The 67,928-nt window shown below is 40.0% G+C and overlaps 1 protein-coding gene, 1 long non-coding RNA gene and 1 other non-coding gene across 5 annotated transcripts; 2 read left to right on the top strand and 1 right to left on the bottom strand.

Annotated features, from left to right (window-relative positions):
* Positions 1-7,895: 7,895 nt before the first annotated feature.
* On the bottom strand, positions 7,896-34,836 carry LOC124275798. The gene is made up of 3 exons (XR_006898355.1): positions 34,549-34,836; positions 15,292-15,485; positions 7,896-7,929 (listed from the first exon to the last, which is right to left on the bottom strand). It is a non-coding gene; the product is annotated as an uncharacterized LOC124275798 (long non-coding RNA).
* A 4,419-nt stretch (positions 34,837-39,255) lies between these two features.
* On the top strand, positions 39,256-39,329 carry Trnat-agu. The gene has a single exon. It is a non-coding gene; the product is annotated as a tRNA-Thr (tRNA).
* Positions 39,330-44,268: 4,939 nt separating this feature from the next.
* LOC124275799 (multiple epidermal growth factor-like domains protein 10) lies at positions 44,269-55,455 on the top strand. 3 transcript variants are annotated; one of them, XM_046711475.1, is made up of 9 exons: positions 44,269-44,487; positions 46,147-46,278; positions 46,523-46,654; positions 47,497-47,628; positions 50,083-50,229; positions 51,385-51,472; positions 51,903-51,985; positions 52,410-52,527; positions 54,705-55,455. In XM_046711475.1, exons 1-9 carry the CDS (start codon positions 44,433-44,435, stop codon positions 55,057-55,059), a joined length of 1,242 nt encoding a protein of 413 aa, XP_046567431.1. In that variant the 5' UTR covers positions 44,269-44,432; the 3' UTR covers positions 55,060-55,455. The 3 variants fall into 3 exon arrangements, with proteins under 3 accessions (XP_046567431.1, XP_046567432.1, XP_046567433.1); XM_046711476.1 differs by having other exon boundaries at positions 44,321-44,487; positions 51,385-51,465; positions 51,902-51,985; XM_046711477.1 differs by lacking the exons at positions 50,083-50,229; positions 51,385-51,472 and having other exon boundaries at positions 44,331-44,487; positions 51,902-51,985.
* Positions 55,456-67,928: the final 12,473 nt, after the last annotated feature.

Raw genomic sequence — 67,928 nt, 5'->3', positions numbered from 1 at the left:
ATTTGAATTTTATTTTAATCAATCTTTATTCATGCACTTTTCAAGTGGGGTCTATGATACTTATAGTAACAGAGGTTTTATTACAGATTTGAACCATTGTTTACAAAGCTGTTTCCTTACGAAAACAATCTTTGAGTGTTCCAATTAATTGAAATAATCAAGATTTGTCGGCGGACTAAATCCACACTGCAAATCGCGATCACATTTTCTCATAAACTAACTGAATAATGCATAGACAATCTCACCTGAATGTCTTTTGAGATGAAATATATCAACATGTGTGTAACAAAGGTTAGAAAATCTGAAGTTTATCAAAAGAATTTTGAACACCTATTGATTAATTTCATACCTCTAGATAATACAGAAAGATTCAATTTGTCATCCAAAATCTTTTTCAGTTTGTGATCAGTAATGAGCAGTATATCTCTGTACAATGTACAGCTTCATGGTTTGTCGTATCATGCTGTCAGTATGGCATATAGACAACATCATATATTTACTGATTTCCAATCAACAAAACAAATCTTTAATCCATGGCAACACAAACAGTCAAAGCTTTATAGAAAACTTACTCTGTAGTTTAGTCAATCGTGATATCAAATCAAAAGTTAATCTAAAACAAACAAAATCCCTTTCTTTAAAATTTGTTTCCCTTTGTAAAAAAAACAAAATATGATGTCAATTCATCCATACACCCATATATCCATTCATCATCTCAACCACTCATCCATCCATCCACCTATCCATAAATAATCGGGGCGGTGGGGTAGCCTAATGGTTAAAGCGTTGGCTCGTCACGCTGAAGACCCGGGTTCGAATCCCCACATGGGCACAATGTGTGAAGCCCATTTCTGGTGTCCCCCGCCGTGATGTTGCTGGAATATTGCTAAAAGCGGCGTAAAACCAAACTCAGTCAGTCAGTCAGTCAGTCCATCCATAATCAACTCTACCACTTGTTCATTCATCTATATTTATCCCAAGCATCCATCCATCAATCTATCCATCTAGTCAACCTCCATCCATCCACCCACCCACCATCCATCAATCAACCCATCCACTAAACCATCTCTCAATCCATCATTTATCCATCCATAATCTACTCTACCACTTTTCATTCATCTCGTCCACTAAGCCATCCATCTATTTATGCCCTCAAACACCCATCCATCAATCCATCCATCTAGTCAGCCATTCATCTATCCATCCCCATTCTTCCACCCACTAAACCTCCTTAATCATTCATCCTTCACAATACAACAAATCTACAGAATGTAAGTAAAACAACTGATTGAAAAAAATATTAATTTTTGTTGTGCAACTAGTGTTATGGCTTTGTAGATTTTTCTTTCAGCTTTTATCTACACGATTTTATATTTAGTTTTACATTTTTGCACAGAATGTTGTATCAAAATACCTCTGAGTTTCAGAAAGTATGAAAGTCAGATCAATCTCTTAATTTTGAACAAAATTATGATTATTCTCCAATTTATCAGACAAGGGCCCTTGGCTGAAATCTTATATAATCCCTTCTATATGCTGTAGTTATGTCAAAAAAGATCACATTGCCTTCATTTATTTTGGATTGTCTTACATTTAACCCCAAATCTACATTTTAAGAATACATCGTAACTTGACACATACAGAAACATTAGGAACTTAGCAAATAATGGTAAGTCAACAGAAGTAACACAAGAGAATGACAGCTATAAATTTGGGATATTTATGATTACCAATGAAAGTGCTGATACAGAGGGTCTAAAGACAAGATATCAGGAGATATGGGCCCCTCCCTGAGAGTGTATGTAGCAAGCCCAGGCATTGTAAACACCTGCAATAACTCAGCTTATCTTATCACTGGCTGCAACAACTGGACAACACTTTAGGCATGCTTTATCTATAGTTACTGATAGCAAAGCCATACTCTGACTTGTAATCCCTCGTAAACCCATAATACACATACCTGTGTTTTAATACTTAAAACATTTTCTTCTGATTTAAGTTTTTAACCTGGTGTGAACGTTAAACATAATGAAACGCTTTAAACATACTAACCAAACAAGAACTTAAGGATGGCACATAAAGTTGGCACTCAAAGTTGGCTCGTGAAGGACTTGTGACAGCAATAGCACTTGTAAAGATAAATGTTATCCAACAAATCCTCAAGAGACTTCAAGAAAACCTGCCTGAAGCCTGACCACCATTAATGGACAACCAATAACAGTCAGACCTAGCTTATCATGAACACTTTGGATTTTTAATAAAACGTTCGGATAGTGAAACGTTTGTACCAAGTTGAAACCACACTATACCCACCGAAGTTCCTTCCCCTTGATATCTTTCCTTACCATAGACATCGCAAGAAATCGCAAACAAAAACATCAAAGACAATCACTAGTTTGTTACACATTGTTTCACCCTACACATTGTATTTGTTTCTGATAGCGTTCAGTATTTGGGAAAATAATCGGGAAAACAAAAGATACACCCATGTTTGATGGCTTCTTAAATGTAAACCAACAAGTAATGGATATTTGGTGGAGAAGTATCACAGCCATGTTTTGCACCTTAAGTTTGCAATGTCTCTCATACAGTTATCACCCTAGCAGCATTTTGATAATGTTTATTATATTTTCAGTTCAAGTCCAGTTTTCAAGTGCATACTTTCTTCCATCTGGGAGTTCATACACATCCAGGTATTTGCCTGTGTGAATCTGTTTCCAATATCTGGGAACAATCAGTGATAACTTTGGGGGTCTGTGAATGATTATGGGGGTCCAAAGCTGACCCCTGAAGAGGTCGCTACCAACTATTTCATGGTGACTAATAGATAATGAGATTATTGATTTCAGTTGTAAATTAAAAATTTGTTTCAATTTTTCCAAATAGTTTTTGAAATAGGTTAAAACAAAGACTGAATTAGAATATTCAAATGCTATTTTCAATAATGTCACTTAAAGAGAACAGTTTAGCAAAGATTGCCAAACCATAAAACAAAATATTCATGCAATGCTCTGGTCTTATTATTCTGTAACATCTAGGAATATATAAAACAAAGTTTTTTAAAGAATTTAATTGATACAATTTTCAACAACATGATTCAAACATGGAATAATATACAATGAGAGTTTGAGTCGGACTGACAAAGTGTTGGATATTTGATTAAAATGCTGTAAGAATGTTCCAAAATGCAATTGTAATGGAATAATGATGCAGAAAAAATTATAAAATATCAGGAAAATGTTCCTGAATGTCCAAATGTCTCTATGTTTAGTGAAAACACTGATAGACTTCCCACGTATCATTGTGAATACTCTTACACTCAATAATTCATGAGATCTGTTTACCTTCCCACTCAATACGCAATTCAATAACTCACCTGTCATTCTGTCCAGGGCTCTTGATATACAATTCCACGATCTTTTCTCCCAGAATTACCACACATAGTACACACCGCAAAGAAACCACAATATTATGATCATAAATCTAAAACTCCAGGATCCACAACACTGTTACAAGATATCCAGATTTGTTCTCAAAGGTAAAATCTCCGCATGCTACGACAGGAAACAGCTGCACCAGACATACTCAATGCTCTAAAGCTGTATAAAACTTGCTCCACAAGGACTCTGCTCCTATGTAACGGCATTCTGACAACTAAGGATTCTTGTAATTAAAATGTGTATTGATCCTCTGTGTATGGGAGGCCACGGGGGTCATAAAGTGATAAACCACAATACCGCCTGTAGTGGTCTTTTCACTCGCCCAATTCTTGTTTATGTACAATACAGAAAGAACCGCTTTCTACAATGGGCATACCCATGTGTATGGCAGTGTATACGTCCTTTAGAAAAGCCTGTATACAGTTTGTGCTTGAGCTTGCGTCAAACTCTTGCTACCGCTACGGCTTTGTGTATGTGTGTGCTTGACCGAGCTTGGACAAATGTATGTCATAACATTTGAGATTACTGACATCAGCTTGACGGTATCAGGCTTAACAACTTTCAGGTACTGTGTCGTCTTTACAATAATCTTTTGATGATTATTTTTTGGGAGGTCATAATAGATTAGAATAGGCCTGGAAATGATAGATGTGACGAACTCAGCTACATGCAACAGACTTAGTTTCGCTTGTATGAATATTTAAAGACTTCCATTTTGAATTCCATTCTTTCACATCTCCATAGTCCACTCTGAGTGTGCATTTCTAAACATGTTTGATATAGTATTGAACTGTACGCCTGACGTAACATAGGATTAATTCAAATTTAAATATGAAATCCGTATTTCACATATGACACAACTACATTTGACATTTTAGAAGTTGGGAAGTATTATATTAAACAAACATCAAAGATAACACATTACTGCTTGACAACGGGACAAAAATCTGTATCGAAACGTCACACCCTCGTAATAAAAGAAGTTGTTGTCCATAAAGTCTGTTCAATAAAGAAGAAAGCATCCTACACCCCACAAAAAGTTTGTCTTAGATTATAACAGAGGTACAGATAAGCTGTGTATCTGCGTAAATTACCCAAAATTTATGCGAAAACTTAATTCCTATTAAGTACAAGTACGCTTCAATTTTTGTAAATACTCAATAAATGTGATCTTACGTGCGTACACACAAAAATGTCAAATCTTAGCTTGCATACGTGTGGATAGATAAAATAACTGAGGTATATTGAGAGGTTCTATTTCAGGACATGAACTTGACAACTTGCAGTCTTTCTTAGCGTTTCTCATATCACAGATCAAATGTAAATAACAAACACTAAAATTTAAAGTTTATTATATTTTTAAAATTAATGGAAAATGGCAAAATACCCAGTTGAGCCTGAGTGAGGTGAGTACAATTTATTTGGTTACTCAAAAGAAAATTAGGATACCCAATTGAGATGAACACAAGCGAGTACATAACTCAATGACCCAAATGTTATCTGTAGCTCTGTATATACCTCTCAGTCCCCATAAAGAAAGCATCATACACCCTAAAAAAACCTCTCTCAGAATACTGTTCAACCAAATACTCTTCCTCTCCACAGTATCCATGCCTCGAAATACTCCCAAACCTATGAAAAAACACCGTACACCTGACAAGGACACCTCTTCAGTCTAGAACCTGATATGACTAGCACACACTGAAACCGAACGTCAGCCCAGGCTATACATGTTTACTGATTGTCAGATTAAGTTGCTGCTTATGTGACAGATGTTAAAACAAACACAGATATGTGCACTACAGCTCTTCCTTGGTGTAAGGAGATTTATCAGGACTACGGTGGAAATGTGACACAAACTCCACGTGGGGTAAGATTTTCACCACAGCTCACACAAGCCTGGTGTATAATAGAAATATGACGCTACCAGGCACACACTTAGCACTAAATACATATTTATCATAGGTTTGTGCTAGGAAATAAAAGATTTATTTCCCTGATAAGAATGTTATGACTTATAATGAATTGCTGTTTTACATTGACAACTTTGACCTTTGCTCTGTATTACTAATATAATTACTGACATATTCAGAAGGAAAATCAATATCTCTGATACCAACTGATATGTATTTGAATCTTAAGGGCACAACCATTTGATATTCTGGGTCCATGGGTGTATTGTGGTGGTAGAGGGTTTTCAGCTAGAGCTGCTAAAACTTTATAATTATGGACATAATTGTCAATGGCGGGAATGATATGAAGATAATTATCAATAGCATCATATTGATATGGAGATAATTAGCAATGCTGTGACTGATATGGAAACTATTGTCAATGGTGGGAATGATATGAAGATAATTATCAATAGCATGATATTGATATGAAGATAAGTATCAATGCAGTGACTGATATGGAAACAATTGTCAATGGTGGGAATGATATGAAGATAATTATCAATAGCATGATATTGATATGGAGATAATTATCAATGCTGTGACTGATATGGAAACCATTGTCAATGGTGGGAATGATATGAAGATAATTATCAATAGCATGATATTGATATGGAGATAATTATCAATGCTGTGACTGATATGGAAACAATTGTCAATGGTCGGAATGATATGAAGATAATTATCAATAGCATGATATTGAAATGGAGATAATTACCAATGCTGTGACTGATATGGTAACAATTGTCAATGGTGGGAATGATATGAAGATAATTATCAATAGCATGATATTGATATGGAGATAATTATCAATGCTGTGACTGATATGGAAACAATTGTCAATGGTGGGAATGATATGAAGATAATTATCAATAGCATGATATTGATATGGAGATAATTATCAATGCTGTGACTGATATGGAAACCATTGTCAATGGTGGGAATGATATGAAGATAATTATCAATAGCATGATATTGATATGGAGATAATTATCAATGCTGTGACTGATATGGAAACAATTGTCAATGGTCGGAATGATATGAAGATAATTATCAATAGCATGATATTGAAATGGAGATAATTACCAATGCTGTGACTGATATGGTAACAATTGTCAATGGTGGGAATGATATGAAGTTAATTATCAATAGCATGATATCGATATGGAGATAATTATCAATGCTGTGACTGATGTGGAAACAATTGTCAATGGTGGGAATGATATGAAGATAATCATCAATATCGAAGACGTGTGTGACTGATATCGATAAAACATTTTTTGACATCACACGCTTTTAAGTGAGTTGTTTTGTTCCTGAAGTAGATAATGCTAGTGGTAACCATAGCAACCACTTATTCTTATTAGAGACAGGTCCGGCATGTACAGAGGCATGTAAGGTGACAAGCATGAAGATATGCCAACAGCGCCATCAGTTTGTGAACAATGCAATCAACAGTTGAAAATATCTTGTGTTTGTCTATAACACTATCCGCATGCTGATAGAAAAATGGAAAAATGGAAGAGTAATAAAAACAATAGAAACTGCAAGACTGAATGTGATGAAAATGTTTAGCAAATACACAAGTTACCATTTTTGTAATGTCTAGCAAATACACAAGCTGCCATTTTGTAATGTCTAGCAAAAACACAAGTGTCTAGCAAAAACACAAGCTACCATTTTTGTAATGTCTAGCAAAAAGACAAGCTACCATTTTTGTAATGTCTAGCAAAAACACAAGTTACTGTTTTTGTAATAAAAAATTGCTAGCAAAAAGAAAAGTTACCATTTGGTAAAGAAAATAGCAAGCAAAAACTCAAGTTACCATTTTAGTAATGAAAATAGCTAGCAAAAACACAAGCTACCATTTTTGTAATAGCAACTTGCTAGCAAAAATACAAGTTACCATTTTTGTAATGAAAATAGCTAGCAAAAATGCATGTTACCATTTTAGTAATGAAAATAGCTAGCAAAAACTCAAGTTACCATTTTAGTAATGAAATAGCTAGCAAAAATGCAAGTTACCATTTTAGTAATGAAAATAGCTAGCAAAAACTCAAGTTACCATTTTAGTAATGAAAATAGCTAGCAAAAACTCAAGTTACCATTTTAGTAATGAAAATAGCTAGCAAAAATGCAAGTTACCATTTTTGTACGCATGTAGATAATCAATACATTATGGAACAATTATCAGGAACATGATGGAGACCAGAGAAAAATACTGTTTTCCTGTCAGAGCATCACAACATTTTATTTGTTTTAATGTGAGATTTTAAGCAGTTCGGGAGCCAAACCTACAATTTGGCTGACCTGGTCACTTTTCATTCTTAACAATTTTCGGGGGTGAGACAAACTATAAAATTATCTGCCATCTTTAGAGAGTATACAAGATATTGGCAAGTTTTAGATGGTCATTCAGATTGTAACCATTTTAGATGGGAAGTATTTTGCATACATACCATGCAAGTGTATTCTGCCATTGTTTACTCCTCCTGGGTTGTTGCCATGGTTACCAGATCCTTGAATAGTGCTGTAACCTGACAAGAGAAATAAATTTCTAAACACAGTCAAGATGGTGGCATTTCTGATTTAAGGTCAGACACTGGGGCGTCTGCTTATGTCAGTAAATATACAGTGTACTTTCATTGCGGATCCAGGGGTTCAAAAACACACACACACACACACACACACACACACACACACACACACACACACACACACACACACACTGAAAATGACTTAAGGCCACATTGAAGATTTTTTTTGCGTTGGTGGAGCCAATGGTGAGTTCAGGGGGTTCGAACCCCCTGAAACAACCCCCACCCCACCCCCTTTTCAAAATTCCTGGATCCGCCCATGACTTTGGTGGTGAAGTTAAGAATACAATATTAGATAACTAATCATTTGACATAAAAGCAATAGTTTTGTCTATGTGACTTTTGGTAACCTAATTAGTGTCTGAAGAAAAGTACTGTTTAGTGTTCGTCATGCGAGTTTGTTTCATCAACAACGTGCTCGGAGAAAGGCAAACAAAGACTGACTTTTGGCGTTGCCTGGTGATTTTAATGCGCTTCAGTCAACTTGCCCCCATGACCCTGTTGCCGTCAACTCCAAGGGGCTGTCCCAGTCGTGTTGCGAGCGGCACGAGCGCTCACGGGAAGACAGGCAAATTAGTCAAGCGTCACATCATCAACTCTGTGTTAAGAAGTTACGGGGATGTTTTCTGTTTTAACCTTTTTTCAACAAAAATCCTACACCGAAAGTCATCTCATGACTTCAGTCGTTTTGACGTGAAGAAAATTGGTCATAATGATTATTAATGTCCCAAAATATCCTTGACCTACTGTTTAAAGAGCTCCCCGTGCGCATAATGTGTACAAAAGACAGAATGTATGTTTCAACGAAAAGAACATTTCTAAGGCCAGTTAACTGCACTTGTCAGACATCTTTTATTTTATTTTTACGCGTAACAACACGTATTTCTGACAAATAGAATCAGAAACGCCAAAAATGATCAGGTTACAGACATTGTGTGTGTTTTGCCACATTGAACCGTAAGTCAAACTATGCATTGAAGAGTATACTTCCCAAATATGCATTGATGCTAAGCAATACAAACATATGACCCACGGGAATTTCGGGTAATAACATAGGTCCCCTACCTAATATGTCTGTCGTTAATGGATCTTTTGATGGAGCTCTGTGACGTCATTGATTGTATTTCATCCTGCCCAGATTACGTGGACCGAGAATCGTGAGGCTAAGTACGTGATTGTCTCTTCCATACTCCATTGTTTGTCGACCCCGGTGATATAGCTGCAATATTGCCGGGTGCGCCGTTCAGCGATAATCCCATCATAACGGTACATTGCCACAAACAGAGGAATTAACGAATGCTGAGAAAAAATATTAACCAAGACCCTGATAATTTCCGCTGTTAATATCCATTATGGAACCGGATATATCACACGTTCGGTGAATATTCAATACACAGATGGGTAACTTCCTGGAACCATGCAATCAGTTAATTCCACAGTAATTGTGTTTTCACCTTGTTGACCCGATAGTGCGTTAGTAATACCTTCGGTAGAATGGTTTACGAACTCACCTCTGGTCATTAGTGAAATTACACGAATGTTTTTCGTGATATGATATGTTCCTTAAAAAAATTAGGCGACGTTTTATGTAGTTTCCTTTGTCGTAGTGGAAGCTTTTGAACCCGATCAGATACCGTCTGATCATCGCGAGAGAAAAAAGAGAGAGGAATGACTATTGCTGCCAGAGTTACCATAATTCTTGAAGGCAAGATAACCACATTTGCCATTGTCCTTTCGACGCAATTTCAATTAAGGCGCTGTTAACGTAACGAAACCCTGACGGAGGACAAAAATTTGTATAGGTAGACTGTGCCCTTTGAATTTCGTCGTTTTACTTCCATAAAGCATAACAATGTAACAATAGCTCACGCAGCCGGTCGGACATAGCCGTTAAAACGAACAGACACGCATAACACATTCAATCTCTGTTCCCTTTGAGAATAACAGATACGAAACCTAACAACAGCTTAAAATATTTGAAAAAGCTCATGCAGCCGGTCAGACATAGCCGTTAAAACCAACAGACACGTATAACGCTGTCAATCTCTGTTCCCTGTGAGAATAACAGATACAAAACCTAACAATGGCTTAAAATATTTGAAAAAGCTCATGCAGCCGGTCAGACATAGCCGTTAAAACCAACAGACACGTATAACGCTGTCAATCTCTGCTCCCTTTGAGAATATCAATACGAAATTTTATTCTTTACACTAAGAGCACAGAAAACCGTGCAGCTCACGGGACTAAAACTCACTGTTACCATGGCAACCGAAACAATGTAGTCCCTGTTAGTTAAAATCGATTATGTATACATCACGTTAATTCCATGTCTTATAATGCACAAACCAATCATGAATGAAAAAAAAAAGACAATTTACGAAGTAATGAGCGAAATATGCAGGTACGTATTCCAGTAATAACCAGGCTGTCGACAAACAACGTCATACTTCTACTGTAAGGGGGATAATTGTTATGTTCGTGACATGGTTGATGCATATTACCATTGGCTGTAGTTATGTGCATATTTCGTTGTCAATGTCGCACGACGTCGATAATTCATACACACACATTTGTGAGGATTCAGGCTACAGCAACCTACGCTGGTCGAAAGAGGCGAATATACGGATCGTGTTGTCAACGTCTAGGACGTGCTGGATTGCGTGTCACAGTATCCCCCGTTGGAGCGTTGCTAATGATGTCAAACACTTGATTGTCTGGTCCATTTCTGATTTCTGATTTATTACAAGAAGTCGACATATAGCTGGAAGAGTCCGGCGTTAGGCCGCAGACTAACACAAACATTATTGCAAGGCTATTTGTAAAGTTACATCACTTCTTCTTGTAGGTCTGTATCCTGTGCTTATCCTGAATGGTGACAGTGTCAGATCATATGGCCCCGTATCCTTATGGGGTTGTGCTCATGTCAGTTTTATTCCTTTAATTCCTCTTCAATCACATCTTGGATTCAACAGTCCACAATGATATCTGAATGATGTTTCATTTATCCATTCAACCGCCAAGCCAGTCCCCATTCAGAACGAGGTACATGTATACTGGACAAAATAAGTTAGGGCTATTGGTATTTTTATGATTTATATTTTATTAGTGTGTCAATGAATAAATAGATCATTATTCATAATTTCAAAATTTACATATATCCCAAACTATTCCTTTCCAGTATATTTGGAATCGTCATGCAAACATAAATGGTTCTTTGAATTAAAAAAAACGAACCTGAATTTAGTCGAAATGTGATCCGGAAAATAAAAAACCAGCACCAAAGATAAATAACAGCAGACATTCAAATGATAAAATAAACAGAAAAACAAAAACGTTCTTCTCCATTATTTATCGACACATTGTCATCATTTATGCCTGTTGGGTTTCATGCAGACCAAAGTACACTTATGTGACTAATAATATGTGTCTGAAACATGGTTGTCCTTGCAATTTGGTAACACTTTATCTACTATATAAACCACAGATTGGTGGTACTTGAATACATGTTCCTTGAACCGTTTCATTCAGTAACGATTTATGTCTGATTCCTTTTTAGTGAGCTCTCTCTTCAAGGCTGGTTCAGGTGTGGTAATGAGGAGAAACGAAGGCTAATTGCCTCCGTCGTTCTTTCAAAGGCAGTATTTTATTTGGCATGTCATCCCTTAGCGACCATTATGAATCATTATGTACTATCCGAGGCAGGCGCTAACTTACATACAGATCGATACCATTCGGAACACCTAATCTCATATATGAAGGTTGGTAGCGGAATAGGTCGAGTGGCTCGGAATGTCGTGGATACATTGACAGATGCTTTCTCTGCAGGTGGAAGGTATCAACAATATGTCTATCAGGATACCTTACTCATCAGTGACAACAAATGTTTACCGATGCAGTTCAATATTTTGGTGTCTACATTGCTTCTTTTGACACCCATTTATAAGGGCTAGAATTGGTCTTCACCAACCCACTCGTAAAACTGGTTAATATTGGGTGGTCAGTCTCGCTGATTTAGTTGATGTCATCGTATCCCAATTGGGTGGTCAGTCTCGCTGATTTGGTTGATGTCATCGTATCCCAGTTGGGTGGTCAGTCTCGCTGATTTGGTTGATGTCATCGTATCCCATTTGTGCAGATCGATGCTCAGGATGTCAATACTGGACAGTCTGGACTTCTACAGGACTTTGTCATAGAGGCCGAATGTTGCCGAGTGCGGCGTTCAATAACCAAACACCGTTTTAGGTACAAACGAGCCTTCTCTTCTGACGATAAAATTCCAGTAACAACCTACGGCCCTTCTTCAAAAGGCCTAAAGCTTTCGGTAAGATTCATGGTAGACTCGTGGAGGATATATCCATATTTGACGCATCAATGACAAAACATATGTCTGATGCAATTCCCAGTTCTGACATGAACTAGATGTCCATTGTTTGTGGATACATTTACTTGCCTTTGCATGGATTTGTGACGGATGCCATTGGTGTCACAGGCTACGCCCATCTGGTAGAGTATCTGATGGATAGTGATTCATCAACACATCCTCATAATATAGTCGGGATCGTACAATGGACTCAGGTTTTATTGGAGATTTCTTACGGAACCTTTATGTGTTTTTAGGGAAACTTATGGTTTTGTAAGCAGAGTTACACACTACAGCTAAATGTTACCACCAAGAGCTGATTCTAAGCGCTTTTTCGCCCTGGAATAGACTAACATACATTCGACTTACAGATGTAATCGTGTTATATTAGCATGATGGAATTATAGAGAGGGTTGTATTTCCACCACTGATTGAGTTTAGTCATGTTTAGGTTTACATCAAACCGGCATTCTGAAAGTCCACGTGTAGCTGTAGAGTAACAAGTGACGTTTGTACTACTGAAAGGAGACCTGGGACATCGGCAATCAAAGATTCATACAATTCAGGCAGATTCACTGGACCTGCAAACCAATATGATGTGTGTGATCTCGATCTTGATAAGGGGTGGCGAAGATACACGTTTTCACCTTTAAAAGTATATGGCATCGTATCTAACTAATCCAGCGGTATCAGTATGCAGTCCTTGTTTTATTCCCAGTCTTGTAATGTCTTTTGTTATGACGCTGTTAGGGATCCAACCATCCACGTTCCACGCCATTTTGGGTTTACAGGTGCCCCCTTGGATATCTTAGGTCTACCTTGAAATACATGTAATTCATAGTGCTTTGTAGATGGAGTGTTTGCCAGTATAAGGAAGGTCGGTGATTGGATATACGACTGCGTCAAAGGAAAGGAGTCAAGAAATGGTACTTGTTGTTACCCTGACTGGCGCTCGGCTTCAAGGGAATAGAACGAGGACTATTCATGCTAAATGCGACATGCTCACACCATGGCTAGGTTCTACAAAACCGGCCTATGCTTAGTCTAACACACGCACACGCACATACACACGCACGGTCATACGCACACACTAGATCTGTTATCTACTATGAAGTAATAAATACATATCTATAAGCCTCCCCACAATCACAGCGTCCTGGCACAGCTAAGGGAAGCAACTCTACAGCACCTTAAACGACAGACTACTTGCGCCGTTTTTTATAAATTGATAAATCAGAATGATTTTGTCTGAAGATGTTGTACGTTGACGGCCTCTGATTTGAGAAGCCATTTCCTTGCATCATTTCGCCCTCACCACACCCTGCTCAAATATAACCTTGTTTGCCGGGGATAATAGGTTATTGATCACAGTAGCCATAGCAATTAATGGATCCATGTATACTGACACATCAAGAAACAGCAGAGCAGAAAGGTCATTTCCCTTGAGGACAATTGTTGGAAGAAATGGTTCAAACTAAATGATAACGATAATTAATTTCATGAATGAAACAATATCATGTACCATTGATGAGAAGAAGTGTCAGCTAAACAGACTTGCTTGAATTACTTGCCTGCCACATTCCTTACTTGCAAAGGGCAAAGTTCCTGTACAAATGAACATTTAAAATATCCTGGGAATTGTTCTCGTTTATGTTTTACAAGACCACATCAGCAAAGTAACCTTTGAAGCGTTCAGAATGTCGTCACCATGAAGCTAATACTATTTGTTTTGTTTCTTTTTCAGCGCCGCACTCCACAATATCCTAGCTAGATGACGACGATGTTTCACCCTTACCACACTATAACCTCCCAGATACTACGTCAGAGACATACAAATATAAAACAAAGAAACAAAACAAATTATTATATCAAAATCTACAATTTTGGGTTACGACACACCGAGAGCTTTACTGACGTGTCTTGTGACAACAGGGTGAGTGGGTTAGTGAGTTAAACATGCAAGTCTGTATTCCGATGGCGACAACAGGTTATTACCGAGAGCTTTACTGACGTGTCTTGTGACAACAGGGTGAGTGGGTTATTGAGTTAAACATGTAAGTCTGTATTCCGATGGTGACAACAGGTTATTACCGAGAGCTTTACTGACGTGTCTTGTGACAACAGGGTGAGTGGGTTATTGAATTAAACATGCAAGTCTGTATTCCGATGGTGACAACAGGTTATTACCGAGAGCTTTACTGACGTGTCTTGTGACAACAGGGTGAGTGAGTGGAGTGAGTTAAACATGCAAGTCTGTATTCCGATGACGACAACAGGTTATTTCCGTATTTCACAGATAACACTGATATTTACCTTTGTTTTCAGAAGAGTACAACAACTTTGGTAAACGTTTAGTTCAAAAGTAAGCGATTGTTTAATTCTCCAGCGGCAGACACCCATAATATTTCTTAAGAGTTATGAGAAATCGAATGACAGACTTATAACACTGGTAATTGTAAATTGTCCGGTAATATCTTAATTTTCTATTTTTATCTAATCAAATTACCTTTAATATTCAGTGTAAGTTGTGCCCTCGAACGACGATGTTCACCCAATAAATCTTGTGCGTCTTTAAATAATAAGTCTAAATTATAAAAGTCAATAATAGGTTCGTAGTTTCTGAAAATGATTTATGATTTTGTGGCAGATGTTTGAATGCAACCATTTTATATTTTAATTTGTTTTGGTTTTTTTGCAAAACATTAAAGGCTCCGAAAGTAAAGTGTGTATAATGCTGTGTCATAGCTTGCTAATTTTACACGCGAGCTCGTCGCTATATGGCTGAAATAATGCTGATGCGACGTAAGATTTAACTCACTCACTCTGAAAATGAAGAAAATTCGCTAGATCTTGTTACAAATATACATTAAAAGGCATTTAAAAAGAAACATATTATTACAAGGCAATAATATCATGCACTGAGTGCCTGTTTAGCACAGTACCTGTAATGACCATTTCTGGCACCGGAAGTGGCTGTGGTGAGCTGGGTGAGCGCTGATTCGCCCGAGGGGTGAGCGCCCTCTTGCCCTTAATGGGTAACGGGGGAAGACGTCGGTTGTTCATTTGGCAGAGAATGATCAAGAAGTACCGACAGTTACGTCATTGATGTTACCATGGTGACTGGATGGTTGGGCATCTGAAAGGTATGATGAATAAGATACATGTCGCATCCGAAATAACATTCAGAATGGATGTTCATACGTAACCGGAAACAGACCAGAAATAGTTTGCTTGATTTCTGTGAAAGTGATAATGATCTTTAATCCTTGTTATATTTACTTGTACGTACATGACTGATTCATGTCACCCAAATAGCATTAGGCAGAAGTGAAAATGATTTTTAGATATATTGCCATCAACGGACACTTCAATACCCGTTGTAGGCTATTCGATGTCACGTGTTTCAAGGTTTTCAAGCACGCAGCACATACAAAGACTTCAAGAACGGCAACCTTGAATTAGGTGAATTTGTGTCGGTTGTTTTTCTTATCAAAGTTAAATAATGGCTTCACGACTGATTAGAAAAACAGAATGAAACACATTTGTATCAGATGTTCTGGAGAGCTCGTTCAGATCAATAAGAAGTAGAGCAATGAACCTCAAACCGCCCACAACCACTCTCTTTTCCATGGTCCATATGGAGAATACCGGTTTAACCAACCCCCGAACGTCCACCCGGCACCGAAACCACCCACCGTACCAATTTGCCATAATCTCCAATCAGCCCAGTTATTCTGTTCTGCCTGAATGTGTGTATATATTTCTGAATCAGTGAGTATTGTTTTATGCCGCTTTTAGGAACTATTCCAGCAATATCACGCGGGGACACCAGAATTGGGCTTCTCACATTGTACCCATGCGGGGAATCGAACCCGGATTTTTGGAGTGACGAGTGAACGTTTCACCACGAGGCTACCCCACCGCCTCTATATGTTTCTGAGCTATCAAGGGGTTATATTTTACATATATAACACTGTACAATACATTCAGAAATAGAGAATCTCACCCAAGTGTCTTCTGATATCAATTATATCAACACGAGTTGATAAAGTTACAAATATCCGAGGCTTGCCGAGGATATTTTAACTTTTATCAACGAGTGTTGATATATTTGATATCAGAAGACACGAGGGTGAGATTCTATTTATCATCCAAAATCACTTTTCATTAATTTTCAATGAAATATGTACATCTCTCAACACGGTACTGCCATTACACTTGCAGTGCAGTGATGTTATAGCATTGTGACGTCATCAAGTACATGACGTCATAGCATTGTCAGGGCATTGTACAAAATCTACTGTCAAAACGATATCTCCTAGGAGATATTGTTTGATCTCACACAAGCGATATCTCCTGTGGAACACAGTTTTGGATGATAAAGGATGTTATCAATCATTGGAAGAATATCACATATTTTGACGAACATGCAGTGAGCCCAGTTAATCCTCTGGTACAGTTTCTACGACTGTGATCATATTAACACTTTACGTGATTAACGATTCGTACGTGTTGTTACAGACTTTCCGTGTACACGTAAGTTGCAGCATATATGGGTGGCAGGGTTAACGATATGTCATTGTAAGCAGATTGGGATTCAACTAAACCCTTCTGAATGCAGGGTTAACGATATGTCATTGTAAGTGTACGGTGCAGACACACAATGCCTCTTGGTTTAACCGCAGGACACCGACGTTGACTATTCTGATAAAACCCGCAAACGTGTATGGTGCAGACAAACCTAATCGGCACGAACCGGGATTCGAACCGTCAGGTTTTTGGCAAGATCAAGGACACACCTTTTCAGGGGCAATAGTGGCATCTTTGACTTTCTAAAGTTAAATGCGATTATTCTCCCCGGTACACCATGTCTCTTCAAGTCAGAATATGACATCTATGATAAGAAGATGGAAATATTGTTCACTTTGTCAGTTGGTCAGACATATGGGGTCCCTTGGAGATAACACTTTGAGCCAGTGAATGACATGAACTTTCTGTGTGAAAGGAACACACCAATATATTTGTTTTTCTGTTCACGTTATTTGTTCCGTGGGTAAGGTCACGAGAGAGAATGTCTGTTGGGTAGTCTGAAGGTCAGAATGTTCGCTCGTCACAAAGGTTTGAGTTCGACCATGTGTGGTCTCCAACATAATTGCAGGAACATTGCAATAAATGGCCGAATGAATTCTGGAAACTTATGTACAAACTGTTCATCATAGCAGTTTATCAGTATGGTGTGATATTTATGTTTAGGTGCTTAAAGGTTGAGCTAGTCTGCCTCCCAGACCGTAGAGAATACATTACATAGGAGTCAAAGTCTAGAATGATTTCAAATTCAAATTGGCCATTCTGGATTGCCTCAGCCCTGAAATTGTGAATTGTTCTCAGCTCAGTTTGGACTTTTTCATTTTGATTTAAATTAGATAACTCAATATCTGTTCTGGTACCAAATGTCAGTCTAAGGTTAAGGTAAAAATATCAGAAATTCAATCTCACAAGGGACGCAACTCTTACAGCGAGATGGGCGAACCTTCGACCGTGAGGTCGCCTATTCACAAACGATGAGTAAAACCTAGACTTGCATAAGTCTCTAAGGTAATAAGTAATAGTTTAAACGAAAATTTCTAAAAAAATATAAATCACAGTCTGGCGTCCTACTATCCGCTTATCTAGACCTTCCTTTTAAAGGATAGAATTACTATTCATCCATGGGCTTATCATTCAGGACAGCCTTGGAGCAAGGCTAAGTAAATCCATGTTATAAGCATATTTTGTCTGTGCTATTAAATCATCGTTACTTCGGGAACGACATGAATTTGCAAATTAATAAAGTATAAAGTATACATATCGGAGTAAAATCATTAAAATCGATCTTACAAGATTGAAAAATATACCTAAGAATGCTTTCAACTATACTTGTATCCATCTCTGTATGCTTGTATATTTAATATTTAACCATTCGTATATTCAATATACACTCTAGTGTACATATATACTCAAAAAGGCATTTTGTAAGTAACATTATTCTTGCCTTATATTAATATAATGCATGTACCAAACAATTATATTGTGCTTCCGTGCTGAAGACATATTTACAAACAATACAACTCACCTTTCACAGTGTGACTCCATTTTGAAAAGGAAGTATTTTCATAAAAAACAATCAGCCGACATGTTTTTGTGTGAACGTGTGTGAGATTCATGAGCCCCTGTCATCAGACAGGTGTGTGACAGAGTGACAGGTGAGGTGCACGGAGAATGATACATCACTCATTTCATGGCTGTGTAATTGACGCTGAACGGATCAGCTATCATCTGAAAACATAATTAATTTGTGTGGGGAGTCACGTTTGACTTGAAGAATGTTTACAGTGAGATTACTGACAGAAACACCGAAACGTCATCAATCACTTCTCCTGTTTTATGACGTTAAGACTGTTCTGCTGTTAGAGCACGGCACTGTTCGACGGCGGCAATTCAGGACTGTACACATGGCGGGCAAAACAGCATAAACGTTAGCATGCTGGTGTCAGATATACACTGATGTACCTTCTTGTATGTTTCATTTCAATCCACCATGAAACAAATAATGGTGTTTACATATTAATGACCGATTATTTAAAATTATATGCGTGTGCGTGTTCTGTAGTCCGAGAGTTATCAAATCAAAACCATCACTCGTTCAGGTGAAGGGTTTTTAAAGAAATATAACATATTTCCAAAAATGCTGAAAAATTAACTGTTCTCACGTGTCACAGGAACACACGGTTCTCTGGACGTATTAGATGTTCTGCAAAATGTCTTAAGCGTCCCTCAAAAGTAGTTTGACCTTTCTCAGACAATAATGGCATATTGTCTAGCTTTGACTCAAATAATGTTTTTGAACACCCCAGACGCCGCACATCCCCATCTGACCCCCGCACACACAGAGGTTATCAAAAGTCCCTTTGGCATAAAGATTATAGAGATCCTCTTATAAATCCCCACGTGCCAAGGTGATAAACAAAGGTAAAAACAGTACCTCCTGTCAAGGTATTGCAGTGATAACTGAAACATTATATAGGTTACCGTTAGTTATATCTCCCTGTGTATATGTCTACACAATCAACTGTTTTCACGACTGATCAGAGTGCACTCATTGAAGTACATTGATGTGTACTAAGGCAAACAAGAAAATCGTTTTTCATTCCTTTCCAAATGACTGTAATCTCTAATTAGAAATGTAATCAACATTCATGTATTTCATCATTAGTTTGAAGAAATCAACTTCAAGGCGGAATTAGATATCAGTTCAAATTAGATAATAAAATAACTAAAACCCTTTGAAGGTTTATGGGGTCAATCTTCAGTTCAATTAAACGCCAGTGTACTTTAATCTTTTAAAGCTAAAGAAAGAGCTTAGACCCGTAGCCTTTCAAAAACGCAATGAGATAATTAGGAAATTTCGTTGTCATATCTGAGATCTGTCTCCATCAACTACCAGTCATGTTGTTTGAAGCTTACCCAAAAGTAATTTACAAAAGATTTGATCGTACCTACTTAGGCATTTACGATTAATTATACATATTTTCCTCCAATGCAGGTATTACTGAAGAACGCTGTTTGGTTCCTGTTTAACTTCTTGATCACCGACTTAACATTTAAACAAACTACCAGACACAAAACAGTTAACTTACAAAAGATTGCATGAAGATATATACTCACACGACTGTATACGTAGAAAATACAGTATGATCCGATTTCACATGCTGTGATGTATTTTAGTACACCTTAGGTCACGAACTGTCCATTATATATACATCTCTACGCCAAGACGTGTTGGACATCCCTGGTCGTGTTTGTACATTTACACAATACATCCACGGTAACTGTTGAACGACACTGTCTCGCATTCATATAATGCAGTTCCAACGTGTCTGGGAAATTGATAAAAATCTGGACATAGTTGCCACAACGGTGATAAAACTCGTATCGTAACATCACAGAGACAGTTAATTGATGTCGTAAACCGTCGTAAATCCTGACAGGCGTTCTCGAAAGAATGTCGTAAAAATCTTCAGAACTAATGACGTCAGTGCTTTCATTAACGACAAGGTGGATTTGTTCTGTCTAACGAGTTTGTGATCGGAAAATCGATGTCTGGTGTGGGACCCGCACTCTCTTACCATTATAAGTAAGGTAATTTGAAGATATGCTAACGATTTGCGACTTCTTTTACAGGAAGACCAGGTGAAACGTAAGCACATGCATGACGTTAAACATTTAAGTCCTGTAAAATGTTTTAATGTTAAAAATTCAGAACAACTTAATGGATCTTTGGAATTTACGATATCAGCTCAGCAAAGTCAGTAACGATTCCTGTAATTAAGATGAATGTTCTTGAAAATACTTATATTTAAGACACCACGTGACTTCGGTACGGGAAGATTAGACGTGACTTATCTGAATGAAAATAATACATTAGTCTGACGGGAACAGACAGTGGCAGTTAGTGTTCAATAACTAATTTACCAAATCGATATCACTACTGTCTTCCAGACGTAGCCTAAAATGCACGTATAGGCGACGTATTTTTTTTAAATATTTTTTTTTAAAATGTAAAAATAGCTTGTCCTCAGGTTTCACAATAGAACAAGATCAATGGGAAGTATTTATAAATATTTTAAGAAAAACGTGAAAAATAGATCAAATATTTATCACAATAAAAACAAATAATTAAAATTAATATGTAGAAATAGTTGGTTTCCAATCTCAGAAAAAAATATTGATCATATTCTGAGACAAACATCCCAACCATCCGGGTTAGAATATTGGACATTGTGACGTCACGGGCAGAGTTAACTGTTCAGTTTTACCTGATGATGGGGCCAGAACAAGCCCTGAAACGTTGTACTCAAGAATAAAAAAGAAGATGTAACCCAGAAAAATCTCTATGTTCATAGAATATTGATCTTCAGTAACCCATGCTTGTCGTAAGAGGCGACTAACGGGATCGGGTGGTCAGGCTCGCTGACTTGGTTGAAACATGTCATCGGTTCCGAATTGCGCAGATCGATGCTCATGCTGCCTGATCACTGGGTTGTCTGGTCCAGACTAGATTATTTACAGACCACCGCCATATAGCTGGAATGTCGCTGAGCGCGGCGGTACACAACAAAACAACCAACAAAATCTTTTTGGGGCAGGTCTGTATCCTGTGAATGGTGATCAGATGGCGACAGTGTCTGATCATATGAGTGCGGCGTAAACCTAAACTCACTCACTCACTCACTCATTCATCAACTCTCCAAGACTGTCCTTTCTGTCAAAGTGTCCACAATGAACTAACATAAGTTACTTATAATTTCCAATAATGAATTCATATAATTTTCATGTTTTGTCTTTCACGCCCAATGGAATCGAATGTTTATCGAGACCGTCAATCTCTGACACTGACATCACAACCGTTACATACGTCCATACTTTTAGTGCTGGTGTTCAGTAAACAAAGACGCTGTTGTATGTCTACTGACAGTGTATACGAGAATATATACCGCCAAACCCGCACTTAAAGAATCCCTTCTGCAGCGTGATTATTTACAATATTTTGGATTGCGATGGTGATGTTTATTCTTTCAACTTTTCAAATTTATATGTGGGGCCATTATCCTCCCGAGAAATCGACCGTGGCTAGAACGTCATTGAGCATTGAGCTGTTGTGTGAGGTCTTCCAATAAGCCTTTTATGATTGTTTTTATTATTACTGCCATTAAGCGTGACCTGGTGATGCGTGTTTTGCAGAAATAACGATGATGATGTGTTATTTCGATCTAACGAAATGATTCAGTGCACCGTTTCTATAATGTAGTACCGTTTAAATTAAAAGGAATCATACAATTTGACAAAAAGGAATTCTGTGAGCTAATGCTGTTTAAATAACTTTGAATGTATGACTGCTGGCTCCCATTGCTTAGCTGACTTGTTAATGTGTTGCCTCACCACGCCGAGGAGTCAGGTTTGAATCTTTTCAGGTACGATGAGCGAAATCTGAACTTGTTCCTCTCAGCCGTGTCCTTTTTTCTTATTTATTTGTTTAACGCCGCCCTCAGCAATATTCCAGCTATATGACTGCGGTGTGTAAATATTCGAGTCTGGGCCATACAATCCAGTGATAAACATGAGCATCGATCTACTCAATTGGAATAGATGACATGTGTCAACCAAGTCCGCGAGCCTGACCACCCGACCCTGTTAGTTGCCTCTTTCCATAAACATGAGTTGCTTAAAACCAATTCTAACCCGGATCTTCACTGGGTCTATTTAAGTTTAATGACAGCAGCCTGTAAAAACTCAAATAGACGATCCAGTGATTGACATCATGAGCATCGTTCTCGGCATACATCATCCGATATCGTTAATAGCCACTAGCAAAACGCGTTACCTGGAATCTCCCTGGGATGGGTAGCACTTAGAAGTCGATATGTATATAATGACAAGAGGGCATGGCTGATTACCGTATTTAGTACAGTTGTATTATCTTTTCTGTGTAGATTCATAACATGACGTGCATATAACCCCTAGACACCATACTCTTTCTTTTGCGTTTGCAATCAACAGTTCCCTTTGACAAGCAAGAACCACGGAAGCATACAAGAACATAATTATATTTCAAATATTTTTTTCATCCTTGCACGAATATTAATCATAAAAATATTTTCAAATTGATCAATATTATTGAATTGTGTCATATTGCGCAAGTTTGAAGCCAGATAACGGATCTGGGTCCCTATCCACAAAACGTCCGTAGCCGTACGACATTCGTAAGCCTATGGTAAACTATAGATTTACGACAGGTCGTAACGTTACGAACGCTTTGTGGATCGGAACCCTGGAATTATGAGCTGGGTTCACTAGTCATGTCCTTCAAAGAGTAACCATACACTTAACAAAAAGCCAATTCATGTCTCGTGTGATTTATATAGTCCATTATCATTAATGGAAAAACATATTTTTTAAATAATTATCTAGATTATGGGACTTCCTTTATTAAATATGAAAAATGCTAATATCTGGTGTTTACTTTCAAGTCATCGGGTACAAAACAATACAGGTACCTTTTTATAAATCAGTCAATCCGGGACTCTTTGACAGGGAGACAAATGGCGCGAAATGTGATCATTCCCCTGTCACCATCGGTTGTAACAAACAATGACCGTGATAAACAATCCCGTCCGTCCAAAACAATCAAGATTATCGGAAACACCGGTAACAAAGGATGATGAAATGCTAGTGCATACACAAAAGAGAACAACGTAATATTTATAATGGAGCAAATTCAATGCATTCTTTCATCGAGATGTACCGAAAACGTCCGTCGCAGTTACATGCAATTGCAAGTTTTGTCAGTAATATTCAACATAAGCAGCTCTCTCCTGAATCTGAATAGGAAACGATCGCATGCAAGTCAGGTGTTCAAGTTAGACAACTATTGACGTTAAAAAATGAACTTGAAACCACAAAGGATCATTGATATATCAAATCAAGTTCGGGTAGGGCTGGGACGGGTGGCCCGGATACCCGGGTCGGGTGGGTAATGAGTTGGACCCGGGTACCCGTCTCAATACCCGGACCCGTTATGATCATGTGACTATAGATTAAACAATGTAATATGTTATTCTTTCATGTTTATGATTAAAATGTATTGTCTTTGAAGATTTAGACATAATTACAGTCACTTCTTTTGAATATAATACATGGTTAAGATATTGAAAAACTCGAACTTTTAGTCTCCAAGCGGAAAATCTATTGCCCTTTCTTACAAATTTGATGTCAGGAATTAACATAACGGGTATCCGGGTAGGGTAGGGTAGTAAGGGATGGGGTACCCGGTTAGAACATTTGGACTCGTCCCAGCCCTAAGTTTAGTTTAGATCGCCGAGCTGGCTTTAACACCATGGAGGCCTCATCACTACAAGTAATGGCGGTTGGATATTAGCGCGACCTCTTACCAGACAATACAATGGCACGTACCCGGAAACTGTGAGGGAGAACCTGTGCAGTTTGATGCACGACGACGTATAGAGCCTGCCGTGGCCACATACTTCCTAAGGTTCACTTCTGAACCTACACGTTGGCATTAATGCAATTTGAAATTGAAAGCGAATGTGAAATAGTGGCCACTAACTGGGCCCGGGTGACAGTAATTGTGTCTCTAAGCTGTTATGTTGTTGTTTTTTTTCCAACTTGTTCGTTTGTTGTCAAGTGAATCATCGCTTATCAGGAAGTACTCTGATTAAATCTCACATCAAATATTACCACGCCAACAACAGCAGCAGCAACGGCTACAACGAAAATAGCAAAACTACTGATACGCAAATGATACGCAGCAGGGTAAGGTTGTTATACATATATCATCTTTAGATATGATATGTATGTAGATATGATATGTATGTAGAGTGCCTAATATCCAGCTCAAAGATGCTCAGTGGCGCTAAGGACAAACTATGGGCAAAGCGTAGATATGTTTACTCCAGTTAACGCAAGCAGCCTATGAGGCACTGGAAGGTTGACAATCACATGGCCATCTTATCCCACCAGGTACCCATTCACTGCTCGGCAATTTTGAACATGCTCAAGTGCCCAAAATGAGACATATGTGTCAAGAGTCGATAAGTGATATTAGAGTCAAAAGGAGTTTCATGGAAAAAAGGATTCAGATTTCAGAGATCTTGCTGAATGGTATCTGGTTAGCAGGTCAGACACATATATCGGGGAACATCATGGGATAGGTATCTGTAGACAAGACAGACCACTTTGCAGCTTATCCTTTGAAGACCTGGAAGCCATTGATGCAAAGCTGTCACGGTAATTAAGATACTACTCAAATCCACATTGAGTGTTTATGAGTGGACGAGATTATGAGATATTTGAGATTTATGCATCCGCAGTCCATTATCCGACGTGAAATCTGGGAACGTGTATGTCGCAGGTCACATTGCTTGTCATAAACTCGAACTGACATGAGGATCGGACCCCACGGCGCCTTGGCTCTATGATGTTACATGCCACCTTGCATACCTTTCTTCAAACCATTACTTTCTTTGAATACACAATGCCATTTAGAAAGACTTAGTGGTCAAATGTAACAATTGTTGTACATATGGGATTACACTTTCTCAGTACAGTGCAGATTCTAGTACCTTTTTGCGTTGAGCCCCTTCCGGGATTTGAACCCACACTCTCAGTCAGGCACCTAATCGCCTGCACACAAAGTCAGCGATCTTACCCTCTTAACCACCCTGGTGGAAGCCGTACAAGAATCTGTACTTTACTGAGAAAGTGTATTCCACAATATAACACATGTTACATAGTTTCTTTGTCCCTGGTTGACTCGCGCAGTTAAGCATATAATTTTTGAGATTGTATTAAATAAGGTGTTGACTATGTTAGCCATGGATTTGACAGCTTTAATATACACTTAACTATCGTGGTAGAATTAATTAGGATCTTCGGAGTGAAACAACATTCATTCAAAAGGGCAAAATATATATATATATATACAATGTGGTCGCAGTTCTAAATCTCACTTTCATTAGCTGTGTAGTTATACCCAAAATGGTTGTCAACTAAACAATGTTTGTGTTGAAACCCGTGGTCACCAGATTAACCCCAAAGTCAGACAACACAGAAACTACCTAGGTAGAGTTTATAAACCTTTTAATACCGCCACATTATAACGCCCCTAGTACCGTCAATACTGCTGTCATATTGGAGCTGAAGGGTGGGGGATTGAGGTAGATTGAAGAGGGAACACATCTATTGTCCGTCATTGTCCGGTCAGGACAGGTCAGTCAGTGCAAGGCGTGAGTTCAGTATATATCCAAAGTGGCTTTAATGTGCCTTGATTAATGGAAGAGCTTATTCGGTCTGAATCGAAGTGCGCATTTCTTTTGACAATAGAGGTGATCGACGTACTATGACGTCACGTTGTTGAATTATAAGCCGAGAAAAGAAACGTGACCCGGGCATCGACGACTGCCTTTAAACTAACTGCCAATAAAAGGAAATGTTTGAAGTTTCACCGTCATATGAAACACGCTGTAATGCATACAATGGCGGGCTTTACTAATGGCGCTGTAGTGACGGACAGTGTCCAGATTGGTTTGTGTGTGTTCTTGGTGAATAAAGTAAAGTAAAATAAAATAAATAAAATAAAATAAATAATAAATAAATAGATAAATAGATAAATAAATAAAATAAATAAAATAAATAAATAAACAAACAAACAAACAAACAAACAAACAAACAAACAAACAAACAAACAAACAAACAAACAAATAAATAAATAAATAAACTATGTCACGGAAAAGATTTTTGTGATGCCTTTGTTTGGTAAGAAACATTTGACCTTCAAGAGCGCACAATGACATGCTTTTAATGACATATTCGAGATATAACACACATAATGATGAGGAATGTTAACAAGCACCTGCCTCCATGGTTGTATAATGAGGCATCACAGGTGACCAAATCAGGCTGATTGCTATTCATCTTACCGCCACGGTGACGATTTTCTCTCATGTTTACTTGACCTTACTTCCATTACTTCACACTCCCTCACTCACTCACAATAAACAAATGTGGTCCAATGGAAACATTGGGTTCATTAAACCTTTTACTCAGCTGCGCTGGCAGGTGTATACCTCAGGTTTTGAAGAAAATGCGTTTCATTGATCTTCGTAATTGTTTACCGACAGAACTTGGCCCAGCATACCATTTGTCTCCAGTTAACGTTAATGAGTATATTTGTGTAGAAGATCTTCGATTATACTGAGCGTCACTTGGGGCAATTCCAGTCCACAATAGGTCGCTTTTACGTTAAGATCTGTCGTGAATCGGGATTTGATGGGAGTCGTTTCAACTCAAATGAGAAAAGCTGGTTTTAATGTGTCACGTGAGTGATTTTGTGTTATATAAGCCTTCGGGAGATCGGTTAATTATACAACACAGGTATGTGTTTATGCGGCGTATAACAATACTACCTCAGTCACTCGAACCAAGAGGTATGCAAATTACAGAATGTTAGCCTGTTGTTTAATACACCTTGTTCATGTACTATCACTTTAGCGAATATATTACCTTTCTCACAGAGCAGCACCGGTTCATGTTTCTTCGTAAGCTAAATCAACACCCAAATCAAGGTAGTTATTGAAACCATCGCATCGAAAGCCATTGCAGCAACCAATCCCCAGTCAATAAACAGACATTTACCTGTTTATACTCGCAGAACCATAAACAACATGGCCAATATGTACCTTTCGCAGTCTCCATTGTGTGGTAGAACAAGACCCATTATCTCCCTGTCTCGTTAACAGTATTCTGTGTCCCTTCTTTAAAGACCTTCCCCGAGTATCAGTGTTTATCGACAATAGTTCGTTTCGTTCCGTGGGTGTATAATTACAAGTAAAACGAATACTAACGGTGAATATACATTTCCTGTAAATGGAAGGTGTACATAAACATCAAGACTCCAGTCACCTTGTCTCTGCCCTAGGGAATTGTGTTTTGTCCCCACAACATTTGTGATCCCCATTTACCCGTTAACGCCATGTTAGACGTATTTACCTGACTACCAAGTAACCTGACTTCAAGTGATAATAGACCCGTGAAGATCCGGGTTAGAATTGGTCTTCAGCAACCCATGCTTGTCGTCGTAAGAGGCGACTAACGGGATCGGGTGCTCAGGCTCGCTAACTTGGTTGACATATGCAATCGTAGACCGATGCTCATGCTGTTGATCACTGGATTGTCTGGTTCAGACTCGATTATTTACAGGTCAAGGCCATAGAACAGGAATGGTGCTAAGAACGGCGTTAATCACTTACTCTGCCAAGCAATAGATGAATCAATCAATCAAATTATAATTAGTGTACACCTTATCAGGAATTTTATACTAATTATCATTTGCATAATAACCATTAGGGTTTTTTCACATTGTATATTGCATCATAGATTATATAGTGTATAGTTCGCTTAAACAGTACAGTCAACTCTCGTTAATCCGACACTTGTGGTTGCAGAGAAATATGTCGGATTAACGAAAATGTCGGATTAATGAGTGTCGGATTAACGAGAGCTGACTGTATATATATGGCGAGCACAAATGTAAAAATGTAAATACCTACTGAGTCCGAACTAAAGCAACGCAGGATTATTCAATAATACAGAAGAAACATGGCGATTAGGTATGTCTGAGAACAGATGATTTGCAAGAAGCATTTTCTTGTGTCAGAATGACGCAACTTATACGGTATGGTTTTCACCCTTGTGTTACCTAGGAGTGAAGGCGACCTGTCACCAATATTGATTCAGCATTACTGGTTAAGCAGAACATTGCACTGTTTGTCAGCGGGTCGTGGGCGATAGATATTGTGAGTCGTGGATTGTCATCGTGGACGTATGTGTAAATGTACTGGGTGTAGGTATCGATGGACAAGGGCATGACTGTGTGTGTAGGAGTCAAGTGACATAGGGTTGTATGTGAGTATGTGAATATGTGAGTGAGAGAGAGAGGGGGGGGGAGGGAGAGAGAGAGGGGGAGAGAGAGAGAGGCGAGTATGTGTACGTGTGTGTGAGAGAGGGTCACTGTGTGAGCGGTGGGTGAGCGAGAGAGACAGAGAGGGAGATTGTGTGAGTGTGTGGGTGAGCGAGAGAGAGAGAGAGAGGAGGAGAGAGGGAGATAGAGAGAGAGAAGTGAGTATGTGTACGTGTGTGTGAGTGGGTGTATGAGAGAGAGTGACTGTGTGAGTGTGTGGCTGAGCGAGAGAGAGAGTGTGTGTGTGCGTGTGTGCAAGTGTGTGCATGTATGCGAGAGTGAATTTATATGTGTGTGTGAGTCAAGGGACATGTGGCTGTATATGAGTGAGTGTGTGACTGAGAGTGTGTGTGAGAGCGAGTGCATGTGTGTGTGAGGTAGTGTGTGTAAGTTTGCGTGTGTAAGTTAAAGGCATGTGACTGTGTGTGTGTTTTTGTGTGTATTTGTGTGTGTGTGAGTGTGTGTGAGCGACAGTCAAGTAACATATGACTGCATGTGAGTCAGTTAGCATGCGGTGGGATGCGATCACGATGATCGAGACGTACGAGAGGAAATGGGTGAGTTGAGGTTTTACAATTGTCGGATGTTTGAGCGGATACGCCTGATGATCCTGATACTGGTCACTATCAGTGCCTGAGTTAAGAACGATATATAACAAATATCAACAATGACAAGCGGTTACTCACAGACACCTGAATAAAACAATACAAGTATATTTTACAAAGTGAGCGAGTGAGTGAGTTGGTGACCTCTAGGCTACCCAACAGACATTGACGCTTGTGATCTTACCTTCGGAACAAATAACATGTGAACAGAGAGAGTGAGTGAGTGAGTTGGGTTCTACGTCGCTTTGAACAATGTTCCAGCAACATCACGGCGGGGGACACCAGAAATGGGATTTGAACCCGGGTCTTCGGCGTGACGCGCCAACGCTTTAACCACTAGGCTACCTCACCGCCCCATATTTTACAAAGAATATCGACAGACGTTACATAAGTAGTACTTGTAACGATAACTGTCGATTATTACAAGGTCAAAATTATACCTCAGAATATACGCGCTCGGAAGTGTATATAAACTTAAGCCCTTTCCATAAATATATGAAATATTGTCACTTGTATGGTAGCCTATATCACAAGCACCTGTTTATAAATCCCTATCAAATGATGATCACAAGTATTGGCATACAGGAAAGCGAATCCTGACCTACAGTGGCAGCTATCACAAATGTTCTTGAACAAACACATTTTAACTTCCTTAAGTGGCATCTAGAAGCTGGTATGATGAAGTGGAACACTTTTTATGGATAGACAACTTCTTTGTTGCAGTAGTAGTTGCGACGTTTCGGTGTAGATCCTAACACCGTCCTTTGCTTGATAACGGTGTTAGGATCTACACCGAAACGTCGTAAGTACTACTGCAACAAAGAAGTTGTCTATCCATAAAAAGTGTTCCACTTTAAACACATTTTACGCCGCAATACACAGACTTCACAGATAATGAAGAAGGGAAAATGTTCCCCAAAGCGAACTTTGCATAAGGACGATATGCTCCTTCTCCTCCATGCCTAAACCTACAATAGTTGTAGCGTTAAGATCGCTTTGTGAAACGAGGCCAAGACTTTGCAGTTGTGTGAAACCTATTCATGTTACCATGTACCATGAACAGCATTAACCAGTTGTATACATATAAAGTCATCATTTGAACAATAAAAACTTGCTAAGTATGCTGCTTTGTCCTCCAATTGTCCTCATACAACAAAGAATCCTAATATGTAATCATGTATGTTGTGTGTCTGGTCGACCATCTGCTCAACACTGCTGGCTCATACACCTGCTGACCAATAAACAAGGACATCCAACCCTAGATTGACCGCCGGTCAGAGGGCTAATCAGGCAGACTGTTTACATCACTGACTCGGAAACAACACACAAGCTAATGACAAAGGTACTGAACAATACATTGATTTTCACAGTTAGAGTCGGGTGTGGACGGTGTGGTGCAGATGTGAGAAGGTGGCAGTCTGCTTTTAGCGTACTCATGGCGTCGACAATCCTATAATAATGTATGGTCACTTATGTTTGCTATGATGTTTCAGCACTGTCTGATATATGTAACCAATTACAGAAAAATATTAATGTTCTTAAGAAATTTTGTAAATTCACTGTTATGTCAGTTAATCTTATAAAGACTATGATGCTTGGTTTTAGAAATGGCGGGCCTCGAAGGGATTAATAAAAAATAGTATTATATAGGTAAACAAATTGAATCTGTATGTTTTTATAAATATTTAGGACTTGTATTTACACCAAAACTTGTATGGAGTAGAGCCCAGACATCGCGGGCCGATACGGCATTATTTTCTGTAAATAACTTTTTTTAAAATGGTTAATGCCAATTGTAAAGATTTGTTTAAAATATTTAATTGTATGATCTAACCTACATTATGTTATGGAACTGACGTTTGGGGCACCAGTTATTGTAAACTGGAGTCTGTGCAAATTAAATTTTGTAAGATTATTTTTAAAGTCGGTAAATCTAATGTGGTACTTGGAGAATGTGGTAGACTCCCTTTACAAGTTGTATATATGACTAAGGTTATCAAATATTGGTGTCATTTATTGTACTTACCCCCGAATAGACTCCCAAAACACAAACATGCTGAAATCATTAGATGATGTTGGACGTGTACCTTGGGCAACTAAAGTTAAACATATTTTATTTGCTTATGGTTTTGGCTATGCATGGGCCAGTCAGGATATTGGTAATTAATTATTTAATGTTTCTTTTTAAACAAAGATATTTTTAAGCTCATTTATTTTTCCTGGTATACTTCCATTGAAAATTCACATAAAACTATTTATTATTGTCACTATAAAACCGTATTAGATGTAGAAAAATACTTAAATTGTAATATTTGTTTAAATTTGAAATCTGTCCTTTCAAAATTCAGATGTGGACATTTTAATCTAGCAATAGAGACTGGGAGATATGAAAAAACTGCTCCTAATGAAACATTTTGTTTATTTTGTAAATCAAAAGGTATTAATGTTGTTGAGTGGCATATTTTGTATATTTGTGAATGTCTTTCTGATGTTCCAGATAAATATATTGTGAAATATTTTAGTCAACCTCCTACGATAAACAACTTTATAAATACAATGCGATGTGGCAATGTTGATGTGATTAAGAATGTTAGTTTATTTTTATATCATGTACAAATTAGAATTAAGATCAGAACATTTTTATAAATTCATGTGTACCATTTATGTGATATGTGATTATGCATTTAACTGTATTATGGGTCAGTGGCCTTTCACTGAATTAAACTGTCTGTCTGTCTGACAACCCTATGTGGACATGAGTCACTAAAAATCACTAAAGGAAACACCTTGTAGCAGGAATACAACGAACATAATCAATGGAGTAGGTAGTGAGTAAGTGAGTTAACTTTTAAGCCACGCTCTAGCAATATCCCAGCTATATGGCGGTGGTCTGTAAATAATCGTGTCTGGGCCAGACTGTCAGGCAGCTGCTCGTCCTCTATTGGTGAGGCTCACAGTCTTGTCGATTGCATGACATCGTGCACCAGGAGATGCATATACTATCAATCACCGGATTATCCTGTCCAGATTCGATTACTTACAGACATACAGCGTTAAGTGAGGCATTACAGGGATGCTCAGATCAATATGAAATGAATTTGTCCTCTTCAATGTCCCTTTTCCAAGTCCAATGCGCCCGAAACCAGTTCTGTTACATGAAAGAGACATAATCCTTTCCACAAACCTCTAAACATTGATTGATAAAGGATTATTTCAGTCAGTTCAGTACTCGTTGAGTGTACCGCATACATTCCATGCAGTATTATGGTGTTGCTCGATTAATGAACCAAAGACACGTTAAGTGTATTGACATACACCACGACATGTTCATCCCAATCAATCCGACATGGACAAATGTACGAAGAACAGATTAGAAGAATGAAGTTACATATACATGGGTGGAGGAATCGGCTCCAGATCAATACTAGGTAATTAGCTGCTTACAGGTCCATGTCCATTTGACCACATATGGACATTATACCCGGCAGATGATCAGGAATGTAGAGCGAGAGATATCGGAGCGATGACAAACTATATCGTTAGTGTGTTTGTACGAATTATGACTAGTCAAACTATTTATATGTACTTGTGAGTAGGATTTAGGATCTTTTCTACAAATTTGCGATCGTAAAACTAGAACTGTCATAGGTCTGTGTCAAAGTCGACTGTCGAAGTCGGTGTCAAAGTCGACTGTCCGTAGTGTCGTAGTCTGTTTCAAAGTCGACTGTCGAACTCTGTGTCAAAGTCGACTGTCGAAGTCTGTGTCAAAGTCGATTGTCGAAGTCTGTGGTAAAGTCGACGATCGTAAGTTTGAGTCAAAGTCGATTGTGGACGTCTGAGTCAAAGTCAACTGTCGAAGCCTGTCCAAAGTCTATTGTCGAAATCTGTGCCAAAGTCGACTGTCATAAGTCTGTGTCAAAGTCGACGATCGTAAGTCTGTGCCAAAGTCGACGATCGTAAGTCTGTGCCAAAGTCGACTGTCGAAACCTGTGTCAAAAGTAATGCTGGTCATAGTCGCGTGTGGCTGACACGTACAGGGAAGAGCCATTCTGACAGATCAAGGATGTTTGTGAAACTAGGATACAGACAATTCCTCATCAGTCGGACACTCTTTCAATAATGACACCAGAGTTTAACGGTCAGGCGTCATCTTCTAACGTCACACCCTACAAGGCCACACCAAGGTCGTGCTTCCCAAAGCAATCGCACCCCTACGACCGTAAGTCTACCTTAAAGTATGGGCGTCATGATGGCCCTAGCTCTACGAGCGCTCTGTGAGACGGACCTCATACAGGAGTTGAATCTAGCCACTTTTTTCTTAGGTGTACGCTGAAGTACGTCGCAGATGAAAGCGCTCTTTAGACCGAACCACCGACCTTCCTCTTTAGGGTGGAAGGTCGGTGGTTCCATGCAACACCTCGTCATACCAAAGGACGTTACGAAATGGTACGTTACGAAATGGCGCTCACCAAAGGACGTTACGAAATGGTACATTAAGAATTGGTGTTCACCAAAGGACGTTACGATATGGCGCTCACCAAAGGTCGTTACGAAATGGTACGTTAACAAATTGCGCTCGGTATTAAGGGGGTAAAACGAAGATTATTCATGCTGAAATGCGACATGATTTCACTGTGGCTGGACACAAAACTGCCCAAGCTCAGTCTAGGGTACAAACACGCAGAGACGCACACGCACGCACACACATACACAGACACACGCACACAAACACATACAAACACGAACCTACACACATGCATGCACGCACGCACGCACGTTTATTTAAAGAAGGAGACATTGGTAAAATCGTAAACGAAAACGATGTAAGAATAAAAAATGGGAAATATTTCTAAACTGGCGTTACAGAGCTGAAACAGCACTCGACCCCACACTCACAGTAGTAGAAATTGTTGACATATCAGTATAATACGTACGTCACATTTAGGTGTAACTGGCCATCAAATTCATTTCGCTTGGAATGTGTAGAAGTTGTTAATTCAACGAGCATCACTGTCACCTACCTCATTCCTACATCGTGAAGGGACGACTGCAGCTCACATCCTGCTGTTGATGAATTGTTCCTCAAAACACGAAAATAACATGAAAACAGCGGAGTACAAACACAATCTACCACTGCGCTGTTTATCTTTGCTGGGCAAAACTATAAAAACCTCGCCCTAAAACTCTCTCTTACATGACGTCATAGCGGGGTTGATTGGTCACGACGCTGTTATGCGAGTTGTAGAAAGAGAGAGATAATAGTATTTTGATGAAATGGACGCGCAATGACCCACCAGCTGTCGCTCACGCCTCTCTACCTATACTTCATCATCTAATTCGCGTCAAAATATTCCCTAGCAACCGAACGTGCTCCGTGGCATCTTTGCAAGAAGGGCTCTGATTGGTCCAAGTTGCTAATGAGTATAGATCATTGATGGCGCATATCAGCCAGCGGTGGCATAACCAAGAGGACACAGCGGTGTCTATGTTCAGCTGCTGGACTGGCCAGCGGGAGATTATTCAAGGCCATATTATGACAGCAAAACTCCGATCGATTTATCAAGGTGTATTGTTGTTTTACATGCGGCTGTTGAATGAAGAATCCATTAAGTGGAGATCTGTTGGTAACCATTTGTCTCAATGCCATTAGATCGCGGGTTAGATTGCTGTATAGTGTTTAAACAAACACACACGCGCACGCATGCACGCATGCACACACACGCAGGTTTCTATAAGTTTATTTTATACACACTAACATTCTTTATAACACGGCGACATAGACGCACACACGCACGCACACACACAGAGGCGAACGAGCACACACATCAACGCAATCACAGCCCAACAATCACACACACCTACACGCATGCTTGGACACACAGGTCGTATGTTATACAAAGGGGAAGTATAAACTAAACTGCTTCCTAACATACCACGTACTGTGGAATCTGAGTCGATGTTAATGGCTTCTCTGCGTCCTTTCTGTTTACATGCTCCTGATTGGTTGTGGACAGCAGTAAGTCTTCATTCTGTCCTCTCACTGAGTTTGTACATTATTCTATTTATTCGGTGAATACATTTACACTCCTTAACATGAAATGATGAACCAAGAGGAAGTAATCCCAACAGGTCAAAGCTGATCAAACAAGTGACAAATATCCATCCAACCAGAAGCCTTCAGGGAGCTGATCAAACAAGTGACAAACATTCATCCATACAGAGGCCTTCAGGGAGCTGATCAAACAAGTGACAAACATTCATCCATACAGAGGCCTACAGGGAGCTGATCAAACAAGTGACAAACATTCATTCAAACAGAAGCCTTCAGGGAGCTGATCCAACACGTGACAAACATTCATCCATACAGATGCCTTCAGGGAGCTGATCACACAGGTGACAAACATTCATCCATGCAGAGGCCTTCAGGGAGCTGATCCAACATGTGACAAACATTCATCCATACAGAGGCCTTCAAGGAGCTGATCAGACACGTGAAAAACATTTATCCATACAGAGGCCTTCAGGGAGCTGATCAAACACGTGATAAACATTCATCCAAACAGAAGCCTACAGGGAGCTGATCAAACACGTGACAAACATTCATCCATACAGAGGCCTTCGGGGAGCTGATCAGACACGTGAAAAACATTTATCCATACAGAGGCCTTCAGGGAGCTGATCAAACACGTGACAAACATTTATCCATACAGAGGCCTTCAGGGAGCTGATCAGACACGTGACAAACATTCATCCAAACAGAAGCCTACAGGGAGCTGATCAAACACGTGACAAACATTCATCCAAACAGAAGCCTACGGGGAGCTGATCAAACACGTGACAAACATTCATCCATACAGACGCCTTCAGGGAGCTGATCAAACACGTGACAAACATTCATCCATACAGAGTCCAACAGGGAGCTGATCAGACAAGGCACAAACATTCATCCATACAGATGCCTAGAGGGAACTGATCAAACAAATGACAAACTTTCATCCATACAGATGGCTACAGGGAGATGATCAAACAAGTGACAAACTTTCATCCATACAGATGCCTAGAGGGAACTGATCAAACAAATGACAAACTTTCATCCATACAGATGGCTACAGGGAGATGATCAAACAAGTGACAAACTTTCATCCATACAGATAGCTTTAGGGAGATGATCAAACAAGTGACAAACTTTCATCCACTCAGAGGCTTTCAGGGGGCTGATCAAACAAGTGTCAAACTTTCATATATACAGAGGCGTACAGGGATGATGATGAACCAAGAGGAAGTAATCCCAACCTGTCAAAGCCGATCAAACAAGTGACAAACATTCATCCATACAGATAGCTTTAGGGAGATGATCAAACAAGTGACAAACATTCATCCATACAGATAGCTTTAGGGAGATGATCAAACAAGTGACAAACTTTCATCCACTCAGAGGCTTTCAGGGGGCTGATCAAACAAGTGACAAACTTTCATATATACAGAGGCGTACAGGGATGATGATGAACCAAGAGGAAGTAATCCCAACCGGTCAAAGCCGATCAAACACGTGACAAACATTCATCCATACAGAGTCCTACAGGTAGCTGATCGAACAATTGACAATTTTATCCAAATTGTCTCTCATTAAAGGCCGAGGCGGAAAACTATCTTTCATTATCTCTGTACTAATTCCCAGGTATAAGAGTTCCTATCAGAAGTGCGGCCTAATTATATGCCCATGCGTATTTCTTATTTGCACAACCGTGAAGATCAAAAGATCCCATGTTTGTCGTAAGAGGCGACTAACGGGATCGGGTGGTCAGGCTCGCTGACTTGGTTGACACATGTCATCGTATCCCAGTTGCGTAGGTCGATGCTCATGTTGTTGATCAATGGATTGTCTGGTCCAGACTCCATTTTTTACAGACCACCGTCATATAGCTGGAATATTGTTGAGTGCGGCGTAAAACCAAACTCACTCACTCACTCTTATTTGCGGGTGTTAGTCGATCACTGACTCTTTAGTGAGTGAGTGAGTGAGTATGGTTTTTCGCCGCTTTTAGCAATATTCTAGCAACATCACGGCGAGGGAAGTGGGCTTCACACATTGTACCTGCAGGGAATCGAACCCGGGTCATCGACGTGAAGAGAGGACGCTTTAACCACTAGGCTACTCCACCGCCCCACTGACGCTTTAGAACAAAAGGCGTTGTATTACCACAGTTGGCACACCCTTGTACCCAGACCCTTCTCCTCGGGAAACAGCTGCAATGCTCCTCACAAACGTAGTGGTGCGATGTGGCTGCCTATAGTGGGCAAGGCCGACGTTTTCCCGAATGGCTACAAAGTGTAAACCCAATTTCTAGTGTTCCTCGAATAAGTAAGAACGGTGTAAAATCATACTTACTCGCTGACAGGAGTAGAATTCGTCCTACGGTGTCAATTAGCAATTTTTGAAAGTATGTATAATTGGAATCGAAGCAACAAAGATTTCCCGATCAGTTTTATATTGAGATCCCAAAACTGTTTTGATTTCTACTTGCTGATTTCTATATTTGTGGGCAAATCTATAAACCTACTAGTAGCGAGGCCATATTCCCAATTAGTCTATTTTATTTGGGTGTGTCGAAGTCTCCTGAGTTAGAGGTAGAGATTAACCTCAATAACATGTTGTTTGTATAACGTATGGCGCCATCCTTCAGTCAAATCCTTTGTTCAAAGATCTCACCATAACCATGAAGGTGGATAAACGAGACGAATTTTGGCAGCCACCAAGACCAGCATCAAATAATTACTCAAACCCAAATTAGACGATATAAAGAGTCGAGAAACTGTAACATCAACCTAAGAACATATTTTTTAAAGAAATGCATCGTGTAATGAAAGGTTTCATGGGTGAGTTGAGTATGAACAGTCCCCCTGAATTTCTGAATTGACTTAACGCCGCACTCAGCAATATCCAAGCTATATGAAGGGGATCTGTACAATCTCTAGGCCAGACAATCAAGTCATTGACAACATGAACACTGATCGATCAATCGGGATCCGACATGCATCAAACAAGACAGCGAGACTACCACCCGATCCCGTTAGTCGCCTCCAAGGACCAGGCCAGTTCTAACCAGCATCTTCACGGATCAAGAAACACGGGACCAATGCGTTGTCTTCCTGAAATGGACCATGGATCCTTGGTTTGGATCCCAGATACATTGCGTTTTGATCAGTACAGCACCGACTATATAGTACAGTATAATTGTTTGGAGAAAGACCATGACATTATCGAATCCCGTTATTTACCGTTGATCGAGCCCGGATCACGACTGCACGAGGTTTCCTTCCAACATTTAGCTGAAGCGCCATAAAATACCTGAAATAAAGTTAAAGTGCCTTTTAAAAATAGTTTATTCACTCACTCATCACACACACACACACACACACCCAACACACACACGCACACACACACCCCACCACCACCTCACCCCATAATGGTGACGCTTCTAGCATATATATATTCAGTCAATATGATATATATTAACTGATTACCTTATTGATTAATTGATGTCTGTCCCCCAGTGAAATATATTATCCGTGCTGGCAAAGACCATCTGTGACTGGTCAATACTACACATATCGGTATATGCGAACATTCCCGAATCTCGCCGGCGGACGAGACTTCATGGCCACAGATGTTTACGATATAGAAATCGTAGACAGCACGAGAGTTGAAGTCGGTCAGTGTGTGTGGTGGCTCTATAGCTCAGTTGGTTAGAGCGTCTGCCTAGTAAGCAGAAGGTCGAGGGTTCGACTCCCCCTGGAGCCTTCTTTTGTCTTTGGTTAATATACTCACGTACACTTTGTCACAGGTGTTGCCCAAACTTCAAAGATACTGTGATGTGAGTTTTATTTTTTACTTTCAAACCTGTATGAAGTTTGGATTTGGACCCGAGAAATAAAAAATCAGAGTTTTTATCATTACATTGTTTAAAGGTAATAGTTCGGAGAAAATGATTAAAAGGTTTTCTTTAAGATGGACTTTCATTTAGACAACATCTGTGTGAAGTTGATATATGGACATTCTGGCAAGAGGGTGGCATCTCCATGGGCAAGTGAGTGAGTGAGTGAGGGAGGGAGGTTTTACCCATACAGGAATGGGTTTCACATATTGTACCCATGTGGGGGATCGAACCCGGGTCTTCGGCGTGACGAGCGAATGTTTAAATCACTAAGCTACCCCACCGTCCCCGTAAGATTGAAACACAAGAGGGTTGACTTCAACTATTCAATTGTCAACTCTCAAGTTATGACTAGCAGGAATGGGCTTCACACATTCACACATTGTACTAATGTGAGGAATCGTGTCGGCGTGACGAGCGAACGCTTAACTGCTAGGCTACCCCTTTTGTTTCTTTTTGCAAACGAATCGATATTTTTGCTGGGGATGGCAAAGACGTTAGCTCAATAACGTTTGCCTCAAGGTTCAGTTACATCACTGAAATGATATAGTTCAAAAGAAGTCAGATCCCTTCCACTGACTAAACCATAAACAGACGAGTGAAACCGCCTGACTTGGTTTGTAATTAGACTTCGCATTTAGATGCGGTGCCTTCAAATCAGAAAAAATACAATTTATTAGTTTTGGGCGTTTTATTCGTGAATAGTGAAAAAGGATCAAAGTACTGTATGACTATTTCAGTAGCCTTCGTTCTTTTTGTCCCGAGCAAAATGCCAGGATCACCAAACTTTGGTGTTGTGGAGTCTGTTGGGTAGCCTAGTGGTTAAAACATACGCTCGTCACGCCGAATTCTTCACATGGGTATAATATGTGAAGCCCATTTCTGTTGTCGACCGAAGTCATATTGCTTTAATATTCAATTTGCTAAAAGCGGCGTAAAACACAAATCACTCACTGACATCTTTGGTCTTTATAGTCCTGAATGTTTTAGTTTTGACCGATCACGTTCTTCATAATAAGATTTCAAGGTTGTGTCCTTCCACTCTTGCTTTTTTTAACAACATCAAAAGCATTAACACATAAGAGCTTTCACAAATGTGTTGCAGTAGACTTGTGGAAGACGTAGCAAACACTGAACATCACTGACAAAAAATGTTTGATGCATTTAACAACTTTGTTCTGTATGTTTTTTGCTTTTTTTAATAATTGACTTGCTTTTCGTGTACCTGTGATCAGTGTCGCCCGTCGGACAGGATAGGCTTACCCTTTCGCGATCACGTACAAACTAAACACCTGCTTAATATAATCGCAGTCATCAGTAGACCTGCTTTAAGCAAAGACTTTTTATGATAAGGGAAATGGCTTTTGTCGTCAATTAACCAATCTCATATCATTGCCACTCCGAAACTGCATTTGCTTCCTTTTGATAAGATTTCACCACCAACCGCCTCAGCGAAAATATTTGTCAAGCAACAGGGGTGCTTGAATCTGTTGCCGTAAGCGTTACACCAGGCATGAACGTCCACAGGAATATCACACGGCGTCGTTGGTAACGACACAACCATGTCAGAAGCCATCGTCGGTGACACAGTTTCCAAAAGCAACCTGCACAGCGGGTACCGACAATGCGACGACATTCTGTTTACGAATCCGTTGGAAACGCCAAACCAGATCCCCTGCAATTGTGGCGACACATACATCGGCCAAATGCCCAGACCATTCAACCCCACACTCAAAGAACATCAAACGTCCGTCAACAAACTCGACCTGAAATCTGCCCTTTCCGAACACATCAGCAAGAAGACAACGCCACCATGCCGGAAGAAGCTACAGTCCTCTCCACCACCAACAACTGACGTCAAAGGAACGTCAAGCTACAAGAGGCCATAGACATCAGGTCACAACCAGTAATCCACCGTGACCAGGGAACGTGCCTGCCCAGATAATTTAGTTAACTGTGCTGGCTTCCATGTCTATCTATCACACACCAGGGCTATATATTCCCCTTTGTCCATTGCCGTGACAATCTAACAGGACTACCAATTCTTGGCGTAATTCTTGGCTTCTATTGTTCATGGAGCAGGGTGTGTTGCATTCTTTGATATCTGATTTAACGACGTGTCAAGATTCAAAGTCTTAACTGTACGTTGCTGGATTAATTACTTACCTTTTACTGCCGCTTCAACAACTTCCTAGTAAAGAATTTCACCTTTGTTCCAATTGTCAATTGTAGTGCTCACGTGTTACATATGTAAAGTGTATGTTACAGTCCATTTCCAATTACTGTATTTTACCTCGCTACCGTTAAACAAACAACTTAGAACATCCTATCCTATGTTTGTTTGGCTGCTGTGTTGCACTCAAATTCAATATTCCAGCTATATGACGGCATTCGGTATATCATCGAGTCTAAACTATGCAACTGTGCAAAACAACTACTACAAAAACTACTACAACTACAAATATATATATACACACATATACACACACACATATATATACACATACACACACACACGATACACACACACGTATATAAGAAAGATAAAACATGACATATCACTATCATACTATCTGATAAGGACAGTATCACTCAGAATGTTGACATATGACATACTATGGGAGAGTATCATAAAGAATGTTGACATATGACATACTATAGGAAAGTATCACTCAGAATGTTGACATATGACATGCTATAGGTGAGTATCACTCAGAATGTTGATATATGACATACTATCTGTAAGTATCACTCAGAATGTTGACATATGACATACTATAGGACAGTATCACTCAAAATGTTGACATATGACATGCTATAAGAAAGTATCACTCAGAATGTTGATATATGACATACAATAGGACAGTATCACTCAGAATGTTGACATACGACATACTATAGGACAACATCACTCAAAATGTTGACGTACGACTTACTGTAGGACACTAATAAAGAAATTGTTCATCCATACATTGTTATCCTTCCTTACTACCCCAACTTCTAAATGCCTCTCAAAGAAGTTATCACTCAGAATGTTGACATATGACATATTATATTACAGTATCCCTCAGAATATTGACATAAGGCATACTTTAGGACAGCATCACTCAGAATGTTGACATACGACATGCTATAGGACAGTATCACGCAGAATGTTGATATATGACATACTATCGGTAAGTATCACTCAGAATGTTGACATATGACATACTATAGGACAGTATCACTCAAAATGTTGACATATGACATGCTATAAGAAAGTATCACTCAGAATGTTGATATATGACATACTATAGGACAACATCACTCAAAATGTTGACGTACGACTTACTGTAGGACACTAATAAAGAAATTGTTCATCCATACATTGTTATCCTTCCTTACTACCCCAACTTCTAAACGCCTCTCAAAGAAGTTATCACTCAGAATGTTGACATATGACATATTATATTACAGTATCCCTCAGAATATTGACATAAGGCACTTTAGGACAGCATCACTCAGACTGTTGACATACGACATACTATAGGACAGTATCACGCAAAATGTTGACTAACGACAAACTATAGGATAACATCACTCAGAATGTTGACATAGGACATCCTATAGGACAACATCACTCAGAATGTTGTCATTGATATAATACGGCACAGCTGACATACGACATACTATAGGACAACATCACTCAGAATGTTGTCATTGATATAATACGACACAGCTGACATACGACATACTACAGGACAGCATCACTCAGAATGTTGTCATTGATATGATACGGCACAGCTGACATACGACATACTAGAGGACAGCATCACTCAGAATGTTGTCATTGATATAATACGGCACAGCTGACATACGACATACTATAGGACAGCATCACTCAGAATGTTGACATTGATATAATACGGCACAGCTGACATACGACATACTATAGGACAGCATCACTCAGAATGTTGTCATTGATATAATACGGCACAGCTGACATACGACATACTAGAGGACAGCATCACTCAGAATGTTGTCATTGATATAATACGGCACAGCTGACATACGACATACTATAGGACAGCATCACTCAGAATGTTGACATTGATATAATACGGCACAGCTGACATACGACATACACAGGACAGCATCACTCAGAATGTTGTCATTGATATAACACGGCACAGCTGACATACGACATACTAGAGGACAGCATCACTCAGAATGTTGTCATTGATATAATACGGCACAGCTGACATACGACATACTACAGGACAGCATCACTCAGAATGTTGTCATTGATATAATACGGCACAGCTGACATACGACATACTATAGGACAGCATCACTCAGAATGTTGTCATTGATATAATACGGCACAGCTGACATACGACATACTACAGGACAGCATCACTCAGAATGTTGTCATTGATATAACACGGCACAGCTGACATACGACATACTAGAGGACAGCATCACTCAGAATGTTGTCATTGATATAATACGGCACAGCTGACATACGACATACTACAGGACAGCATCACTCAGAATGTTGTCATTGATATAACACGGCACAGCTGACATACGACATACTATAGGACAGCATCACTCAGAATGTTGTCATTGATATAATACGGCACAGCTGACATACGACATACTACAGGACAGCATCACTCAGATTGTTGTCATTGATATAACACGGCACAGCTGACATACGACATACTATAGGACAGCATCACTCAGAATGTTGTCATTGATATCATACGGCACAGTTGACATTAACGTGGGGTTACTATTAGACCTCATGTCCTACTGGACAAATGGGGAAGTAAATTCGTATACATACATGTATTATATCCTGCCTCTGGTATTGCACGTCATGCTTATAGATATATATACCATGACCATACATGGTTGCTGTCAATTTTGATCTACTTCGCTTTTTTCCAGAGGGTCATTATTTGTCATAACGCAACGGAGGAACAATGTACAACCTTATTGTCATATGTTTTCTTTTGTTACAGTGTATGACTGCATACGGTAAGTATATTTCAATTTATTGTTTATTTTTTCTTAGTTTTAAGTTACATGTAGCAGATATTGAGTCATGACTTATGGATTTCAATTTATTGCTTCGTTCATTGGCATCATATATTCTATATCATTGTCAATGAATAAATGTCTGAAGTTTACGTATTATAGATAACACGGTGTTAGTACGTACCGTTTATCTCTCGTGGTTAAATGCACGACCACTTACATAAAGTCGTTATATGGTACTTATACATCTGGCATTTCTTAAATGGAAATATGTTGGCATTACAAACACAATTTACCTCTTTTCTCAAATGGCTTTGGGGTAGTCTTGCGGTTAAAGCGCTCGCTCGTGACGCCGAAGAATCGGGTTCGATTCCCCACGTGGGTACAATGTGGGAAGCCTATTCCTGGTCCCTTTCCCCGTGATATTGCTGAAATATTGCTAAAAGCGGCGTAAATCTAAACTCACTCAATTTTCTCTTGTATTTAATATTTTTGTAATATGAGGCGGTAAGTTGCGCGACGACTGTCGTAAGTTTAATGTTAAGGCATGACAGGTAAGACTGCTTTGTACAACAGTACCCTGGAAATCTGTGCTTCACTTTGTGGCTAAAGTGAAACCCCGATATTTCGATCAGCGTTGTCCCGGGTAAAATCATCACCATATTTCTTGATGCCCAAACAGGGCTTATAGTCTGTTTGCAGTGAAAACGTACCGATGAATTTCACTTTAAACAAGAAAGTAAATCAAATAAAGTGAAATTAAGATTGCGAATCCTCATAATTTTACCTTGCCAATTGAAAATTTGAATCTCAGAATTGTATTCATCATAGAATAAAAGTTGTTTAACAATCGATCATAGATTCAAATCGCTATTATTGGTTTGTATTACAAGGGGGTAAGCGCAGTAGTTGGAACAGTGAAACAAATGCACGTGCGATACGTGATGAGAGTTAACTTAAACCAACACTACTACATGTAGTTCTCCGTGTTTCATTTAATGTGCATACACCCTTGTAATACAACCCAATAATAACGATTTGAAACTATGATTGTTTGTATAATTTACATTATCACGTTACGCATCGAGCCGCGGGTCAACTGTCTTGCAATACCAACTTGGCTTTAATCACTGTGTCAGTTTGAGACTACGACGGAGTTGGGTTCTATGGATATACAACTTCTTTATTACGAATATGAGTGGCGTTTTGGTGTAGCTACTAACACCGTTATCAAGCTAGCAGCTTCACCGAAACGTCACTCATATTGGTAACCAAGAAGTTGTATATCCATAGATCTCTCCCCGTTGTTCATCACACCAACTTCTAAAAGTCACTCAAAGAAGTTTGGAACTAAATAAGATATTCTGAGAAATACAAGCTTCCCACCATCAAATGCTTCGGTAACTCATTCCTGACATTTTCAAAACATTCTTGGAAATGTACCTAAAATGACACGTCGCCTTTCAACATGATGCTACACAATGGTTTTGTTCTCTATGTTGAGTTTTCACATCTTATTCGCAACACTTAGCCGGTCTTACCGCTGATTTCAAGTGACACATGTACATAAATTTAAATGTCATGACTATTATGCCTTTTACCCCCAAAGCAATCCAGTGATTAATAATCTTTTGTAAATGATGCGTGTCATTTTAAAAGGATGCAGAAGAGGCCGCTATAGTAACGGAGATGAGTGCAAGTCATGTGGTGCTGGCTGTAGAGATGGGACGTGTAATTCCGACGGTCACTGCACCTGTAAATCACAGTGGACCGGACGTGGCTGTACAACACGTATGTCCGCATGAATTATACACAGTAAACAGATGTATCGTTAACTCGAATTCCTTAGGATTATATTGGGAAAAGAATTCGAGTTATTTCGAAACAGCCGGAGTGTCAGAATATGTCGACGCAATAGAGAACGGTTTAACGAGGTCCCGTTGATTCTGATATGACTCTGACGCGTTAATGATTCTAAAGGAACACATGAGTCGACAATCATACAACAGTAATTTAATGTTGATATATATTGTAGGATGCACTAACGGCTACGTGCAGGGATACAGCTGTATACGGTGTGGGTCTGGATGTCAAGGGGGTAGATGTGATGCTGATGACGGAACATGCCGGTGTAATCCAGGCTGGGCAGGAAGTCGTTGCACAACAAGTATGTCGATTTCAACACATATTATTCTCTTGTTTTATACCTGTTTATGATGTCGACATTACTTACAGTAACAAATATTCTTGCATTGATGATATCCCCCCTCAAGTACGCTGGGAAAGGAATTCGAGTTATTTCGAAACAGCCGGAGTGACGGTTATGCAGAAATTCCTCGAAGGCTTTCACAGTGAACATTCTGTGTTTGAAACCATATGTCGACATATTGGAGAACGGTTTAACTCGGGCCTGCTGTTTTTGATGTGACTCTACCACGTTAATATGTTTTTTAAAGAACACATGAGGCAATGCCCAATGGCTGGAAATCTTAACCTACCTCATGCCTCAGTTTGCAACTATATCCTCTTTGTACAAAAAGTGGTTTTACTTCTACAAACATCTTGTTCAAAGACCAACACTATACATATAGGAAACTCTATACATTGTCAAAAAGAGCAAGTTTCGTTCTGAGATGAAGCAGCTCTTTCATTGAGGCCTCGATGGATACCTTTACTGAATCCCCGTGAACATCCGGGTTAGAATTGGTCTTCATGAAATCATACTTGTCGTAAGAGGCGACTAACGGGACCGGGTGGTCAGGCTCACTGACTTGGTTGACACATGTCGTCGTATTCCAATTGAGTAGATCGAAGCTCATGCTGTTGATCACCGGATTGTCTGGTCCAAACTCGATTATTTACAGACCACCGCAATACTGCCGAGTTAACCTAAAAAACACACGAAACAAACTAAATCTGTAACAACAAAATGCGCATTTGCGAAATCACTTTATGATGTTCACTTATTTGCAGGAGTCGACTATCATTTAACACTGATATATATTGTAGGATGCACTAACGGCTACGTGCAGGGATACAGATGTATACGGTGTGGGTCTGGATGTCAAAGGGGTAGATGTGATGCTGATGACGGAGAATGCCGGTGTAATCCAGGCTGGATAGGAAATCGTTGCACAACAAGTATGTCGATTTCAACACATATTAGTCTCTTGTTTTATACCTGTTTATGGTGTCGACATGGCTTACAGTAACAAATATTCTTGCATTACAGATACCCTGTGTCATTACGTCTTGATACGTTATGTATGTCGTCACGTTGGGGTTTCAAATCTTATAAAAGACTCCTTCATCTTTGCAAACAATCCATCTCCCGAGTTTGTATACTGAGTCAAAAGAGAAACTTCATATTCTTTCTTCAGGGCAATATAAAAGAACAAGAGATGGTAAGATGGTTAAATTGTAATTATTTCATTGCTGAGATCTGTGTGATGTACTCGATACACTGACAGTGCCATCATCAGTTCCATTAGGCTACACCGCCGTTCTAAAACATGGGTATACAGAATGTCAAGTCACAAGAATAAAAATGCGAAATTTCTCAGTTCAATATCGTGTATGGCCGCCCCGCGAATCCCCCGCTGCCAAACACCGTCTCCTTCATCGACTGCCTGATGCTTGTGAACACGTGGTTGGGGGTTCTGCACCATTGCTCTTGCAAGGCAGCGCCAAGTTCTTGCAAATTCTGAGGTTGGTTCCTAAGACCACGAAGCCTTCTCCCAAGTGCATCCCAAACGTGCTCTATTGGATTAAGGTCAGGGGACCTCGATGGCCAGTCCATGACGTTGATTCCAGCGTTTTGAAGAAAATTTCGCGTCAACATCGCGGTATGCGGCCGAGCATTAGCATGCTGGAACTGTAGACCTGGGCCATGAGCCGCCATGAAAGGAACGAGTTCAGGGTTGAGCACCTGGTCGCGGTAAGCAGCAGCTGTGAAGTTTCCACGGATGACCAGAAGTCGGGAACGGTTGTTCCCACAGAAAGCACCCCACATCATGCAACTTCCGCCCCCAAATCTGTCGACTTCCTGTACACAACATTGGGCATACCGTTTACGACGTCGTCTCCAGACTCTATGCCTGCCGTCCGCGAATCTCAGGGTTAACCAGGATTCATCGCTAAAGACGACTCGATTCCAGTCTCTCTGGGTCCATCGGAGGTGACGTTGGGCCCACAGCAGACGTTGACGTTGATGAAACGGCGTCAATACTGGCCCACAATATGGACGTCGAGAATGGAGATTGGCAGCCCGCAACCGATTTCGAATGGTCTGTGAGGACAGTCGACCTCTAAACATCTCAGCCCTGGTTCGTGTAGCCGGCAGAAATCTGTCACGTAGGTGACGTAGGACGATTTGACGGTCTTCTGCTCGTGACGTCACGCGTGGACGACCCGACCTTTGGCGATCAGAAGTGGTGCCAGTTTGTTGTAGACGACCTCGCAAGTCATACACGGTACGACGGCTGCATCCAATTGCTCTTGCGACGTCAATAACTGATCTTCCCGCTTGCAACATGCCAACGGCACGTTCACGTTGCACATTTGACAATCGTGGCATTTCAAGTACCGTTCAATTCTTGAAGCCAATGCAAACACGTGCACATGAAGAAAACTTCGATGCGAAGACCACGTGATCGACTGCACGTGCAAAACCTGATTTGGCACTAACGTCATTTGCACGACGAATGGATGGGTTTGAGTGGGTTTTGCTAACGTTTTTCTAGAGCCGAAAGATAGGGATCCCATTTCGGATACATAGATGTATCATCAGAGAAAAATTATTCATTATTTTTCAAATTACATTTTGTGAAGTTTCTTTTTTGACTCAGTATATTATTGCTGTGTAGTGCAGACACACCTCGTTATAGCGTGTGATAGTATTTCGTTATAGCGTGTGATAGTACCTCGTTATAGCGTGTGGTAGTATTTCGTTATAGTGGGTGATAGTATCTCGTTATAGCGGGTGATAGTATCTCGTTATAGCGCGTGATAGTATCTTCAAACGTATGATGTCCAGATACGCAATCCGATGATATTACAACTGACACCACGGTTTGTTAAACATAATGCTGGAGCAACACATTTATATCATTTTTTATGTTTGTTCTTAATGATTGACCTCATTTAGTAATAACTGACGCAAGTAATACAACGCATTGCTTTACCAAATGACGGGACGGCATTAAATAATACTTGTTCGTATTGCTTGAAGTCTGACTAATTTTATACAACGCTTTGTTTTTCTTACTGCGCTACTGTTAACGGTTGGAAGGCAGGTTATTATAACTGACACAGTACATACAGTCAAATCCAAATGTCTCAAACTCGGTTGAGACGAATTCTCGGTTGTGTCGAACTCGTCTCTCGGTCCCTACCGATTTCCTTATATATTTATCATTATTTCTATGCTGGCGGATGTGTCGAACATTCGGATAAGTCGAACTGCACCCTTGGTCTCGACGAGTTCGACACAGTTGGGTTTGACTGTATACATTACATGTATATGCAATTGTTGTACTAAATGTCTGGAGTGTATTGTTTACACTTGTGTAAGCTTATGCATTACTTTGTGGGCAGGATGCTCTGATGGTTTTTACGTGTACGGACGGATGTGCATACGTTGTAGTAGCCGGTGCTCGGGACGTTGTAATGTTGCTGATGGCACATGTAGATGCAGGACTGGCTGGGCAGGACGTCGTTGCACCATTAAAATGGCGATATCAGGTAATTTGCATTAGTGTATTGTTATAAAATTATCCAGTTGTTTGAGAATGTAGGAGCCTGGTCCATTGTACATAAAGTCGATGCAGTGGTCTTTCCGACAGCATTCGGTTGAAAAACCTGGGTCTGTGGCCCTCTGGAGTACGTAAGTCCCAAAACTTCAAAGTCAATTTAGCTCTACCAAACTTTTAATCGTTGAATAATTGTTATTTTTAATAATGGCTAAAACTCAGCACAATCGCTGACCCAGCTAGGGTCTATGCAGGTAGCAAAAGTACTGTAAGTCTTTTTGATTTTTATGTTGATGTAAATTAAATTGATGTTCTCGTCACAATATGGCTGTTATATTGCCGATGGGACGCTAAATATTAACTCAATCACTCACTCACTGTGGCCCTTTGATGTGGCACCGATTAATATCACATATGTTATATTTGTGATTACACTTTCTCAGTAAAGTACAGATTCGGGTCTTTGGGGGCTGAGATCCAACCTGGATTACTTTCAAAGTAGGACTAGCACACAAAGTCAGCAATCTAACCCACTCAGCCGACGTAGTTCTAAAAATGGAAGTCTGACAACTAGTAGTATAGATCACGTACTTTGTGTACCCCTGTGACAAGTGCAATATGGCGCTTCTTCCATGGCCAAAGCTATGCATACACCTCGCCGTTTTAGAGAGTTACCAAATGTAACATATAGTTGAGATTACACATTCTCGGAAAAATATACATGCTTCTACTTTAGGGGTTAAAGACCCAACGGGGGTCAAGGAGATGATCAGACACCACTCCAAAAGTTAACGGACTGACTCTCAGCCTATTTCTTTTCCAAGCGTCAGCTGTTCCAAACTTATCATTTTCTGATTAAAATAAAATGAATGCAGTAAAGAGGGTTGGGGTAAACCTTCTTAGGCTCATCAGCTCTGGGCCCTTGATAATGATTTTACATTTTTAAATTCTTATCTTGAAATTTCTAGATCATTGTCTTGAAATTTACATGTATCTTGAAATTTCAACTTCGTATCTTGAAATTTCAACATATTGTCGAAATTTCAACTTAGCATCTCTTGAAGTATCATGCAAAATTTAAAAACACGAATGGTCCCAAAAGGCTTCCGTAATTTAGCGTTTAAACAAATGCATTTTCTACAAGCAGATGAAATAGCAACAAAGGCATCGTCGACAACCGCAACCAACGTGACGGAATCCACCAAGGCTGACACTCTATCAACCACAGGTAAAACGTCAACATAATTCCTCCTCTCCAGTTTGTTGACGTGTTGTTTTACGCCGCACTCAGCAATATTACAGCTATAGGGCGTTGATCTGTAAATAATCGAGTCTGGACCAGACAAGCCAGTGATCAACAACATCAGCATCGTTCTACGCAATTGGGAACCAATGACACGACATCCCGTTAGTCGCCTCTTACAACAGTCATGGGTTGCTGAAGACCAATTCTAACCCGGATGTCGCTTACAGTGTCAGTGTTTCGGGAAATTTCTATTAACCATGTTGATAAACATGTTTTCTATTGAGAGTTTAATTGAACCTTAGAATCAACACTCTAACAGTCTGAAAACAGTGAATGTCATTAACGTCCATTTGGTGTTTGAAGGACAAGAGCTGTGATATTTTGAGGACAAAAATATTAGTATTATTGTAATCCGTAGGAACTCAGACGCCAACCTCTTGGAGCAGTACCGATCTAACAACTCAGACGCCAACCAATAGGAGCACTACCGATTTGAAACCGGGTAGGTTAATCACTGAATCAATGACAGGAAGACACAAGTACTGTGTGTTATAAACAGTACGAGTATCAATGCAGATACTCCCTTGGTTGTTGTTTAACGCCCCGCTCAGCAATATTCTCGCTATATTGCAGCGTTTTGTAAATAATAGAGTCAGGAATAGACAATCCAGTGATCAAAAGCATGAGCATGGGTCAACGCAACATTCATGAACCAAGTCAGCGAGCCTGACCTTCCGATCCCATTAATCGCCTCTTGCGACAAGCAGGCGTTACTGAAGACGAATTCCATCCGGATATTTAGGAGTTGCAGATACTGGTAAAACAGTGGTGAGATTTAAGCTGAATAAGGCTCACATTCTATTGTATCAACAATAACACCATAGATCACTTCTCCTTTACACAGTTGCTTTTGATACTGTTGTCAGATGGAGAGCAGGTGACCAAAGAAGAAAAAACAACTTGGACATACGTGCTCATATACAGTTTGACGCCAGTCGTAATCATATCATGTACCATTTTGGTCCTGTGCTTGGTGTTAAAAAGGTGAGATTGTATATGTAAGCCGGTCGTGGTATAACTGCCACTTTAGGCTTACCACAAACATCACCTCACAGTGATGTCACTGTTTCTTTAGACTACCCTCCTTAATAACTGACAAGCATGTAGACTTATGTTATGTAAATGCCGTTTTAGGTTTACCACTATCATTACCTGACACACCATATAGCTTTAGGTCTACCCCCTACATTAGCTGACACACCTTATAGCTTTAGGTCTACCCCTACATTACCTGACACACCATATAGCTTTAGGTCTACCCCCTACATTACCTGACACACCATATAGCTTTAGGTCTACCACCTACATTAGCTGACACACCTTATAGCTTTAGGTCTACCCCCTACATTACCTGACACACCTTATAGCTTTAGGTCTACCACCTACATTAGCTGACACACCATATAGCTTTAGGTCTACCACCTACATTAGCTGACACACCATATAGCTTTAGGTCTACCACCTACATTACCTGACACACCATATAGCTTTAGGTCTACCACCTACATTAGCTGACACACCATATAGCTTTAGGTCTACCACCTACATTAGCTGACACACCATATAGCTTTAGGTCTACCACCTACATTACCTGACACACCATATAGCTTTAGGTCTACCACCTACATTACCTGACACACCATATAGCTTTAGGCCACCACCTACATTAGCTGACACACCATATAGCTTTAGGTCTACCACCTACATTAGCTGACACACCATATAGCTTTAGGTCTACAACCTACATTACCTGACACACCATATAGCTTTAGGTCTACCACCTACATTTGCTGACACACCATATAGCTTTAAGTCTACCACCTACATTAGCTGACACGCCATATAGCTTTAGGTCTACCACCTACATTAGCTGACACACCATATAGCTTTAGGTCTACCACCTACATTACCTGACACACCATATAGCTTTAGGTCTACCACCTACATTACCTGACACACCATATAGCTTTAGGTCTACCACCAACATTACCTGACACACCATATAGCTTTAGGTCTACCCCCTACATTAGCTGACACACCATATTGCTTTAGGTCTACCACCTACATTAGCTGACACTTTAGGCTTACCTGTCACATTAGCCGACACAGTATACAGCTGCCACTTTAGGCTTGCCTGTCACATTAGCCGACACAGTATACAGCTGCCACTTTAGGCTTGCCTGTCACATTAGCCGACACAGTATACAGCTGCCACTTTAGCCTTACCACCCACACAGTATACAGCTGCATCCTGAGCCTTACCACTCACATCAGCTGCTGTATCTGGTATAGCTGTCTTTTTGCCTACCACCAACATGAGCTGACTCGCAGTATATAACTGCCTCAACAGCTGTTACAGTTGAGTTGAGTTGAGTTGGGGTTTACGCCACATCATCATTAATTACTCTAGCCAGATATCAAGTCTGCATTCATAAACATGTTAAGGGGTACGACCAAAAGGATGGCCGATTAGGCCTTTCGACAGGGTAAAGTTTCTATACAACAAAGGAGTGATTTTCTAGCTGTTACAACATCTTTAAGCTGAAACCACATATGTGTGTTTCATAGGCTTACCAACCACTTATATTTTCAATCAAGTACCAAATAGCAAAGAGTGTGAGTGATTCCTGTTTGTTTTATGTTTAACGTCTCGTGACAATATGTCGCGTCAACGTGAGATTGGGACAGACCCGTGAAGATCCGGGTTAGAATTGGTCTTCAGCAACCCATGCTTGTCGTAAGAGGCGACTAGCAGGATAGGGCGCACAGGCTCGTTCACTTGGTTGACAATATGTCACCGTATCCTAGTTGCTTAGATCGATGCTCATGATGTTGATTACTGGACTGTCTGCTCCAGAATCGATTATCTACAGACCGCCGCCATATAGCTGGAATATTGCTGTGGCGTTAAACAACAAACCAACCAAATCAAGCTGGAATATGAAGCCTGGAAGTCCACCAGCTCGGGTATGGATCTAACGACCATATAATCATATAATGATTATTAATATAGAATCTGGACCGACAACTCTTCTGTTGTCCAAGAGACGCAACTCAGCAACCCCACTTACGTCTTCTTAGACTGAGTATCTGTTGCAACCTGTAGCATTATCTGACTCAGAATATGCTGATTATATCGATATACGTTATTTATCGTTTAGACGACGTCCAAGGAAGACATCCGTTAAGACATCTGGCGCCAAAGTACCATCCACAGCAGACGATCTCGCGTCAGACCAGGCGGTACACTTCACCGCTGTTTCGGAGGGCGATGACGACAGACATTATGACGCTATTCAAGACCCAGTGACTCAAGTCGATGCAGGTCATGACGATGAAGCAGATACGGTCCCAGAGGAGAATGTGTATGAAATACCTTCTGATAACGAATGTGCAAAAGTCTATGGAAATATTTCAGAGAGTAATGATGGGAATCTCTATGAAACTCCTTCAGTAAACATGGACAGACATATCTACGAAGGACTTAAAACACGAACGAAAATATCCAAAAAGTAAACACAACGTATTACTCCACATAGAATTCAGTGCCCATTTTGAGACTGATGTCTGCCAAACACTGAGATCAATACATAATTTGGTGAAAATACTGAAAAATGTTTGTGATTATATGAATTTTAAATAAATAGTGATTTTTATGAAACCAATACGAAATGCATTTACTGACCTATCTATCAGAAAGTAAGGAGTAAATGGTTCCCACTTCTAGTAAAGAGCGACTGTGGGTGTTTTTTTTAAAAATATTTTAAGCCATGTAAGATGTGATATACACGATTTCGTATTTATGTTTATACATATACCGAAGCTATGTGAAATCCTCATATTTCACGACTTACCAGTGTGTACATATTGTGTTAAAAGACCTAATAACTGAATAAAGTTTACAATCCATTAGTTTCTCTTTACATATATTTCTTTTCCAAGAAAAGTGGATTAAATTAAGCTTCCTCCTTACAACCAGGCAGGAAGCTCTCTGTCATACATTGATGTTGTCACGCGTATGGACTCCCGTGACAACAATGTCTCGATCTTACCCTCTCCAACCACTCTACTTTGCAAAGTGGCGACTTCCGGTGTAGCCCTTGTATATCACAGAGTAGGAGGAAACATGCTCTGACTCGAATTTTCCTTCCTTTTGTTGAAGCTATCGTTGTAGCGAATGCCATATCGTTAATGGTGTCTATGGATGGTGTCATATGAATCATATTTTGAAAACGTATCAACTCATACCTATTTGGAGGCGGTGGGGTAGCCTAGTCGTTATAAAACGTTCGCTCGTCACGTCGAAGACCTTGGTTCGATTCCCCACATGTGTGCAATGTGTAAAGCCAATTCATGGTGTCCCTGTCGTTGTATTGCTGTAATATTGCTAAAGGCGGCGTAAAACTAAACTCACTCACTGATACCTATTTGACTGTGTTCAGACATCCACGTATTTAACTCCTGGCTTATGTGATTGGACCCGTGTGTTGTAAGGAGTGGGTGGATGGGTTAAAATCCGGGTTAGAATTGATCTTCAGCAACCCCTGCTTGTCCTAGGAGGTGACTAACGGGTGGTCAGGCTCGTATCCCAATTGCGTATATCGATGCTCACGATGTTGATCACTGGATTATCTGGTCCAGACTAGATTATATACTGACCTACGCCATATAGCCTGAATATTGCTGAGTGCGGCGTTAAACACCAGTCAATCTCCCAAGTATGCGATTGGTCTTGTCGCTATATTGCGGAAATAATGCTGAAGCGACGTAAAGTGTCAACACAACTACAACTCAACCATGTTATGTTTGCAGTGCGGGATGACTGAACGGTAAAGCAAAAGAAGGTAAAAATATGACTTGAGCAAAACATGAAAAACGAGGAAGAGAACTGTCGCTGAAACACAGCAAACATCCCGTATCAATTATTTCACCATGGAATAATGACATCTGGTTTGATTCTTTTTATGCTTAATCACCACGGGTGTATACTTTTAAATCACTTTCCGTTTTCTCGCAAAAGTGGCCACAGCATTCAAACTGAAAAAGCCCTTTTATCAAACTACAGTGGAATCTGTCAAAACCGGACTCTGGGCTATCCGCTTTTCTCCATAATCCGGACTACTCTCTGAGTCCCGGCAAAACTGTTCTTAATTTATCATTAAAGCTTGCTTTATAATCCGGACTCTCTCAATTACGGACTAACATAACAGTCCCAACAATCACTTTGCTGTGAGAACAATGCTTTGTAATCCGGACTTAGCTGACTAAAATAACAGTCCGTTGAATAAATATCTCCGTTACTTCTGTTGGGGTCCTAATAGCGGCCAGCTCAGACCACAAGACAACTGGCAGTTACTATCACTATCACTGTCAACGAAATGGTAATTTTACTCATAATGTTAAAACAGAATATTTCTGCTAGCTGAAGTGAATCGTGTGTCCCTCCCATATCAATAACTTCGACCCACATTATTCGCAGCAATCACTATCATATGTATAGTATCAATAATTATGAGCTAACTCAGTATTTGTTCAAAGTGAAGTTCAGTATATGAGTAAGAAATCATTTATGTTTTTTTATATCTAATAAACGAAAATATACTTCTAGTTGCAATTTGTGCTGAACTAGCTCGTCTCCGAAAACAGCGTATATTCTTCGTAAATCGCCCAGTTTATCATGACTGTGACGTAACCGGAAGCAAACGCGTCTTGTTTCCTTTCTTGTAATTGTCCTGCTTGTTTCGAGGACATTGACGCCCACATCTCCAACCAGGATCCTTCACATTGTTGTATCCTATTATTTGAAAACACATTTGAACTTCTGGGAAACTTTCAGATTTGTTCTGTTGTTTAACGCCGCACTCACCAATATTTCAGGCGGTCTGTAAATAATCGAGTCTGGACCAGACAATACAGATCTTTCAATTGTCACTCCATCGTAACATATGCTATCTTTAGGATTCTTGTCCATTTTGCGGATGCGTACCTTCCGGAATTCGAAATTCAAATCTCAGGGAGGCGGTTGGGTAGTCTTGTGGTTAAAGCATTGGCTCGTCACGCCGAAGACCCGGGTTCGAATCCGCATGGGTACAATGAGTGAAGCCCTTTTCTGGTGTCCCCCGCCGTGATATTGCTGGAATATTGCTAAAAGCGGCGTAAAACTAAACTCAGTCAGTCAGTCAGTCATGTCTCAGGGCAAGGCACTACGTAACAATTGAAAATCTCTTGTGAAGGGGAGGTAACTTTCTCTGATTTTACTGGTTCATTGTTTCTGAAAACAGCCTGACATGCAAGCGAATCTCAGGCATACCACCAAGAGCGAAAGGAGCAAGAACAAATATTCCACTGCATATAACATACTTAAGAGTCAACTTAACTAGCGTTTCAATGTAAAATATATATTTTCTTATGTATCATTATGCGATGATGATTTGATGATGATGATGATGTGTGTGTGCGTGCGTGCGTGCGTGCGTGCGTGCGTGCGTGTGTGTGTATGTGTGATATGTAATAGTCCTGCGTTTTCAGTGATGTGATCTCATGCATAGTATAGATATTGACTCAGTACAGTAATGATGGCTTCAAGCAGACCAGTCCTTGCTTTATTCCATCAATTTCAAGCAGGGTGACCACACGTGAGATCAAGGAGGCGCTGTTTTGAAAAAAATGTGCTTGCAAAACAAACAGCTGGCACACATCAGTATTAAACCTATTGTGACTGCAACCTCCGACATAGTTAAACAAAGTTAATTTCTTATGTGTCAGCCGAATCGTTCTGCCTTTTTGACAAGTGTCAACTCTCCCTTTATGGTGGTCATTATTCCAGCCAGGGTGCGAAATATCCACTGGCCCGCTAGCTTGTGGCTAGTAAACATCCAGTCGGGCCAGTAATTCTCCAGTCACTGGCCCCACTGGCTAGTGAATTTTCATTGGTCCATTTTGTAAATACATGTATGTCAGTTTCTCCGACTTGTGAAATTATAATAGTATTACACTTGTAAATAATGCAAGATTATGGCCTGATAAAAATGTTCATCATATTAGCAGCTTAATGATGAGACCAGTGTCATGCCGACAATATCCATTTCTCAAACACTGTTTTACTGGTTGTACATAATTGCCACGAACCAATCAGTTGCTCTGTAACCAGTCTGAGTAAACTTAGGCTCAGTATTATTCGTTACACTGCTATACTGAGTCTAACAAAACCAAGGTTGCGTCAGCTAACCCTTTGGACTGACCAATTCGAACACAGCTTACCAAAATCGCTAAAGTTAACATTCGCACATACCGTTTGAACCTTTACCTAAAAAGCTCGAACGATTCCGAATGCTATTTTCCGCACGATCGCTTCCGAGTGATACACGCAATGAGTAAACAGTCGCTGAAAATAGCGTTTTTGTCAATAGTCAAGGATGTCATCTTGCGAAAATATACTCATGCCAATAATGGTTGTCACCCCCTCCCCACCCCAACCCCCACACACCTCACACCCCACCCCACACCCCCTCTCCAATTAAAAACATTGATGGGGGTGACAACCATTATTGGCAATGAGTATATAAGCAAATAGTAACCATGTCATTAGAAACCCCTAAGCGTATATACTGCAGGTCAAATATCTGTGTTTTAATCGGATTTTCGTTTATTGATAGATCAGTGTCAGCGACCAGGGAAGAGAAAATCCAAAAACCGTTTTGTAAGTCCCACCGAACCCTAACAAGTAGTCGTTGTCTGATTGGTTAAATCCGTTCGGCCGTCTCACCTTTGATTGGACGGTCATAGGTTGCTCAAACGTTAAAGGTCACATGCAACGTAAAACACAACTTTGCAGATTCTGATACCTTTCGGTATGGACTTACCGAAACAAATCGTCAAAAATGCAAATTCAACTTATAAGGTTGAAAGAAAACGCCATGAAAAAAAACGCGCGAAATCGGAGTTCAAACGTTTCACTAATTTTCCCCCGACTTTTCTGGGGAAAACGGGTTTCAAAAGCTGGGCTGCGCTCATAGCACGTGCGCAGTGAAATAGGTTCGCGCAGCTTGGAAGCGGGTTGTCCGGTGAATACTCGGTGAAGGCTTTGGTGTGAGCTATTTTTCTAATGTTTTGTTGATATCTCACAGGCGCGAGCATTTTATATGTTATGACAGTAAATTAACTGTTTATATAATTTCACCACACGTTCTTCTTACCGAGTCACTTTCTCAGTTCGATACTTAAAAGCAATGTCATTATTTAGCGTTGACAGAATTTCTAACTGTGATATAGATATGTCGTTGTCACAGACAAAACTCAATGTCTTGTTTTATTGACACCTGTATGTCTGCCTGCCTGTCTGCTAATGACAATATTTAATACACAGCTGCTAACACTGACCACATGCAATTTGAACTTAACACCAATCAGGCTATACACCATAAACAAAATGCATTGATTTATGGCCCGAGTTCGGTCTCTGTCACATTATGTAATTACACAGACAGACAGGTGTGATAGTTGAACACTTGACATGTTAGGATGTCTGTTGATTGCAAAATGTTACACACAAAAAATGAGCATGTATTTACAAAACCCAACATTTCTACATATACACACACAATATGCCGTGAGGGCATACGCAAATGAACCAGCCGTTACACTTGAGTGCACACCCACCCGCTCTGACTGGGTTCGGTATCCCGGCTGCTTCGTTTCTTGGGAAGTAAACCCAAGTACACAATATTGCACTTTTGATTTGCGATTGTACGCTTATAATTTTGTTTATATGTTTTTTCATAACCAGCAATGTATATTATATGTCACGAATAAGTGATAATTGTGTTTTAATTATGTTTGATTTTTTGGTTGCATGTGACCTTTAACGAATGATACTGAGCCTAAGTTTATTTACTGCTCTGTAACTTATTACAGCGAAACAGAAAATGTGTACTGTCAGACAGTGGCACGCACCTGCGAAAGTAGTCACTGTTAGGTTAAGAAACTCAGACATGTGTTTTCTTATTTGTTTTTATGGTATTCTACCTTTTTGTAATCTTTTTCTTAATTTCTGCATTCGAATTTCGGGTTAGTGATTTACTTTGTGGGCTAGTATCTTTCAGACATAGCTAGCCCGACCGGCTAGCAAAATTTGGAAACTAATCGCACACTGAATTCCAACAGGTCCCGCCCTTGATGTCAAGAGTCAACTATTGATGTACTATCTAGCAAACTCGAGCACAGTTTTCACAGAGCATCATTGAACTCTTCCGTAAGTCAAGCCCAAGAGCAGCAATATATATATGGTAAACATGTGGAGGACACTTCCAAATTTGTCTCATATCTGAAAAAAACTTCTTTTCGAAGCTATTCCCTAGTTTCACTTATCCAGCAGGTTCTTATGTTCATTCAGGTGCACTGTTGACTTTACACTGCATGTGGTAATGACGGATACGAACACCTGGGCCTTTGTTATTTGATTGTGACTTCTAATCGGAATCGAACAATCGATTGCATTTAGCAAAGATTTCTTTCGGAATCAGATAGGGGTTCTGCCGCTTTTTACAAGTCAAGTAAGTGAAAAATACATGGTCATCGATTCGAACTTGGTGATTTTTTATGACGGAGCATGATAATTGTACTATCTGATCAAAGACCATTCAGTGGAATCTAAAAGTAGGATACTCAACTTTGAAAGGACATTCGGTGTAGATTCTAATAGCGTTATCATCGGTCAAATAGACTTGACATTCGTTGTTCTCCCAAGTTGGTGGTAAATGTATATAAGTTAATTCATTTGGAATACGCACAATCAGGAAACATGTATCTCTGAAATGCTATCGTCAAGTCGTCAAGGATAGACGAGTTAAGTTGTAACGCTGTGTTCAAGATTCTTGTACTTAAATAGCGATGAAGCGTGGAAACACTGTGTTTGGAAACTGGTGATTACCTGGGGCGGAGGTGTCGACCGTGGGCGCATTGAACTGAAAAAAGAATAAACAACGGTGTAAGTAACTTTCAAAGAATGCAAAGCAGTTAACTTCCATTTTTTGTAACATAAATTTCATCCCTTCTCTCTCTCTCTCTCTCTCTCTCTCTCTCTCTCTCTCTCTCTCTCTCTCTCTCTCTCTCTCTCTCTCTCTCTCTCTCTCTCTCTCTCTCTGTCTCTCTCGTCATATGAGCGAAGTATTGTCAAGCACGACGTTAAACCCAATTTCATCTCACTTCACCTGTCTCTCTCTCCTCCCACGAAAGCACAAGACATTTTACTAGCGCTTCAATCATTTTGCAACCAATACACTTCCCACACCTCACAGTACGCAAAGTGCGGTAAACAGACCTGTCAGATCTATTCCTGACTAATTCAAACAAATATATCTATCATTAGAAGTATGATCAATTCACACATTGCTCTGATTACAGGTAATCGACTAAAAACAGGTGTGATTCTATATGATATCACTTTAATTCACAGCATGCAAACCCCTGGTTTTAAATTTCCAGTGATGTCATAGTGTGCGGAATCGTCGACAAAAATGGGGGAAAATTGGGTATTTGTTGTGGGCATTGTGTGTTTTCAGTTATCCCTACAATCTTCAGGGAATATATCTTATTCAGGAACACGTACGCGAAATGTTCAGGGAACATCTGACTCCGAGAAGACATACTGTTAAGGGAACAGCTGCCTCAGGGAACACGAACACGTAACCCCATGAAATGTTCAGGAAATATCTGACTCTGGGAGTACGCACAAGCAACTCCCTGAACTGTTCAGGGAACATGTGACTCAGGGAACACGCACAGGCAACCTCCTGAAATGTTCAGGTAATATTGGACTCCGGGAAGACATATATATACGCAACCTCCTGAAATGTTCAAGGAATATGTAACTGCGGGAAAACTTATATGTACCCTCCGGAAATGTTGGGGAACATCTGAATCCGGGAACACCTGAACGTTACCTTCTGAAATGTTCGGGGAACATGTTCCGGAGTTCGGGGAACATTTGACTCCGGAAACACGAACACGCAACCTCCGGGGAATATCTGACTCGGGAACACGCACAGATGTTCGGGGAATATCTGACTCCGGGAACACGCACAGACAACCTCCTGAAATGTTCGGGGAATATCTGACTCCGGAAACGCACGGCAACCTCCTGAAATGTTCAACATCTGACTCCGGAAACACGCACAGGCGACCTCCTGAAATGTTCGGGGAATATCTGACTCCGGGAAGACGCACAGGCAACCTCCTGCAATATCTGACTCGGAAACACGCAACAACTCCTGAAATGTTCGGAACATCTGACTCCGGAAACACGCACAGGCAACCTCCTGATATGTTCGGGGAATATCTGACTCCGGAAGACGCACAGACAACCTCCTGAAATGTTCGGGGAATATCTGACTCTGGAAACACGCACAGGCAACCTCCTGATATGTTCGGGGAATATCTGACTCTGGGAACACGCACAGGCAACCTCCTGAAATGTTCGGGGAACATCTGACTCCGGGAAGACGTAAACGCAACCTCCTGAAATGTTCGGGGAATATCTGACTCCGGAAACACGCACAGGGAACCTCCTGAAATGTTCGGGGAATATCTGACTCCGGAAACACGCACAGGCAACCTCCTGATATGTTCGGGGAATATCTGACTCTGGAAACACGCACAGGCAACCTCCTGAAATGTTCGAGGAACATCTGACTCCGGGAAGACGTAAACGCAACCTCCTGAAATGTTTGGGGAATATCTGACTCCGGAAACACGCACAGGCAACCTCCTGAAATTTTGGGGAAAATCTGACTCCGGAAACACGCACAGGCAACCTCCTGATATGTTCGGGGAATATCTGACTCCGGAAACACTCACAGGGAACCTCCTGAAATGTCCGGGGAATATCTGACTCCGGAAACACGCACAGGCAACCTCCTGATATGTTCGGGGAATATCTGACTCCGGAAACACTCACAGGGAACCTCCTGAAATGTTCGGGGAATATCTGACTCCAGGAAGACGTAAACGCAACCTCCTGAAATGTTCGGGGAATAGCTGACTCCGGAAACACGCACAGGCAACCTCCTGAAATGTTGGGGAATATCTGACTCCGGAAACACGCACAGGCAACCTCCTGATATGTTCGGGGAATATCTGACTCTGGAAACACGCACAGGCAACCTCCTGATATGTTTGGGGAATATCTGACTCTGGAAACACGCACAGGCAACCTCCTGATATGTTCGGGGAATATCTGACTCTGGAAACACGCACAGGCAACCTCCTGAAATGTTGGGGAATATCTGACTCCGGAAACACGCACAGGCAACCTCCTGAAATGTTAGGGGAATATCTGACTCTGGAAACACGCACAGGCAACCTCCTGATATATTTGGGGAATATCTGACTCTGGAAACACGCACAGGCAACCTCCTGATATGTTCGGGGAATATCTGACTCTGGGAAAACGTAAACGCAACCTCCTGAAATGTTCGGTGAGTATCTGGGAACACATACTGTTCAATGAACATCTGACTCCGTGAACATTTATATGTAAACTCCTGAAATGTTCTATATTACCAATAGTCCCCAAGACTAACATCTTGTCTCTGATATGAACACATTCGACAGAAATATGCAGTTTTAAATTATCTATTTTAAAATGTCCAGAGACGTTCTGCAGTTTCAGAAACTGCAGTTAGTTATCTAAACTTACCACTCACTTGCATGAACTGTGTTGGATATATTTGTTTCAGGGTCAGTATGACAGACTAGTAATCCTCATCCTGTAAGACATATTGGATTGGATTTTGGACATAATATATTTCCTGAACTTAGCTTGCCATTATTTACAGAGAGTTTATGTAATTAGTTTTGTAGTAACCGAGATTGAAATGCAGCCACATGCCCTTTGATGTTCACGGAATTAACTGTGAAACGATCAATATGGAGCCGCCCTTCATCCAATTTTCACATTTCAAAATATCAAGCTACTTGACACATGCTCGTAGCAGTAATAACATTTAACTAAGTCCAATTAGTTACTTATGTATCTACTTATACACTGATCTACATCGCAACATGGTGTTTACTGCTAAGCTGTTAAAGCTTTACTGATTTTATATTACAGCGTTGTGTTTACTATTATCGCGTTGATTTTTTTGTTACTGGTCGATATTTCAAAACTTTTGCTATTCTGGTATATTTGTTTATATTCTTACTGTTCTGTTTTACTGGGGCGGTGGAGTACCCTAGTGGTTAAAGCGTTCGCTCGTCACGACGAAGACCCGGGTTCGATTCCCCACACCGGTACAATATGTGAAGCCCATTTCTGGTGTCCTCCGCTGTGATATTGCTGGAATATTGCTAAAAGCGGCGTAAAACTAAACTCACTCACACATTCTGTTTTACTGCTAACCATGGCGCATGTGGCTTGCTAGACTAAGGCTTAGTCTCTGAATATATATAATTTTGATAGTAACAAACAAGCCCATTTATATTGAAAAGGAGCCCTAAGGAGACCAGAGATTCAGAACCTGGGGAAATCTAGACTTGCTTTATTTAGGGCTTTAGCACTGCAGAGAGGGTTAGCAGTAGAGAAATTAATGTGGTTCAGGTACTGTGAGACAGACTACTAACATTATAACTGATGTAAATCTAGGAGCGCTTAGTAATGATTGATTTGTGGAACAGTAGCTGGCTGATTATGCAACCTTTTACTCTGATCATAAATTGTTGATCATAGTATCAACCACCATGTAGGAAGCAAAAGCACTGTAAGGTTGTTAGTGGTTTATAGCCTGTTTTTCATTGGTAAGAAGAAAGCTATTGAATCTTCTTGTCTTAATTTTCATCTGGTTGGTTTTATTTTATAACTGTGATATACCCACCTATTTTACTGTCCTTTGTTGACAGAATTTTAAAATGTTTTGAGATGGAGATCCTGAACCTGAGGAAATCTAGACTTGCTTTATTTAGGGCTTTAGCACTGCTGAGAGGGCTTGGCAGTAGGGGAAATAATGTGGTTCAGGGACTGTGAGACAGACTAGTGGCTTGCATGTCAAATCCCGTACGTCATGCCATGTCTGCGTAATCCCGAGAGGAGCGGAATGTGCTGTTCTACTATTTTTAGATTCGAGGTCGGTTCCTACCCATAAGCCCTTGCGAGAAGATGTTTACAAACAAGAGCCGAGTCAACATTCTCGATAATCCTGCAGCAGTCGCAATAACAGCAGCAGTGGATGGAGGATAACATGTATGTTTCGTCAGTCTTTGAATAAAAGGTTGTTTAGCTTTATGAGTTAAGTGTACAGGCAGATTTCACACTGGTGCCATATGCAAGCAGGGAATTCCACTGGGGCGTATTTGGGACACGCGATGTCTCAGGCATTCCAGTCCTTTGGTAAGGGAACGCCTGCAAGTCGGACCGGGCCGAGACGGGTCATATCTGTTTCTGGCTAATTATGTAAATATCGACGGTAATAAAAATACATAATTATAATAGCTTACAACAATGACATTAGTAAGCAATAGCGCACCACGGTATGTAGGGTATTGAGCGGCATTTGGAATAACTTGAAGAATGTTTGATGACTAAGAGTGTTGTGGTAAGGTTAAATGTAAAAGACGAATCCTCATACGAATTAGAGAACGATCTTAGTCGAATTGGAGATTTTCTTAAAATCCTAAATGTAATGATAAATGCTCTGGAGAATGTATTATGATAAAAATGCTTCAGATGCCTTTAAAAGGAAAAAAATACATAATACTGTTCGCTGGCCATGTTTGATTGGCTTGAAAAAATATGTTACAAAATTGCATGTTCTGAAGCAGTAACTGTGTACTGTCTATAACAAACCCAGTACTGAACTGGCTGGTTATCGTTTTGCACATATTTGCTTCAAATGAAAATTGATTTAAGTGTAAGCACTACAGAAATACATCTTTTTCAAACTTTTCAATGTCTTTGTCCATAAATTTCATTTTCCTTCTTAGTCAGTTTTCCCGATTTAAAGAAAATGCCATTTCCTCAGAAATCTCATTCCATTTTATATAAACGCAATCCTGTTTTAGAATTACCCATCTACACTGCCCGTTCCGGCTTTTTCAGTCCGACATGCCCGATGACGACCTTTAAATGTACAGGAAACACATGCGGTAGCTGTACAGTAGTCGCAGTGGGTTAGTGTGTGGTGGTTTCGGAATGGACGTATTCTACCTCATTGCGCTATGGGTTCTCTTGTTGCAGTGTAAAGCTCCAGCTTTGGTAAGTAGGCAATATAGGAATAATGTAAGCTTTGTTTTTCTTTTCGCTCCCATCCTTCCTAATCTACTGTTGATAAGCTCATTAACACCTTGACAAGTGTGCATGTGTTGATGATGCCTGTTTTCACTTGCTGCACGGCAAGATGTGCAATACGATGTGTCATAATCCTTATGATTATTAAACTAACTTAGCAGCAACGGGTAACTTTGTTTACTTCGCAATGGAAGAATAGATGCTACCCCAAAATAGCCTTATTAGACCTGCTAGTGAGTGAGTATTTTTACGCCCGCATCGGCCTTTGCAAACTATTTGTATTTTAAGATATAAACCTATATACCACGTATTCAGGTGTCAGCTCAAACGGGAACAGACAAGTGCACCGTTTTACAGCATAGCAACCGCTTAACGTCTGACATAGTGTTACCCAATTACTTTGAGCAATCAACTTATTAAGTTATTACAGTTCGTGATGGAATATACAGCGAAGTCATGTACTATCATCAATACAGATGAAAAGGAATGCTTGCTTATTGAAGCCGTGATTTAAAAGTTACCGACTGACGAAGGATGAGGTTACAAGGGAACATCCGTAGTGGCCGAGGTCAGTACAGTGGTGGTGACGCAGTGCAATGTCCAGGAAGTCCCACACACAAGTAATTGGTGGATGACAGTTGATCCTGGGGTCGACTCTGATAAAGGCAGCTGCATACATTAGCACTAACTAGAACTATAATTTAATGTCATTTTCTTGTTAGGAAGAAAGTAAAGGAGGAAGTGGGCCTTGTTAACGCTCGTGATACTCCAGCCATATAGATTAACGATTAGTCTGTGAAAATACATAAGTTTGATGGAAACAAGAACTCAGTTTAATCTGAAATAGAGCCGCAACGAGGTGGAGGTTACAAACCCGAGGGGAAATCTAGATTTGTTTCAGTTAGGGTTTTGCATTACTGTCGAGCTTGGTCGAGGACAATATTATGGCTCAGGCACTGTGAGCCAGGCTACCAGTCACATGGGGCCAGTAAATCTCGGTGTCCGTACCAGACATACCAGAACACCTGGTGACATCATTATCTTATAAGTAAATCGGAATGGTAAATCAGGATGCTTGTTATATGCAGTCAGTGGATTCTGCTTTCAA

Source organism: Haliotis rubra, unplaced genomic scaffold (genome assembly GCF_003918875.1).
Source record: "Haliotis rubra isolate DU_JTF1 unplaced genomic scaffold, ASM391887v1 Scf2029, whole genome shotgun sequence".
Taxonomy (NCBI): domain Eukaryota; kingdom Metazoa; phylum Mollusca; class Gastropoda; order Lepetellida; family Haliotidae; genus Haliotis; species Haliotis rubra.
This window is presented reverse-complemented; position numbering and strand designations above follow the sequence as displayed.

What these genes read in the sequence shown, in the direction of transcription:
- LOC124275799 (XM_046711475.1), top strand. Translation starts at nt 44,433, where the DNA reads ATGTACAACCTTATTGTCATATGTTTTCTTTTGTTACAGTGTATGACT. An exon ending in CATTAAAATGGCGATATCAG is followed by an intron (nt 50,230 to 51,384) that starts GTAATTTGCATT and finishes TTCTACAAGCAG; the next exon opens with ATGAAATAGCAACAAAGGCA. An exon ending in CTATCAACCACAGGTAAAAC is followed by an intron (nt 51,473 to 51,902) that starts GTCAACATAATT and finishes GTAATCCGTAGG; the next exon opens with AACTCAGACGCCAACCTCTT.